General features: G+C 42.1%; 2 protein-coding genes across 7 annotated transcripts in view; one reads left to right on the top strand and one right to left on the bottom strand.

Annotated features, from left to right (window-relative positions):
- BIRC2 (baculoviral IAP repeat containing 2) overlaps nt 1-9,257 on the top strand; it is a 15,849-nt gene extending 6,592 nt beyond the window's left edge. For all 5 annotated transcript variants that reach the window (XM_065421737.1, XM_065421704.1, XM_065421712.1 and 2 more), the window contains exons 5-10: nt 111-189; nt 1,427-1,475; nt 2,814-3,056; nt 6,126-6,380; nt 6,932-6,973; nt 8,436-9,257. In XM_065421737.1, coding sequence (XP_065277809.1) covers nt 111-189; nt 1,427-1,475; nt 2,814-3,056; nt 6,126-6,380; nt 6,932-6,973; nt 8,436-8,629 — 862 coding nt within the window. In that variant the 3' untranslated portion in view covers nt 8,630-9,257. The remainder of the gene's footprint in view (nt 1-110; nt 190-1,426; nt 1,476-2,813; nt 3,057-6,125; nt 6,381-6,931; nt 6,974-8,435) is intronic.
- Nucleotides 9,258-23,350: 14,093 nt separating this feature from the next.
- On the bottom strand, nt 23,351-54,073 carry TMEM123 (transmembrane protein 123). Of its 2 annotated transcripts, XM_065410333.1 has the most exons (6): nt 53,820-54,073; nt 43,239-43,301; nt 38,676-38,705; nt 32,013-32,171; nt 29,248-29,401; nt 23,351-24,957 (listed from the first exon to the last, which is right to left on the bottom strand). In XM_065410333.1, exons 1-6 carry the CDS (start codon nt 53,899-53,901, stop codon nt 24,933-24,935), a joined length of 513 nt encoding a protein of 170 aa, XP_065266405.1. In that variant the 5' UTR covers nt 53,902-54,073; the 3' UTR covers nt 23,351-24,932. The 2 variants fall into 2 exon arrangements, with proteins under 2 accessions (XP_065266405.1, XP_065266412.1); XM_065410340.1 differs by lacking the exon at nt 29,248-29,401.
- Nucleotides 54,074-72,089: the final 18,016 nt, after the last annotated feature.

The following is a 72,089-nucleotide window of genomic DNA, read 5'->3' as shown; positions in this document are numbered from 1 at the left end:
CCTAACTGAGCACAGTATTGTAGGCTTCTTATTCTGTATGGCTCTTAACTAGTATATATGAGAAATAAATATTGTAACTTGACAAACATTTATATTCTGTTAATGTTTAGATGTGAGTATCTACTGCGAATAAAAGGGCGAGAGTTTGTCAATCAAATTCAGGCAAGATTCCCACATCTCCTTGAACAGGTAAACTAGAATTTTTATGTAACTTTCTGGTTGCTAATATCAGCATTAGATGGTGGTACATAACTTTTTTTTCCCCCTACCCACTTTCCAGATATTGCACTAAGGCTAGGTCCACACTACCCGCCTGATTCAGCAGGTAGAGATAGATCTTCTGGGATCGATTTATCGCGTCTCATCTGGATGCAATAAATCGATCCCAGAAGCGCTCCCCCGTCGACTGTGGAACTCCTGCTCGCTGAGAGGAGGAAGCGCTGTCAGCGGGGGAGCTTGCCTGCGCTGCGTGGACCCGCAGTAAGTAAACTTAATTCGATCTAGGAAATGTCGACTTCAGCTACGCTATTCTCGTAGCTGAAGTTGGGTTTCCTAGATCGATCCCCCGCCCCAGTGTGGACCAAGCCTAAGTAGTTTGGCAGGTATGAGTTTTAAGTTTGATTGATAGTTCATGAATGAACAGCTTTACATGAAAATGAGATGAACCAATTCTAATTGATGGTCTTCAAAACTGACTCTCTGCACATCTTCCATGAGCAGTTTTTGTATTTTTGAGAATTGATATTGAAAATAGATCTGGTAGCATTGGGACTTGAGTCATTTGAAGAGCATCACAGCCATTTACAGTCAAACCTTGGGACACTTGGTGTGAGGCAATGAGAGCTCTAGACTGAGTATAAAGAAGTGAAGTTCTGATTACACAAGGCTTAGTGACTAATTCAGATTAGTACCTGCTAGTACAGAAACTGGTTCTGGGTGCCTCTCTTGTGGGACTTTTTTTTTAAACTAAGCTGTTTGTAACAAGTTACTTTTGCATAAACAAAAGGCATAGTGAGTAACTTCATTTAGAAGAGAAAAGCTTGTGTTGGTATAAACTGCCTGGTTTTACCCCAATGCACATTCGCAGTACAAATTGTTGTAAGACTTGTATAATCCTATCTACAAATACTTCACTTAGGCTTTTTGAGTTAAAATTCTTAATTGCAAATCTTTGGGTGAGGTGTGGCTGGACAGTGACGAGCACAACGGGGTCCTGGCCCCTGATTAGGGGCTCTTAAATGCTACAGTAACTTCACTATTTGTACCAAGTTCTTCCTTTTGTAAATCACTTAATTTTTGTGGAAAAGCATGTACTGGAATTACCAGCGTTGTATGCAAAGAGAGAAGGATGCTGACTGTGGGGTGTGTGTGGTGTTTTTTTTTGTTTGTTTTTGTTTTTTAAATGCTGTTCTTTTACATTCCATAGCTCTTGTCAACTTCAGATACCCCTGTGGACGAAAGTGCCAATCCACCAAGTATGTACATTTTAGTTAATGTCTTTCAAGCTACATAGTGATAAGACTTTGAGCACGCTTACAAACTTAATATGCATCCGAAGAAGTGGGCTGTAGCCCACGAAAGCTTATGCTCTAATAAATTTGTTAGTCTCTAAGGTGCCACAAGTACTCCTGTTCTTTTTGCGGATACAGACTAACACGGCTGCTACTCTGAAACCTACAAACTTAATGTAAATATAAATAGAACTTTTGTATGAATGCTTTCCAAAATTAGCTTGCTAAGCAATTCATAGCATTTTAGAAAGTAGCAGCATTGGAATGCTTCCCAGCAAGTCAAAGCTTTTTTTTCTTTTTCTTTTTTTCTTTGACAGTTGTAAAGTGTACTTAAAATGTCAGTGAGGTGTGTTTGAAATTTTATACTACAATATTCAAGTTTGTTGCAAGAGAAATTTCCCATCCATTCATAATTTCCACAATACTAGGGATTTGTATACATACTGTATAGTTTCTGAAGAGTTTGCCTCTGTTTGCATGTTTTCTAACTGGATTTAATGGACTCATTGTTGGTTACACCAGCTTCTGCTAGAGTAACCCAGGGTATAGACTATCCTGGTATCACAGCTCCTTAGAGGCTGATGTGATTACACAAGATACCTACAACCCTACCCTGCTGGGGGCCTGCAGCTATGTCAGCGACTTCAAAAGTGGGCAGCAGTAGCCAGGAAGAGGGAATGGCCAAGCCAGCTTGGGGACATACTGAAGAAGTGCAGCCTTCCAGACAGCTTCCTCTGGGGCTGTAAAGCTGCTTTTCTTCAGTGGAATACCCAAGTATGACACCACTGCTGTCTGACTTCTCTGGGGGTGAATTCCCCATACTGGCAGTGGCCCCTGCTGAGGCAGTGAGATGAGTCAGATTTCCAACTATTACGCTTAGATAGCTACGTGCCAGGAAAAGGATGACCAATAGTAGAACTGTAACCATTCTATTAATGCAGATGCGACTCAAGAACTTGGTATACCATATGAAAGGGAGGTATTTCCATAACTAACTTTTTACCATTTTTTTTTTTTTTTTTTTTTAGTTCTAATCTAATGATGCTATTCAACAATGGCGTGACCTCTGGGTTTTCCCTGCTTTTGCTGCTTTAAATTGGATCTTTGTTATTGTAACAAAGCTTTTTTGTTTAAGTTCAGTCTAATAAAATTCTAAACAGGAGTTCTAAGTAAAAATACCTTGATTTTAAAAAGTTAGGCCCATGTCATTAAATGATTGTTTTACGCTAAATCTATCTAAAGTTTTCAAATCATCTAACATATCTTTTCTTTTCTTTTTCCCCCCCTCCCCTTCATTAATAGCTATTCATTCTGAATCTGGAGAAAGCCATTCAGAAGATGCAATCATGATGAACACCCCAGTGGTTAAAGCAGCCTTGGAGATGGGATTTAGTAGAAGACTAATAAAGCAGACAGTTCAGAGTAAAATCTTAGCGACTGAAGAAAATTACAAGACCGTTAATGATCTTGTGTCCGATCTGCTTACTGCACAAGATGAAAAAAGGGAAGAGGAGAAGGAGAGACAATCTGAAGAAGTGGCATCGGGTATGCATAGGGCAGTAGTAATACACTTGTCTTCTTTGTTCCATTGTAATCTGTTTGCTTTTTGGTCTAATTCTGGGGACACTTGTATTCATGAGCTTTGGTAATGTTTTTTGTTGTTTTTTTTAAAGGTAAATATAAAGGATTAACACTGTATCATCTGGATATCAGTGTGGAATTTAGGCCTCAATCCTGGAATTATCCTTACAGTGATGCACCCTATATTTCATTGGGGCTCGATATGGTCCATGAGTCCACCTGCACAATACTCTGCAGGATCAAGACCATATTTTTGTCCATATGCCTATATGTGGTGTTAGGTCCATCATATAAACCAAAACTGTGACTCCTCTATATAGTAAAACTTCCACCACATAGAAACAATTATAAATATAATTTCGGTCTCCTGACGTTACTACTGGTCTACTCTGTGACTTCTCAGCAATAATAAAAACATGGAGATTAATGTACAAGACCATATATATATATATATATATATATATATATATATATATATATATATATATATATATATATTTAATTGATATTCTTTGAAGTTAGATGTAGTTAAGTCAGCAGGGTCTGACAAAATTCACCCTAAGGTGCTTCAGCTAATTCCTTATGCAATCTTAGAACTATTAGTTATCTTCAAGAGCTCATGGTGGACAGGTGAGGTCCCAGAGGAGCAAAGAAGAAAGCTACTATGTTTGCCCACCTTTAGAAAGGCCCACTGGTCTCTAATTCCCCAGGTCCTCAATGTTTTCCTAACTTCAATACCTGGAAAGATACTGGAACAAATTAAACAATCATTTTGTAACCTCCTAGAGGATAGTAGGGTAATAAGTAATAGTCAACATGGTTTTGCCAAGAACAAATCTTGCCAAACCAACCTAATTTCCTTCTTTGGTAGGGTTACTAGCCCAGTGACTTGGGGATGGGAGGAATAGATATGGTGGTAGATGTTGGTTGGTTTTTGGTTTTTCAAGTAAGGCTTATGACACAATGCCATATGACAGTCTCATCAGTAAACTAGGGAGATGTGGTCTAGGTTAGTGGCTTTCAACCTTTTTTCATTTGGGGCCCTTAAACTTCAAATGGAGATGCAGACCCCTTTGGAAATCCTAGGTGTAGTCTGTGGATACCCAGGGGCCTGCAGACCACAGATTGAAAACCACTGGTCTAGGTGAAATGACTATAAGGCAGGTGGACTGACTGAAAGACCATACTCAGAGTAGTTATCAGTGATTTGCTATCAAACTGAGAGGATGTATCTAGTGGAGTCCCACAGGGGTCAGTCCTGGGTCCAGTGCTAGTCAGTATTTTCATCAATGACTTGGATAATGGAGTGGAGAGTATACTTATCGAATTTGCAGGTGACACCAAGCTGGGAAGGATTGCAAACACTTGGAGGATATTGGAATTCAAAATGACCTTAACAGACTAGAGAACAGATCTAAAATCTACAAAATGAAATATAATAAAGACCAGTGCACTTGGGAAGAAAAAAGTGAAATGCACAATTTATGAAATGAGAAATAAGTAGCTAAGTGGAAAAACTGCAGAAAAGGATCTGGGGGTTAGAGGGTCACAGGTTGAATGAGTCAACCATGTGATGCACTTGTGAAAAAGACTAATAGAATGTTAGGGGTGTGTTGTGGGTTTTTTTTAAACTTGGTTAATGAGGACAGTTTGTGGGATTTTTTTTTTGTTTTAAACCATAACCTGGTCATGTTTAGCCTTGAGAAAAGAAGACTATGGAAGGGGGAGAGAGGAAATGGGTACAGATAAAATAGCGTATACACATCTACCTCGATATAACACTGTCCTCGGGAGCCAAAAATTCTTACCGCGCTATAGGTGAAACTGCGTTATATCGAACTTGCTTTGATCCACCGGAGTGCGCAGCCCCCCCCCGAGCACCGCTTTACCGCGTTGTATCTGAATTCGTGTTAGATCAGGTCGCGTTATACTATATTTCAAGTCTGTTTTATAAAGGGGCAGAGACCAGTTGTTCTCCATGTCCACTGAAGGTAGGGAACTAATGGGCTTAATCTGCGGTAAGGGAGATCTAGGTTAGATGTTAGGAAAAACTTTCTAACAATAAGATTAGTTAAGTAGTGGAACATCTTACCAAAGGAGACTGGAATCCCTATCCCTGGAGTCTTTTAAAGAACAGGTTGGACAAACACCTGTCAGGGATGGTCTAGGTATATTTGGTCTTGCCTCAGTGCAGGGGGATGGACTAGATGACCTCTCAAGACCCCTTCCAGCCCTATACTTCTGATTCTTTAATATTTGCTTTTCTGTTTCAAAACCTCACAAGCATGCAGTCTGGCTTTGAAACTCTTGAAAAACAGTAGAAGCCATGACTTAATGAACATAATTTCTGTAGCACAGCATATTAAAGTGCTGTGTATGTCCTCCTGGCTCACTATATGCCAACAGCTGAGATGTCACAACTTGGTGCATTTTTAGTCATTAAACCACAGTAGAAATTGGACAGCCACAATCTGGAGACTATAAAACACAATTGTACAATAAGGTCTGGTGTGGTGTGTGGGTGTTTTTTGTTTTTGTTTTTGTTTTTTGCGCTGAGTGTTCTGTACTGTTTAGGTCTTCCCCATGCATAACTCTGTCCCTATGTTTTTTTTTTTCAAAAAAATATTTAGTCCACACAGATTTAACAGTATTTTTGACTGGCGGTGATTTTTGACTTTTGTTCTTGATAAGCCAGTGGTGGTGACACACGTAGGCCTTTGGGTCTGTGCATTCCACTTGTGCAATGAATATACCTTTCACTGTTGAGTTGGGAAATAATGTATATGGTGGCCTTGCTACTTTGGAGGAAAAGGGGGACTTTGTAAAACTTCACAATACTCAAACTACTTGTCTGCCTCTCATGTGATATGTGAAGTCTGTAGTAATTATTTAATAGTGTGTATTACTGATATGGAGTGGGAAGTGGAATGAAAAGAATCAAGGTATCTCTTATAATTTATAGCACACATCAGTTAATAGTAACAATGCAACTTCAAATCTTGTAACTTACTGAATTTTCCCCTTGAATTTAAGATGACCTGTCCTTAATCCGGAAGAATCGAATGGCTTTGTTTCAGCATTTGACATGTGTGCTTCCTATCCTGGAGAGTTTACTATCGGCCAAAGTGATAACTGAACTTGAACGTGATGTTATTAAACAAAAAACCCAAACGCCATTGCAAGCAAGGGAACTGATTGATACAATTTTAGTGAAAGGAAATGCAGCAGCCCACATATTCCGAAACTGCCTGCGAGAGTGTGATCCTATGTTGTACAAAGATTTATTTGGTGAGTTTGACTGACAGATGTACTCTTTTTCTTTTCCCCCAGAAGATTGATGAACTGATTTCCTAAGTCTAACCATCTTTATTTTCTTAGTAATACATAGAGCCCTGCGCGGATACAAAATTTATATCTGCAGATGGATATAAAGCGGATATCTGCAGAGCTGCAGGGCTCTACCAGGAACCACAACGGTGAAAGCTGCAGTACGCGGGCTGCTGCTCGCAGGAGCCAGCCCCCAGCCTTACCAACTGGGGTGGGCACCAGGCTCACCAGCAGCTGTCCCTGGTTGTGCAAGTGGCTCTCACGCTCCTGGACAAGAATCCCTTTCATGCAGCGATCTGCCTCTCCTGGGTCCTGCAAGCAATGGCCTGACATGCTGCTGCTTTCGTCGCTATGGTTCCTAGGAGAGCCCTGCAGCTCTGTGGATATAAATTTTGTATCCATGCAGGGCTCTAGTAATACAGTCTGAGGTATAGTAGTAAAGCAGTAATTAAAACTTCTACTGGAATGTAGATCATTCCAATGACTAAAATGTTCCTTTTTTGTCATTTTAGTGGAAAAAAACATGAAGTATGTCCCCACAGAAGACACTTCAGGTAAATCTTCAGTTTTATTCATTTGAGTGGTTTGGGCAATAACTCAGGTTCTCAAAACAAATTTTTCTCTTTGACACTGTCACATTCTGGGGTGTAATCCAGACTAGTCAGGGGTTGTCACCACCTGCCCTGTGACCTTGAGTGCCTCATAATGCTTTGCTGTTGTAGCTCCCAACTTGTGCTGCTCACAAACAGCCTACGAGCATGCAAGTTACTGAGTGTCTGTGTATAGCTACAGTCCTGGTTTGGTGGCTCTGATTCCAGCAGCCTGTTAGCAACACTCCTGTCACACTTTGGCTTCCACCAGCCTTGGTTACTACTTGCAGAGTGACCTCAACACAATCCCAGTCCCACATTTCCCCAAAACTGTGTTCTGCACTATGCAGCCCTTCCCTGGGCAGTTCGGATATTAAAGGTCCGTTGCCCCTGCAAAGGGTCAATATTCAACAGTTTGCTACTTTAACTAGTTACCAAATGCACTGGACCCTCACTAGAATGCGGGATTTGGGATCCATGCATGGTACCACGTTAACACGGGGATTGCGTTAAAATGAATTGTAATTAAAGTAATTAAATTTGGGATCCATGGCTGCTACCGCGTTATATGTGAATTTGCGCTATGTAGGCGCACGTTTTAGCGAGGGTCCGTTGTAGTTCATTTTAAACAATACTGTTTTATTCTTTAATTCAAACTAAACCAAGCTTATTTAAGTAAAGAGATCTTAAGTGAGTACAACTATAAGGCATTAAAGTCAGAAATAGTTACAAGAGAAATAAAAATATTCACTTTCTAGTAGCTAAAACTTAACAAGCTAGACTGGGTTCAAAGTAAAATCCTTACCACATGATCCCAGCAACATGGCTGACCAAATTCTCAGGTCAGGGTCTCCCCCACTAAAGTAGAGGGGCTTGTTCCTTTGTCTTAGGGGAGAGAGAGTGAGCTTGGGGTGTTTTTGCCCCTCACTTTTATAGTCCAATCACCCTTTGAAATGCATTTTCCTGCCCCTAGATAAAGTTCATTCCAGCTCTGAGAATGGAGACCTGAAGTCTCATGGTGAAAGAGGTTCTATGTTGTTCCTTGCTGAAATGCAGATCAATTTGTTTCTGCATCCCTTCATTGTCAAGTGGCTATTCTTTGGCAGGTGATTGCCAGTCAACTTTGACCTCTGGCACAAGGCATCAGCTTGTCCTTTGTCTATCAGAAACTGGTTCACCCCCCTCCCCAGACTTGTGTGGTAAACACATTTTAGTCATAATTTCTATAACTCTTAAGATGCACTTCTGGCATACATTACACAAGAATATCCATGATCAGTGTGGTGGTCATTTTTAAATGATACCTCACAAGGCATATTTTGTACTGGGTGGCAGTCATACTGAATTTTATTGCTTTCCCATCTCTAATCAGTTCTGCCATTTGAAGATTTCTTTGTGGTGTTAAGTTTGTTTGTTCTCTTCTCAGGGTTACCCATGGAAGAACAACTGAGAAGATTACAGGAGGAAAGAACCTGTAAAGTTTGCATGGACAAAGAAGTTTCTATTGTATTTATTCCATGTGGTCACTTAGTGGTGTGCAAAGAGTGTGCACCTTCCCTAAGAAAATGCCCTATTTGCAGGGGGACAATAAAGGGTACCGTTCGCACATTTCTTTCATGAGGAGAGGAAACCTGCAAACTCCTGTTCCTGTGCATCTTAGCAATGCTCAAGACTAACCCAGTGATGTGTTAAGAATGGAAAACTATAGTAAAGAAGATGGATAAATTACTTGCCTAATGTGGCTTATGGGGTAATAGTGGACTGTTGTGTGAGCATGCTAGGCCTTATGCTGCCAAAGATCTTTTTTGAAACCTGTGTAAGTAACTATTAAAAAATGATGGGAAAAATAGGTTTTTTTTTTGTTTTGTTTTGTTTTGTTTTTTGCTGCTGAAATAACTTTTTTCAGAAAGTCTTAGCTTTAAAATTAAATGTATTAGAACACAATGCTTCACTAGTAAAGGATTTTTTCAAATTAGGATAAAGACATGTTTATGAGATCTCTTCCTTATTTACTGAGTCTTAAATAACTGAAGCATTTTCATGAGACTTGCTTAGAATTGACACTTGATTGATACTTGTAAAACTACAGGATCTTCTACTTCAGCTGTTCTGGTTGTATCAAGACTTAAAAAAAAAAAAAAAAACTACGAAAAGACCTTATAAGAAGTCTTATGTCTTATTGTTAATGTGTGTGTATAATTGATATTTAATTGTATGAAAACAGCATTAAAATGTTTTCAATAAACTATTTTAGAAGTGAAAACTTTTATTTAATACAAAATGTTCCCAAAGTTAGCTTAAATTTTTGTATAGGTTGCAGTGACAATGGAAAAGTTTTTGTTAGCTGTATTGGTCTGTACCATGAAGAAGAAAATCCTAATAGCAGAGGAGCAGCCCCTAGTACTCGCTGCTGTGTTGTCCTTGGGGAGGAATCCAAGTCCTGGTGTAGGACTTGCACTCATGACCTTAGAAACCAGGTAGCTGGACAGTAGTGGTGGTAACCTTTTTAAGATGACCAGATCAGTTACAGGTAAGTAAAGGTTCTTCAAGATGTGTGGTCCTTATCTGTATTCCACGGAGGATTATATGCATGTGCCATGCACCGGGTGCCAGAGCTTTTGAAAGTAGTACTGTTCAGTAGTCTGTGCATCTGGCCTTGTGGTCTTGCCCCAGGTGATATAGGGCACATCGGGCTGCCAGCGTTTCCAGTTCCTTCTCTATCACAGAGCTGTTGACTCTGCAGCAGAGGGGAAGGAGGGTGAGTTTGGAATAGATAGGGACAACACATATTGAAGAACCTTCAGTTATAGTAAGCAACCTCGTTTTCTTCTTTGAGTGATGGTCCCTATTGTATTCCAGGGAGGGTGATTAATATGCAGTACCTATGTGGGAGGATGGTGCAAGGAGACTGGAATGGAGGTCTGCTGCTCCAAACAAAGCATCTGTCATGGAATTGTGCACTAGAGCATAGTGCATGGAAAAGGTGTGTACCAAACTCCACATGGCTGCCTTGCATGTGTCTGCGAGAGGCACGTGGTGGAGTGTGGCTGTAGTTGATTGTGCTCTTGTGGAATGGGCCCAAATCCCTTCAGGCAGGGATCATTCCGATAATTGATTACGTGCTCTTATGTACTGAGATCCACTTGAAGATTCTCTGGGTGGAAATGGTTTGTTCTTTCTCTCTGCTATGGCAACAAACCCTGGGAGATTTCCGAAAGGGCTTTGTTCGGTCAAGATAGAAAGCCAATGCCCTTCAAACATCTGAGTGAAGCCTTCTTCCTCATTTCAGGTGTGAGGTTTGGGGAAGAAGGTAGGTAAATATTTGGGTTGATTTGAGGTGGAATTGGAAAACCACCTTGGAGAGGAACTTGGGGTGGAATTGTTAAGGGACCTTTTCTCTATGGAAAGGTGGGAGGGGGAGCTAGCCATCATGGCTCCTATTTTGCCAACCCTCCTAACCAATGTAATAGCGACAAGGAAGGCAACTTTGATGGAAAGGAGAGAGAGTGATCATGAGACCATAGGTCCTCAGCAAGGTGAAGACTAAGTTAAGGTCCCATGGTAGGAGGGGGGGGGTCAATCAGTTGAATAGGAGGTTTATTTTTGCAGGAGGCAAAACTGCAGAGTTAACAGGTGGATAAAGATTGAATGACTATCCACCGATGGGTGAAAGGTGCTAATGGCAGCTGTATGCACCTCAATGGAACTGAGGGTCAGTCCTAAGTCCTTCCGATTAAAGGAAACATTCAAGGAGTACCAGGATGTGCATAGCTTCAAGGACAAGGCCCTGGCTGGTAGCCCAGGAAGTGAAATGTTTCCACTTGGCTTGATATGAGCATCTCCTGAACTCCTTCCTGCTGCTTGAGGCCATCTCCTACTGCCAGAGAGCATTCTTGCGCTAGTGTAGGTGTCCATCCAACAACCAAACTGTCAGGTGAAGAGTGTGGGGTTGGGATATCTGAGTCTGCCATTGTGTTGGGCCAGTACCTCTGGGAATGTTTGAAGCGTGATTGGGGGCGGTGGAGGGTACTTCCACATGCAGAGGAGGCCAGAATGTGGCTATGAGGATGGTTGTTGCCTTCTGTCTGATCGTGTGGATCACTTGTGGTAAGTGCGGGATGGTGAAGGCATAATTTGTCTAGTCTGACCAATTGAGGATTAGGGCATCCCCCTATGATTGAGTTCCAACTCATCCCCTCAAACAATATTAGGGTACATTTGGTATTGGTGTGGGATGCAAAAAGCTCCCTCACTGAGGGTACCCATTGGCCAAAGATGTCTGCAATTAGTCATGCAACTCCCATTCAGGGTCAGTTGCAAAGTTTCTACTGCGGGCATAGGCAATCATGTTCTGGGTGTCTGGTAAGTAGGCTGCTGCCAAAAGAATATGGTATATGATGTACCATTCCCAAAGATATTCAGCTTCCACATACTGGGCTTGGGATTTTTGTTTTGTTTGTCTGACATGACAAACATGTTGCTTTTGGATGGTTGGCAGGAAGGCCTGACAAGTGTTTTGTACTGCCTGGACTTCTCTTGCTGTCTTAATTGAAGAAGAAATAAATGGGCTGCACAAGTGTTAGAGCTTATTCGTTCACTCTCCCACTTCCCTAGTCCTTCTCGCATGAACAGAGAGCAAACAATTCAATGTTTATTGGGGTGAACTTCCAGCAAGCTTAAATCCAAGTTCCTTTTTCCTTATTTTCAAATCCCAATTTACTTCTTGTTTTCCCCTAATTTATATATTAATATTCTTAGCTATACCTTAACCAATCGTAACATGATTAGCTAACCAATTATATCCCACCACCTTAATTAGTTTACACCCAGCAAAATTAATTATACAGCAGACCGAAACAATCACAGAACCAGACAGAGACCATGCAAATAAACTTAGCAAAGTGGGAACTATAATGACAAAACAATACAGAAGTGAGGATTTCACAACTACATCTATACAGACAAGGGTTTCCCAGCTGTTGTCTATTGATAAGTGAGTTCTTACTAGACAGAAAACTATCAAACTAAATTTCCTTTTACATTTTCTAGGCTCTTCCCTTTCTCGGGGGGTGATAGATTGGATCACCTTCCGAACAGCCCCCGATTGCCTTATTTCAATAGGGCTAGTTTGTAATGTGAGGATGTGACTGCAGGCTTCCCAGCTTATGTCTGCCTCTTAGCCAAAGGCATTGGCCTAAGCACACGGTTTCAGACTGCCACAGGGAGAGAAGGCCCTTACACAGATTCTTTCTTTTATACCTCTATAAGTAGCTAAATGAAAACATATACCTATGTTCTTAAAGTATAGGCCTTTACCCACAGGCTTGAATATCTATATCCTAACAGATATAACCCCTTTCAGATATGGGGTTGTTCAGGGGCCAGCTCATAGGCTGGGCAAGTTGACTAGGATGGCTTAACATAATATAGATTTATAAACCCAAAGCAGGGCCCATATTTTATACAGCATCACACATACATTCCTTAACAAACCAGTTCTATGCACATAGCCAACATCAGTACATTGTAGGCATCTAAAATGCCAGTTGACCGTACATCCTATGTAGATGGGACCTTGAAGTGAGTTGTGGAATCAACTGCACTGGTATAGATTAGATTAAACCATGGAGTCTCAAAGTCCCAACCCGCAGGCCACCTGCAGCCCGAGAACCTCCCCAGTGCGGCCCGTGGAGGAGAGATACGTGCAGCCACACTGCCGGCTCTGTCTGCTGCAGGCCCGGACTCCTGCAGCTCCCATTGGCTGGGGGAGAGGGAAAGAGATAACATCACTAGTCACCAGGCAGAGTCAGCTATGGAGGCAGCGTCCCTTTTTTTCACAATGAATATAAACAAGTCAAAATACCAAACACAACTCTCTGATGCACACCTTGCTGCAAACTTGAAGGTTTCAACTGCTCAGTCACTGAGGCCAAACTGACAGAACTGAAGCATTGCCAGGTGTCTGGTAAACACTAAAAACTCTCTGGCAGGCAAAGAATTGTATAAAGTTGTATGACAGTTTTATTATTTCTAAGACATTTGAAATAAAAAATACAATAGAAATGTTTTCTTTTCTGAACACCATCTTCAGTGACATTATTGGCTCGCTGGGAGGATTTGAGGACTGGCACTGGCCGTAAAGTAAATTGAGCTTGAGACCACTTGATTAAACTCAGCCGTGGCTAAACCAAGTTATAGTATTGTTCGGTTGCCTAATACAGAAACACCACTTTAACTGAAGCTGTTTACCTGGCCTAAAAGGAGATTTATAACCTGACTTTAGCCTTCTCATCCAGGAGTGGCACCAGGGTTTTTGCCGCCCTAGGCGGCAGCTCCTCCTCTGAAGCTGCGTTCTCGGCGGCGGGGGTCCTTCCGCTCCGGGTCTTTAGGGCACTTCGGCGGCGGGTCCCGGAGTGAGTGAAGGACCCGCTGCCGAATTTCCGCCGAAGACCCAGAGCGGAAGAAACCCCTCTGGGCGGTCCTGGTTCTCGGCGGCATTTCTGCGGCCGCTTTTCTTCCCGCCCAGAGGAATCGCCGCCGAAATTCCGCTGAGGGCGGCGAAATGCCGACCCCCACATCCTGCCGCCCTAAGCGAGCGCCTAGGGTCGCCTAGTGGAAGCGCCGGCCCTGTTCTTATCCCTAGTTAATTAGATGTATAAACCAATTTGGCTACAACCGAGATTAAGCCATGGATAAATACGTGGTTGCCTAACCAGGTTCAAAGCTGGATGGGAGGGACAAAAAGTACAAATGCATCCTGGCTATCATCTCTATTTCTTTGTCCTACCTTACCAAATACTTTCCTCCTTGGATAGAATGCCAGGCCATCTAATTTCCTAAAATCCATTTGGCAACTGTAGGAGGGAAGAAACTTTAGCACGCTGGAGATACTGACTTAGAAATTACTGCTAGCTTGACTAAAATGCCACCTCAGAGTTCTTTGTTTTCATTTGAACGAATACAATATTGTAAGAAAAACTCTGTTCCTGCATCAATTGTTCCACAGGCCCACTAGCTGTTGCTGGTAAAAAATTGAATGTAGTTAGAAAGACACTATGCTGCCACCTAGTGTAAAGCTGTTTTAATTTTCCATTAATGTGGTTTTTTTATTATGGAGCAGAGATAGCTCATCTATAGTTAAGGCTGATACGTTTATTTCTATTTATATAAACCAGACTTTTTGTTCTTCTGTCTCTTCAACCCCTTTCCCCCACATTTGCAATACAATTTTTTGCTTCAAATCTGGCACATAGGGTTATTTGGGTAAACCTCTTTAAAGTAATCAGATGTAGAAAAATAAAATCAGTTTGGAAATTCTTGTCATGCCCTTTTGCCCTCTTTGAGAGACTTCAGACAGTTTGTGAAAGAACTTTGCTGGTAGTAGTGCACAGGATTATATATGAGGCCTTTAAAGTCTATTAAGTTACTTAATGCCCAATTAGCAAATTAGAATCGAGGATTCTTTCATGGATCAGTGGGACCTCTACTGACCATTTAGAGAGAGTTTGCAGGAGTGCTGATAAGTTCAGCTGCCTTACCTATAGTATTCCAAATTGCTCACCAATACTGATTTTTATACAGGGCAAGCGGGTGTCTTGTCTGGGGATTAGAGAAATTCGGTGGTAGTTATTCATGTGCCTTTGGTCTCATAGTTTCAACATCTTGCAGACATTAAAATCTCTACAGCTGGAAGCAGAAGCAGGATATATGCAGAATTTAGAAACTGTACAAAAATGCAAAATTTTCTAAGGGGTTGGGAGCATAAGTGTGGGTGGCAGATATCATAGGCCAGAGAAGACTAAGCCTACCCTAACCTAGGCAGTGGCCCTGGCCATGGCCTGAGGTCCTGCCCTGGCTCCCCCTCTCCCCTGAAGCCAGTGGGAGCTCAGCTTGGGCAGGTGGCCTGGAGCTGGGGCAGTTTGGCTGGGGCTCATCTGGCTGTGAGGGGGCTCACAGTGCTGGTGGGCAAGGCCTCCAGCAGAAGGGCCATGGCTGGGGGGTCTAGCCTTCCCAAAGGGGGTGTTTACGTGCCGGCCATGAGCATAAGAGTTACCATATGTCCAGTTTTCCCAGACATTTCCTTTTGTTTGATCCTCCACGCTCTGGGTTGATTTTTCAAAAAAAAGAGGAACGTCTGGGATTTTTACGGAGCAGATGTTGTATTTCAGAAAGAGCTGGCTCAGAGTCCTGATCAGTCCCTTCCCTGCAGCCCCAGGGCTCAGATCCCGCCTGTGTGATGCAGGTGGTGAGTCTAGTTGATCATAATGGTCCCTTCTGGTCTTTAAGTCTATGAATCAGTGCAGTGCAGCTTGACATTGTGGTCAAGGGCTTGTCTAGACCAGTGGACTCCAAAGTGGGGTGCGCAAGAGGATCCTTGGGCGCGGCAGGAGGAGCGCTTTTTTTTTTTTTTTTTTTTGCTTTGGCAAAAATGGTAGAGCCGGCGCGGCAGGGGGTGCGTGCTCAAAATTTTTTTACTGATAGGGGTGCGCGATCAAAAAAGTTTCGAGGCCACTGGTCTAGACAATAGTTTGTGGCAAGCGGGGGTGTCACGCTACCCTGTAGTAACCCGCTGTGTACTAAGTGTGCGTGTGGACCTTGCTGCAGCACACTAAATGTTCCCCAGTGTGCTTGGATCTACTCCCATTTCAATGCAGCATAGCTCAAAGCGCACTGGGGAACTTTTAGTGCATGCCCACAGGTTCCACCCAGACTCTTAATGTGCGGTATATTTGGGCAGGGTAGATTTACACCCCAGCTTGCTGTGAACTAAAGGTTGGTGTAGATGACTGTGTGCCAGTTCCAGGTCCTACTGCTGTGAAAAGCAGTCAGACAGCACTTAGGCAGATATGCTCCTCATGGTGACACTGTTGGCAAGCAAAGTGGTGTAAAATGAAACCAAAAGTGGGGTGGTTGAGGTCCAGTGCACATAGAGCCCTAAGAGACTTTTAGTGTGAAGGCAGAGGGAGTGAGGCTTAATGACATTAATCTCTATATAGTGGAAAGTATTGTTCGGCGGACCCAGTGGTTTCTGTTCTTTTTATAAACCAATTAACTATTGTTCTTATTTCATGCCATACCCAACGCCTTGTTTGAAAGTTACCAGAGTCAGCTTTGAAAATGTTTTTGAGCGCTGTCTCTTGGCAGAGCTTCAGTTGCTGATACAATAATAGAAAAGAACAGTTTCTTCTCAGCATTGAACTTTCTTCAACCCGTTGTGCAAGAGTTTTGCAGCGGACAGCAGTAAACAAAAATGGGACTATAAACACTGACTTCCTATGTAACGCTGCTGCCCAAGAGACTCAAGGCGGTTGTAAAATGTCAGCATTCCAAACCCAATGCCCTTCTTGTACTGGCAGGAGATATGTTCGGGCTTTTGGGAAATTTTAAAATGATGTTAAACAGCAGCCGTTGAACCTGATGATCTGATTTGTCATCAGCTGAAGTCAGAGGGCAAGATTCTGAACTGCTATAAATCAGCACAGTTTAATTGACTTCAACGGAGCGCTGCCACTTTGTCAGCTGAGGATCTAGCCCAGACAGTCACCAAACCACCAGGTTTTTCTGCTACTGTTTTGGGATGTTACGATCAGGAAGTTGCGCCACAAGTGTTTTGTGCGTTCCTGTAGTTGTATTTAGGGTGACCAGATGTCCCAATTTTATAGGGACAGTCCCGATATTTGGGGCTGTGTCTTATATAGGCGCCTATTGCCCCCCACCCCCTGTCCCGATTTTTCACACTTCCTGTCTGGTCACCCTAGTTGTATTGAACGTGTTCTCTCTCCTCTTCCTCATTTCACCTGTGAATGCTGAACAAACAAGCCGTTGGCTCAGAATGTTCCATGCTGCTGTCCATGTGGCACGGGTGTCCCTGTACTCAGTAGGCCTGAGACCAGGAACAGTGAGTAAGGTACTCCTCTGACCAGCAGAATCCGAGAGCCATGTGTGGAAACTGCTCACACAGACTGAGCATACTCAGTAACACAGCTGAAACCGACTGCTCTCACTCTACCCCTTCTCACCCCCCCACTATCCGCAGGCGCAGGTCGTCTCTGTAAGTACAACCCTGGAATCATTGTATGATTTGATTGATTTAGAGCAAGTCTATGAAATATGACCCCCTGAGCTTAATATGTGGCTAGTGGATCGAGCACCTAAGAATCCATGTAGTGCTGGCTGACTGGCACATCAGTTTGTGGACAGTAGGTCCAGCTATGAAGAGACCACCAAGGGGACTGGCCTAAGCCTGGGTCCTGAGAAAGGGAACCAGTGGAGGCACTCCAGGTATGGGATTCTGATAAACCCACAGGGGTGTGTGTGTGTGTGTTTGTGGGGGGAAACAGCTGACCCCAGTAGCCGCTCCCCCCTCCCCCCCGAGGGAGCTCAAGGACCTGCGGTGTAATATCTGTAGCTGAACAAGGACAGAGCAGCCACGAGGCTGCACCTGGTAACAGAGCCACCTGGTCCGAGGGGGCTGCCAATGGGGGGGAGGACCCTGCATCCCTGCTGCTCCAGACCTTGGGACACCAGCGATATGGCTAGGTTAACAACTTTGCAAGGGGACAAACCTACACCAATGCCCCCCAAATGCTCAAAGGGGCACTTCTAGGGTGACCACCCATCCCTAATTGGGTGGGACAATCCTGAAAGGTACATTTGTCCCAGATGCCCTGCAGCACTGCCCTGAGCCTGCACAAGGCTCAGGGTGGTGTCAGCCTCTTCCCAGTGTGTATATGTGGGGAGCTGAGGTAGGGCTTACCCCACCCCCTTGCCACGAGGCCCTACTCCTCCGCTCCCTGCCCCCAAGCCCCGCCCCTGGCTAAGCCAGAGCTAGGCAGTAGTAAGAGCTGCCCAGGGAGCCTGGACCATTGTGGGGAGCCCTGGAGTCCTGGATCCATCCCCTGCCCTAGGCCACAGGCCGGTGGCTGCTCTTGAATCGGTTTTACCATTGTCTGACTCCAGGTTTTGGCCAGGGGGCGTGGCCTCAGGAGGCCGAGGAGCAGGGGTCAGGGCCGTGGAGGGGGCAGGGCTCCTGCACGTGTCCCGTTTTTTTGCATTTTGAAAAGGTGGTCACCCTAGTCACTTCCTACCCCAGCCTAGGGTAAGGACACCCCAGGCTGCAGCCAAGATGGCTGACACACGACAGAATGTGGGTTCACTGGTCTCCTTGCTCCCTGGCAGATGAGTGGGAAAAGGTAATGCCACAATCCCATACCAGTTTCAAACCCCAAATTTTGGGGTAACAAAAGGGCTCAGGAGACTGCATGAAAACTCCCCATGTGCATCCTGTTAGTGTCAGCATCCTGTTAGGTCAGACAAGACCTAAGCGAGGATGTGAAACTGCTCTATCTTGTGTTATGAAAACTAAGATTGATTGATTAGAAACTGTGCTGTAAGAATCTTTAAAGTACCTGTTAGGTCAGCTACCAGGGATATGGGAAATATGCTGTGGCATCTATGCAGGGGCATGCAAAGGAATAAATATTTGACCGCTTCTGGAGGGGCATGTTCTGTACCCCTGCCACAGCACTGGGGCCGAAGGAGCTATCAGCTCCCCCTGTGGCTGGAGGAGCTCACTCTCCCCTTACTGCCATGGAGCCAGAGTTCTGTGCCCCCACGCCCCTGCTTGCCCCCCCTTGTCCATACCCCTGCATCTATGGATAACAATTGTGCGTTCAGACTTCCCCAGGACACTGGTTAAAGTGACCCTGCTCAGCTCATGCTTGAGCAGGCAAGACATGACATGGGTATTTTTTGTAATATTGTTATGAATCCTACGCATGCCTCCATTTCTCCCCATACTTAGCATTGTCAACCAATGGGGAGTGGGGGAGGGGAAGATTAAAAGAGTGTGTGGGGGAGTCACTTCCCTGCCTGGGTGGAATGAATAGTGTCATTAAAGAACTGGCTGAAACCTACCCCGCTCAGCAAGGGGTCCAGAGAGACAATGCAAACTCCAATGACTCATGCATCAACTTTCAACAGCGGGAAGCTCTGGCCAGGGAAGTTGTGAGCTCAGCACAGCACTGCCTGGAGAACAAAAGCCTGAGCTGTGGCCAGGAGTAGATATACAGTTGGCTTCTAGAAGAGGCTGGAAGCTCTGGACTAAGGTCTAAGGACAGAGGGCCAGAAATGGAATCCATTATGGCTTGTCTGGCTGATGGCAATGGCTTGGCCTCTTTTTGCTAACCTAAGAACTTTCAGTTTCTATAGTCAGGTGGCCAATAAATTGTTACCTTGATTGAAAAGGCTGCTTGTTGTCTCTGCAAATACAGTACTCACTGAGAGTTTTGTGCCCTAATAGGGTATATGAGCCTTCCACAGGAGTCTGGCGTGGCTGGATTCCCTGCAGGGAGCCATGGAGAGAGACAGGGATTGCTGGTACTGAAGGCCCCATCTCAGAGTCTTGGACGCCACAGGGCTGCCCTGGTGGAACTGTGTGGGCCCTTGGGACCCAGCCCATTAAAGAAGTCACTCCCAAGAGACTGGTGACAGGCTGGGGCATAGACCAGACCCTCTGAATCTGTGACAGTCCCAAGAATTTCTTATTCTCCAGGGGTGTGAATCCACTCAGGTACTATGTTTTCAGAAGGGAAAAGTTATTGACCTGTAATTCTATTTCCTTTGAAACCGTTCTGACAGGCTTCTTGGGCACCTGCCTTCCTCCCCACTAGAGATGAGTAGGTGTGGGTGTGGGTGGGGGGGTTATATTTATAGGAGAAATGCTAGTAGACTTTCATTTTCATTTTTTTTTTTTTTTTTTTTTAAAAGATCTTCAAGCCTTTGTTGCTGGTCTTACTTCCTTTGGGAGTTCTGACCCCTGCACAACAAGGAACCAACTGGAAAGCTCCAAGGTCAGAGGTTAAGCTGAGCAGATGGTGTGCAACTGCTATTTAACTAGGCTCTTGCTCCCCACTCTTACAATGGTTTAGGGGCTCATAATCTTAACAGTTTGGGGATAGGCTTCAGGTTTTGCCCTAGGAACCTAAAACACAGAAGTGAGCATCCTGTTATACTATCTTCAGAGAAGCAAAGTTACAAGTCAGTAATTTTCCATTTCAAGAAGATAAAAATAGAGCAGCAGGGTGAAACAGCTATGCAAGTACATGCCTCAAGATTAAATAGAGGCCTACAAGAACACTTGCAGTCAGAGGGAAAAAATCACAGCAGCTAGCTTCAACTTAAGTTTTAGCCTGATAGATTTCATTATGATAAAGCTGAAGAACAAAAATTGCAAACAGTTTCTAAAAATCACATGATAATTCGAGTTAGAAGGGATAGACTTTTGTTTTGAGGAAAGATGTCCCCTGAAACCTGCATAATGTAATTCAGTTGAGATCCTGTTCTCCTGCTGTGTATATAATGGAGAGCAGAATTTTCAGGCTATGATAAAAGGTAAATTTAGTTTAAGTGAAGCATAAACACTTTACAAAAGAAAAAATAAGGCAAACATGCAGGAGTTAAAAAAAACCCTGGAATAACTCATGAACTCTAGCCCTGCCCATTTTTTGTTGTTGGCTTTGAAAACTCTTAGCATTATTATAACATCCACAGATACCCATAATTCTCAGATTCCTTCTGTGGTCCAATTTTGCACTTTTGGTCTCAGTCCAAATTTTTTATTTTTATTTTTTTATTAAATGGAAGTTTGAGCAAAAACAGATTGTCCTTTTGTAAGTTACCAGTGTGGGAAAAAATCCAAAATGTTGTTTTCCCCCCCCATACAGGTAACTTGAATAATGTCTGAAGGTAGACCATAGGCTCATTTTGTACATCACATTGAGATCAAAAGCTCAAGCCAAGACTGAAGGAAGTCATTTGAATAGCTATGAGAATTTAAAATCTCAAAAATGATGCCTGCACTGTAGTTTTCTTTCTCCCCCCCTTTTTTAAAAACACATTGGATGCTAGGCAGCACTTAAACTTTCAAGGCAACTTATTTTAGGGGGCCATGGTGAGTATTATATAACTGGTTCTGAAAGGCAAGAGTACTTGATGACAAAAGGAAGAACATCTTTCAACCTCTTATTCTCTTTCCAGGGGGAGGGAGGTGCCAAAATAATTGTGCAGCGAGATTGAGCCACTGTTTATTCTAGTTTTCTTAGACACGGATCCAATAATGCATGTAAATATGTGCATAAATCCCACTGATGTTAAGCATGTGCTTAAGTGTTTTGTTGAATTGAGGCTTCAACATCTTGTATTTCATTATAAGGCAACCAGTTTTACAACTCAGAGACTACCTGTATATTCTGTATAACATTTCCAGAATGGATGCATTGTTAGATCTTGGGAACTTTCTATTGTATGCTCTCATAATGCAGCTATAACATTTCCAGAGTAGATAAGTTCAAACAGCTTTACAATAAGACAACACAGCCTAGAGGGCTGAGCACAGGGCTGGGATTTTTGCCACAGATCAGCTGCGTGTCCATAGGATAGGCATAGAGGGTTAGCAATGTTCAGACAATCAAGTTAGTTAAATAGCTGTGAATTTTAAGGCCCTGATTCTTCAAGTTACTACATATGGGTAGACCCCTGCATCTACAAGATGTCCCACTGAATTCAAGTCCAGCTGCACCTGGGTACAAGTGACCACAAACATGGAGCAACTTGCAGGACTGAGGTCTATGTATGTACTTTACACATATTATGGTACAGCAAAGAGTTCTGTCATTATCTGACTAGTATTATTTTAACCGTCAACTGACCATAAGGCTGAAATCCATTTCCCTTTCATTAGAATTTAAATTTTGAACCTTAATGGTGAGTAGGACTCAATTTTCAATTCCTACAGTATACCCCCCCCCCCCAAAAGGAATTTAACTTTCCTTTGCATCATTTACTGCTACATCTTAACTGCAGACATTAATATTGTTTTCCACACACAAACTCCAAACAAAATAAAATGTATTTTAAATTGCAGAAGTTCTGGCAAAAAATTAAACTCTCGTGTTCTACCATCTAAAAAGCGGATCATTTTAAACACCTGTATATTGTAAATTGACATTTTCATCCAACATTTTTTTGGGAATGATTCTTAAGGAATTAAAACACTGTTTAATAAAACCAAAAATATATTGGACCTGACATTCTGGTAATAAAGGCAAACATTTCATTTTATTATTCATCTGCACAACAGAGGTCAGAGGATCTCAGTAACTCTACTGAGTAGCACTTAATACAGTAAAACTCTCGGTAACTACAAAAAAAATTCTGTAGAACAATGATTTGCAAACTGGTAAAGTTTAGCTGTACTCTTTATATATACATATAAAAAGAAAAAGACAAGGTTTTCCCCAAAACAGTGAAATTAACAAACACTTAAAATATTTCAATTTTTTTTTTAAACAAGAGAAAAAAAAAAGTTTTAATGGCGTAGCCCTGCAAACCCTTCCTCCTGGGAGTACTCAAACAAGTAACTCTACTGATTGCAAAGGGATTGCGTGAGTAAGGACTACCCACAGTAGGAAGGGTTTGCAGGACTAGGTCTTATCATATACAGAAAGAATTTTATGTTCAGAACAGATTTTTTTTTTATTTTTTTAAATAAAATCCTATGAAAGTGCAAGACTTAAAAGAGTGAAATATTTCTAAACAAAATAGTAACTGGTATAAGACCTGTTTCCACCAAAGTGCTGCATCACACACTACTGGCCATCTTGCATGCAAAAATGCCCCTGGGCAAACTTTTCAATAGCTGTCTAATACCTATGTGGTTGTGTCTTGGATGGTGAATTATCGTTAGTGGTAATCATCAACGCAGCTCTCCATCAGAGGCACTTTTCCATACAGGGCCAGCTGCAAAGGGAAACTGACTGGGATTGAACATTAGCTCATTGCTGCTGAAATAATCTAAAGGAACTCCTGATTTGTAGTCTTTGAGCCTCACTCGGATCTTCTTATAACAGTGTAAATCAGGACTACATCCACTGAAGTCAATACAATTACACCAGTGTAAACGGGAAGGGAATTAGAAATCAGTCTCAGGCCCCTTGCATATGACTCCCAATGAAATAAAGATCTGATTCAAAGTCCATTGATATCACCCAATGGGAGTCTTTTCATTGACTTCAATGGACTTTTGACTAGATCAGGGGTGGCCAACCTGAGAAGGAATCAGAATTTACCAAAGTACATTGCCAAAGAGCCACAGTAATACATCAGCAGCACCCCATCAGCTCCCACCCTCGCTCCCAGCACCTCCCACCCACCGGCAGCCCTGCCGATCAGCACCTCCCCCTCTCTCCCTGCACCTCCCAATCAGCTGTTTCGTGGCATGCAGGAGGCTGGGGCGGGGGAGAGGAGCGAGGGCACGGCAGGCTGAGGGGAGGGGGTGGGAAGGAGTGGAGTGGGGGCAGGGCCTTTGGCATAGCCAGTGGTTGAGCAGTGAGTACCCCACAGCACATTGGAAAGTTGGCACCTGTAGCTCCAGCCCCGGAGTCGGTGCCTATGCAAGGAGCCGGTGCCTATGCAAGGAGCCACATATTAACTTCTGAAGAGCCTCATGTGGCTCCGGAGCCACAGGTTGGCCACCCCTGGACTAGAACATAATGTGTTAGTACAGCAGCACCAGGTCCTGCAAACAATGCTAAGAATGTAGGGCATAGATATATATTTTAAATGCTATCCTACATACTATATTTTACCACTTGCATTTGGAGAGTTATTCCCAACTCTTCCTAAAATCCTACTAGAAACCCTGTATAAAGCTTCCGAATAAAACAAAGCAGGGATTTTAAATTACATTCAAGCTAGAACAATTTTCAGTGGAAATCTTCATATTCACAGTAAGAGGCAAACCTTTTAAAAACAAAATACAATTTATCTCAATCATACCATTGTGACTTGCTGGATATGAACCACTAATTTAATTCTAAATAAAACCTGTATATTACAATGATTATCTAGCTCATTTCAACTTATAGACCACTTCATAAGAGACAAGTACTCGCATAGACTGTATCTCCTCCCCCTCCCAATTCCCCACAGCTTGATTCTCACTATATTTTATTCTGCAGACCCAGAGGCAATATGGTGGAAGAAGCACATAGGGTCACGTGCCCCCTCAGATTTCTGCCAGGGTTGATATGCCCTGCCCTGAACCTCGCTGCATACCACCAGAACGTTTAAATTGTGTCCCCCCACTATGAACAGTAGTCTCTGGGCAGACCCATCAAGGAATATGCCCCCAGATCACTCACTGATCATCGGTAGACTATATGTTAAGTACGTTTTCTATCATCCTGGTCTGGATAGTTTACAACATTATAAATTGTAATTTGATTAATTGGAACAATCTCACATCCCTTTACTAGCATCAGCACTGAACTGAAATATTTTTGTTAAAAAACAAAGTCTGAGGTTCCCAAATCATTAACAAAAGTTCATCTCAAGTTTCAAGTTACAAATAAATACATTTTAATACAAAATAGTAGCAAAGTCAGTTCCTCTTGTATTTTACCTGCCAAGCCTATTGCATTTTTCCTTAACTGCAACTAGTATTTTTTCAGCCTGTTGTACCCAGCGTAGAACCATCCGCATTTATGGCGTATGTAGGCAATAATCAAATGTATTCACAATTGTAATGTCACGTGGTATATTATGGTAATGATTTGGTATCTCAAAGTTTCTATGCATTTATTTTAAAAAGCATTTCAGTTCATCATTAGGTAACGAACTTTAAGGGATTTTTTTTTTAATTGCATCAACAACAGGGCATGCTTCTCAAAGTACTAACTTCCTCCAGCTCCCATTGAAATAAATGGGAGCTCAGGGTGCTTGGGAAGATCTTGACACTGTGCAGGATCAGATCTATGGATGCATTAGAGACTGGGACTATATGAAAGGAAAAAAACTTTTTCAAACAGATGTTCTAAAAGCAGTGATCGGGTGGAATTTCCCCATTGTCTTCTCTGAAGTATCTTTAAATGATAGCATCATGTTCATCACTGTAACAGAAACACGGTAATTAATCATTTGCAAAAGCATCAATGGTCTACAACACAATATCAAAAGTTTCAGAATGTCATGACCCACTTTATTGCTAGCAAGGTTTATTTGCTACTGGCAAGTGCTGAGCACCCACAATGCCTGTATGGGATTTTCTGTTACTCAGTGCTTCTCGGAACCAGGCCTGATGTTAAAACACTTCTCTTTCACCACATGCCTTAAGCCTTGCTCAACATATAAGACATTGCAGTGTTTTCATATTTCATTCATCTAGCTAAGTAACTACCAAAGTTCACAATGGGTACATTTTATTCTATCTTCCCTTGCCTATATTAGTGATTGAAGCTAGTCACTATTTCTTTCTCTTCTCTTTTACTCTCAAAAATGAAATTATTTAAAAACAAACAAGACAATTTTCTAGTGTTAATCCTACATGAATTTATGTACTGGATTACATTTTTTTTAATGGTTTCTGAAAACCCCAATCCAATGTAGATACCCTTTTTGGGGCAGGTAAACATTTTGAAACAAATGGCTAATAGTGTATTATTTGGACAAACAAAACACTTGGGCTCTGCATGTCTTGTTCACCCAACACTCCTGTGACTTCAATTGCTATTACACATCAAATGTTTTACTTGGTGTTTTATTTACTACCCATAGACATTACCACAGCAGTTACACAAACTAAGAGAAAGAACAAGTATGTCACCAGAACACAAAGAGAACATTTTTTCTTGCTGCACACAGGCCCAATCCTATATTCTTTGGATATCTGATGCTCCCTTTTTGGCTTTAGAAAAAAGAATTGGCTTTAGAAAAAGAATGGCTCCACTGACCCACAGATTGTACACTCTTCAGGGCAGGGATCATCTCTCTGTTACGTTTGTATTGTGCCTAGTACAATTGGGGTGGGATCTATGGGTCTTACTGCAATATAAATAATTATTAATAACAACAGGATTTTAATATAGGGCATTCAGGTAACAAATTTCTTGATGTGTAATGACTGCCTGCGTTAGCTGCTTTGCTAATGATGGAGAACTTGCAATCAAAATAAAATGTCTGATGTATAATAATGGTTGAAGGCAATGAGAGTTTTGGTGGCAGATCATCATCTACCTTACTTCTCTTAAAATTTCAAAATTATTGATTTAATCAGAAAAAACAATTAAGTTTATTTAGCCTGATTTGTCTCTATAAACCTGCATTGCTTCTTGCTTACGGTTGTGTTATCCTTTTCGGCCTTGACTTTTGGAAGTGCTGAGCATCCAAAACTCCAATTGAAGTCCAGGAGGGAGCTGCTAGTGCCCAGTTGCTCTGAAAATAAGACCCCTGATATCTGTTCTTTATATTTTCTCCAATTACTTCTAGATTTTCCTAACATTTGGATTTAAAGATGCCAAATGGTAACTACCAGGACATCACTTCTGAGAAACACTTGTTTTTTTCTCCTAATTGTCTAATGCTTTTCCAGTTATCCATACCCCTTTCAAAATAGATTTTACTCGTTTGATAGGTTCATACACCAGCTCTTAACTTCCAGGGTGCATTTCACTCAGATTCACTAATTGGTATATCATATATTCCAATCGATCAAGTACCTCACTTTACCTGCTTTTTATCAATAGCTATTTTGACAATCTGGTCATTATTTCCTAAGTGTCCATACAGGTCTAACAAGAAAAATAAAGACAAGACAGTTTTTAAAAACAGAGGAGAGTAAAATCAGAGAGGAGTATTCCGTAGAGCGATTCTTGTGAAAGGACAGGGGCAACTAACACTACAGTGCTTTGAAAAGCAGCATTGCCAACTCCCAATTTCATGAAGACTTCCACAAGATATGATGTTATTCTCAAAGCCTGGAGTCATGTGAGTACATGAGGCATCTCAGCTTTCCTTGTAAACAAAGATGTTTCTAGTCCTTATTGTTGTGGAGAAAAAGTTAAAAAGCACTAATCAAAAGACTCAAAAAACAAAAGGCAAATAAAAAGAATGCCCATTTTTTAAAATTATTGATTTTAAGCCAACCTTATGATCTTGGGGGGGAAGGAGGGCTGAAACATGACTTTTGAATGCTTACGGTTGGCAATACTGGGAAAAGAATGGCTGAAAATAAGAGCTAGTTGATGACTCTTGTATGTGCTTCTTTGTTTGGAGGGGGCTGGTGGAGGCTGGATGAACAATGGGGTGTTGGAAGAGTCAGTGTTGATAATGAGGGGGTGGAGCCATGACTCAATGGATCCTGAGACTAGCAAACAGAATTCAAAAGAGGGAGATGTACCAGAATCCCTTGACACTATCAAGTTCTAACAATCACCTCAAGTAAAACAAACACCTTCAACTGACATGGAGAATGGAAACGATAGGGAGTAAGGCACTCCAGTGTAAAGACGTTCCAGCTTCTGTCCCAGAGGGTCTAACACCCCAGGGTGAGATTACAGTTTGGACAGTAGTGCACAATGGAAAAAAGAGAGAAGGCAGCTTAGTAAGAAAAGCAAAAGACATCCTCTGAACCTATACAGTTGAAATATGTCCTGACAAAATAGCTATTGTTCCCCTACAAGAAGGAGTAACGTACCACTAATAAACCAAAAATATGCAGTAGCTTGATCAGTGACTAAGAAACAAGTACTGCATGGGATTAAAAAATAAAGCAGAGACAAGTGATCCTAATTAGTGACTCTACAGCAAGGAACCCAGCCCAAGATGTGACCCATATAAAGAAACAGGCACCAGGATGAAGGATCCTAATACTTAGTCCTGCCAAGAGTGCAGGGGACTGGACTAGATGACCTCGCAAGGTCCCTTCCAAGCCTATGATTCTATGATCTGGTAATGAATGTGATGAGAAACCTAGAAAATGATAGGGGCATTTCCACTAACTCTAACCCATATAGGAACAAGTGAAGGGAGTGTTAGGTAAGAAACAAAAGACCAAGTTATCTGACTTCAGGGATTTGGGAAGAGACCTGAAGGCAGACTCAATACATGTGATCTCTTGCAGAGTCAAGAGTAAGATAGGCGACAAACCAGGGGATGCGCCTGTATTGTAGAGAGGAGGATTTGAGGTTCACTTCAACATTTTCAAACATGAGTGCCCCAGGTTAGGCTTAAGTTTGTAAATGTTGGCTATAGATCATTGGAATGCTTTCTGTGATGAGGGGTGACTGATTTAGACAGTCTCTGCTTAAGCAGATGGGGTAATAAACCCTGGATTCAAAACTGGCTTGTTAGCCAGTCCGTAAATTATGGTAGATTGTAAGGGGGAAAGAGGGATAATTTAATTCCAAGAATCTGGTATGTGAATCCAACACATCCAGGATAACATAGAAAGCGGAATTGCTCTACTACAGAAAATGAAGAATAAGAAAAAATACCATCAAAAGAGTCTATACACAGATGGAAAGGAATGAGAAACTAGGAAGAAGAAATAAAAGTGCCGACAAATGATTATTTATTGATCATACAGCTACTGGAATGTCACCACAGATAGGTACAATAAGTACAGGAGGGATAGAGAGGAAAGTAGAGGAAGAGTAGCTATATGCAGAATACCAAGGAATGATAGGACTGTTGAGTGTGCGGATGTGAAAGAGAGATAAGGGTCTGGGTGAGAGAGAGAATTCTTCAGGCATCAGAGTTCATGGAAGAAATATTCAGCAGTGAAGAATTCTAGTAAATATTAACATGCAAAATTCTGGAAGAGGGCTGGAGGTTCTAAAAGGCAGCACAATTACAGCATAACAGTAATACGCAAAAGAAGAAAGCAGAGAACAAGAGATGATCAATATATCTTTCTGAGGAACTTCTCAAAAGATCTGAGGGTTAACCCCTCCATCCCCCAAAAAACCCAACCCTAACCCTGTAGTGGAAATGGAACAAGATTAGAATCAGTCAGACATAAACAAGGACAACAAAAAAAAGCAGAATGAATGAATTTAGACTAGCCAAAGGGCAGGGGAGTAAGAAAGGATTTTACAGAACAGATTAGAATTATTATTTATTTGTATTATTGCAGTGCCTAGCATAATGGTGCATTGTGCTAGGCACTGTACAAACAAGTAGCTTAAAATCTAAGCAAGAAAATCCCCAGTAAAGATAGGCCCCATGAATAAATAAGGATCAGTTGAGGAGGTGACACTGTTGAAGGCTCTAAGCGGCTGAGATACTGACCTACCTTTTTAAAAAAAAATCTCCATTGAGCAAGAAAGTAGAGCATTTTCTTCTCTTCATTTCCAACAAGAAACCAACAAATTAACAGGGGAACACGCCTCCAAAAAACTTACATGGTTCTGTACTGAACACCTCTTCTTGCGTGATATGTTTTACATCCAACGTAGAGAATGGCTAACATTCCAAGTGTCAGCACAATGCCACCAAAAAAACTGCCCACATCAAATCTGGAAGTTCTGGCTAGCACAGTTGCAGATTTTGGCGTGACTAAGAAGAAAACAAAAAGACAGTTTTTATGACGCTTGTAACTTTTGATGTAATGTACTGAGACTGTAGTTCTATCTGTCTAGGTTCTTATATACTCTCTGCCCAATCATCACATCATCTGAGGACCTCAGATGACAACTTTATACCGTGCTGCTGGTAAAATATCAACCAACTCCACTGGAACCCAGAGCCACATTCCTAAGTGCCAGATTCTGGCCAGCTTCATCATATACAATGAGTGAGGAGGATGGCACTAGGAGCCACTCTCCTCCCTTATACACTTGCACAGGGGTTGGCAAGAGTCCAATTGGCAGGCAACTCCCTCTACCCCCACACCTCTTTCTGCCCCGGTCAGTGGAGCTGGCCAGGCATGGAGTGGAAAGCGCGACAAACTCTCTTCAAGGTTGGTGCTTTCCAGAGATCCACAGGACAGCTGGAATTTTGGAACAGCAAACAAACCGATCAATCATAATTGAATATTCATTTCCATAGATTCCTGCGCTACGATATATTTTTACCACACACTTTTCCTTAGAAATACCAGTCTACCTGAATCAAGACTCATAGCCTTAACTCCTAACTCAGTGGGTTAGGAAAACTGGGTTTCCCACCTGTAGATACAGCTATTCAGCCCAACAGAAACCTGCACAATCACCATCCACCTATGACAGATTCCTGCCCCAGAGATCATGCGCCGGGGTAACCCACCCCACACCTTCGCCCAGGCAGATTCCAATCCCCGAGTGGTTTAACCAATCGAACATCCCAATCAAAAGATGCAATTTGAGCTGATGTGGCCAACTAAATGTGCCATGGCACCTAGTGAGGTTAACAGGCACTTCCCACGTTAAAAGGCTTCACCTAACTTGAAGCACATGATCTGTTTATAAGTGTCAATGATGAAAGTGGTTTGGGTCAGCAGCTGCCTGCTAGGAAACATTGACTGACAGCTTTATATTCATATGAGTAAAGGTTGTCAGATGTGAAGTGTAATTTACTCAGTGTGGCACTCTGTCCCCCTCTACAGGTGCCTGACCACACACAGGGGTTCACGAGTCTGTTACAGTCTTGGCTAACAGATCTTTCAGCTCAGGCAGTAGAGGCTCATGTGTTTAGATCTAGCAGTCCCAAATTCAACCCCTGTCGCCAATGACCGATCCAGGGACATGGTGTTAAATAAGCTCAGGAGGGCCTATACTTCCTAAATGGAATTGTTATGCACAGGAGCTGTATTGGACAAAAAGAGGTTATTTAGATTATTAGTTGAGTTCAACTGGAAATTTAGATTTGGCGCTTATGATGAAATCCTCTCCCAAACTGAATTATTGCCTTCAAAGAAAACAGAACTGAAGGAATGACAGAAACACAGAAAAGGAGTTCTTTAGCCTCCTGCAGAGTTCCTGCTGTCTTCTGTAACAGGCTTTCACCCAACATGGCTCTCATTTAGAAGAGAGAATGGCTTATCTTTTTAGCCAACAAGTAGAGTCTTTCTTGGCTTCACTGCCAGCACACTAACAGATATTAGTTAACTGTATAACTGTTGCAAGATGGTAAGATGGTGTTGTCGTTACAGTTTTTTCCCTGTTATAGGCACAGAGATAACTCTTGGAAATTCTTCTCCAGCATCTGGAGGTTGTAAGTCATCAACTAACTAAACTCAACAAGTGTGACTGGCTTAGCTGGTATCAAAGAATAACAGAAGCTGGAGACTTATTATGTTATCTAATGTGTGTCACCTTTCCAATGCACAGTTGTTACCTATTATGTTTGTACTGATGTATTTGTTGATTTCAATTTCAATTTTCATAGCAGTAGAGAGAGGACATATTTTGGTCATATGAAGGTCTGATGAACAGCTGCTTAAAAAGTACCCTACTGGTAGGTCAGTATAAACGATCTAATCCATCATGAACAATCAAGCCATCATATCAGTTAACTGTTCTTGTAAAACACAAGTGTCTCTGAACTCAAAATACTGAGTCACCACTAACAGTGTATGAGATATAATTCCATCCCCTAATACCTCAACAAAAAACCAAATCAAATCTGACATTAACCTTTGAGTACACTGTCCTTACATTAGCTTGAGGATTGGATTTTCAAAATGTCTTAAAGGAGTAGGATGCCCATTTCAAAGTCCCAGGTAACATTTTCAAAATTGACTTAGAGTCCTACGTTCTTAAGTCATCTTAACAAAACTTCCTTCTTATTTAAGTGTTGACAGGTCAGAATCTGACCTCAATTATACCTGTGTAAATCTTTCTGTGGAGTTACTCAAGATTTACGTCAATAACTCAGTAGATTCTTCTTTCTTTTAAGGAAATTTTGAATGCTACAGTTCGTAATCAATGGAAAAACAGGTCTAAAATGCCCAATCAGATAAAACTACAATTAACTGCAAGTCTGGCATGTTTATTTCCTGAATATGAATTCACAACCATGTTGTGCCATTTAAAAATCTCAAATGCACATTGGGTCAAATGGCCTTTTCCTAATGCTAAAGTAACCAGAGATACTTAGAGCAAGCTTTCAAGATTGTAGAGCAATGCAGATAACAGAAGAATATAAGTTAGCACACTGTGGGAAATAGGCAGCAGTCTATAGTACGTACCTGTTACGGAGCTGGAAGGAGACATAGTCTTGGAAGTGGTCACTGTGACACTGGCTGTTGATTGTATGGGTTTTGAGGTGTTGGTTGATGTAGTTGTCGGGTTGGTGGTTGTCTGGGTGGCGGTGGTGGTTGTCTGGGTGGGGGTTGTTTTGGTAGAACCTATAAACAGTGTACAATAATGATATCACATGGAAAATTATATTTAAAAAGAAGATGCTAATTGTGAATGAAACTGCAGCTTTTGATTAACACTATTTTGAAAGATTCACTATGTCAAAAATAGCTATTTTTGCTCCTTTACAAAACTATCCCTTCAGAAAGGAGGAATCACGTTAATCACTCTGGGTGTTGTTCTGCTCTCACAGGCACCTATGCTCCAGCACATTGTTATCGGGTCTCAGAGGCCACCTACCCACGTGCATTTCCTAAACTGCTAGTCCCCAGTGCTGACCTCCAGAAGTGGGTGACAGGGCCCTCTGCTGTGTAATCTGCTCTGTCCTGTGCCTAGCTAGAGCCCACATTTGGAAGTTCATTATGCATGATGCTTTTTCTTAACTTGAGCTCAGAGCCATAGCAGTGGTTGGGAGGTAGTAGGAAGAGAGGTGGGTTTGACTTCTGCAAATTGTTAGCAACAATTGTTCACTTTCATCTGTGTCCCATTAACATCTGAATTCCAAAGCGCTTGTGAATTCAATTATGCTCATGTCCATTAGGTGAGAATATTGTAAATACAAACATTATGGTTGTAAGCCCCCTCCCCCCCCCAAAAGAGGAAAAATTCTGATCAATTTCACAAGTGTACTTCAGAGACTCTGCTGAATTCAATAGAATTAATTTGGATTTACAATGATCTTATGCGATAGGAATCTGGCCTTGAAAAACAATTTTACTATAAAATACCAGTATATTTACATTGCTCCAATTAAAGTCTATGGCAAAACTCCAACAGGCTTCAGCAATTATTCCTAAATTCATAAGTTCCTCTTGAAGATGATACTCACTCTACTTACATAGCAGGTGTGTCAAACCCTGTTTATATACAGAGATTTCTGTGCCCAACCCTACTCCTAATTATGACCTCAATTTAGGAAAGTAACCCCAATCAGGAAAGCCCTTAAGCACATGCTTTACTGCTGAAGTTACGCAGGTGCTTACGTGCTTTCATGCTTTCATGATTCAGGGCTTTGTGCAAGTGATTGCAGGACTGAGAGCTTTTAGAGTTTTCAACATGACAAATCTTAATTAATCATAGAACCATAGGACTGGAAGGGACCTCGAGAGGTCATCTAGTCCAGTCCCCTGCACTCATGGCAGGACTAAATATTATCTAGAACAGGGGTTGGCAACCTTTCAGAAGTGGTGTGTCGAGTCTTCCTTTATTCACTCTATGTTAAGTTTTTGCGTGCCAGTAATACATTTTAACGTTTTTAGAAGGTCTCTTTCTCTAAGTCTATAATATATAACTAAACTATTGTTGTATGTAAAGTAAATAAGGATTTTACAATGTTTAAGAAGCTTCATTTAAAATTAAATTAAAATGCAGAGCCCCCTGGGACTGGTGGCCAGGACCCGGGCAGTGCGAGTGCCACTGAAAATCAGCTCACGTGCCGCCTTTGGCACACGTGCCAGAGGTTGCCTATCCCTGATCTAGAGCAGTGGTTCTCAACCTATTTACCATTGTGGGCCACATATGCAGCTCTCTGTGTTATGTGGGCCACATCCACACAATATATATACTGCCTGTACAGCTACCCAAAAGGTTTAGCATTTGCTATATGACAGCAATACGATATACATCTTTCATTTCAACGCTGGCAAATGTCTACCCAGAGCATTTTAAATCAGCAAAATGAGTCAAAACATTAACTGTTAAAATTAATTAATTTCCTGTAAGGGTGGCATTGCTTGGTGTATTACCACCCCCACTTCTGTGGGGCTTCTGGCAGAGTGGCTGTGCTGAGCACCCGGAGAGCATGGTTGCAGAGCCTGCTTGCAAAGATGGGGAACCCTGCCTGGTGCAGGGTACCCTACAGCCAGGGACTCTCCTCCATATACCCAACCCCCTCCACCCAGGGGCTGCCCTCAGCCAAGTAATACCACCCCATCACCCAACCCCAGCACCCAGACCCCACCAACACTGGGCTGGCACACATACCTGCCCTGTAGAGCCAGGGTGCCCTGTCCAGGGCAAAATGCCCCCCTTCATAGGGATTGCCCCCTCCAGCATCCCGTCCCCCACCCAGGGACACCCAGCCTCCCCAAGGACTGCCCCTCAGCTCTCAACCCCCTCATCTAGGGACTGTGCCCCAATATCTAGCCCCCCATTCAGGGACTGCTGCCAGCCACCAGTCCTACACCTAGAGACTGTCCCTCATGACCCAGCTGCACCCTCTTCCTGTGATCTTAGCCCCCTGCATCCTCCTCCCAGCTCCACAGCTCCCCGCCCCCTCCTCCCTACACCCCGGCGATCACTGGTCTCCTACCTCGGCAGCAGGTAGCTCAGCCATGCAGCCTGCCCGCTCCTGCTGTCCTAGGGCTGGGGAGCCTACTCCAGCCGATGTCATTGAACCCTCGATTCTGCAGGGTGTGAGAGCACTGAGCATGCTAATGCTGCTGCGCCCAATCCTGCCAGGATGGGGGGCTGACGCCACTGGGCCTGATCCTGCATCTCCCCATTTTTACACCCTCTCCGCCAGCTCTGCACCTGGGGCAGGTGCCCCTCATGCCCCACCCTAGTTTCAGCCCTGATGATGTCACATGAGCTGCAGCTGTGTGCTGATTGGGCTGTAAGTGGGCGATGGGTTGAGAACCACTGATCTAGATCATCCCTGACAGGTGTTTGTCTAACCTACTCTTAAAATCTCCAATGACAGAGATTCCACAACCTCCCTAGGCAATTTATTCCAGTGCTTAACTATCCTGATAGGAAGTTTGTCCTAATGTTCAATCTAAATTGCCCTGGCTGTAATTTAAGTACATTGCTTTTTGTCTTCTCCTCAGCGGTTAAAGAGAACAATTTTTCTCCCTCCTCCTTGCAACAACTTTTTATGTACTTGAAAACTGTTACCATGTTCCGCAATTTTTTCTATCTTCCCTCATACATCATGTTTTCTAGGCCTTTAATCATTTTTGTTGCTCTTCTCCGGACTCTCTCCAATTTGTCTACATCTTTCCCGAAATGTGGCACACAGAACCAGACACAATACTCCAGTCGAGGCCTAATCAGTGCAGAGTAGAGTGGAATAACTACTTGTTGTGTCTTGCTTACAACACTCCTGCTAATACATCCCAGAATGATCTTTGCTTTTTTGCAAAAGTGATACACTGTTGACTCATATTTAGCTTGTGATCCACTATAACCCTCAGATCCCTTTCCACAGTACTCCTTCCTAGGCAGTCATTTCCCATTTTGTATGTTGCAACTGATTGTCCCTTCCTAAGTGGAGCACTTTGCATTTGTCCTTATTGAATTTTATCATATTTACTTCAGACCATTTCTCCAGTTTGTCCAGATCATTTTGAATGTTAATCCTCTCCTCCAAAGCACTTGCAACCCCTCCCAGCTTGGTATCGTCTAGAAACTTTTTAAGCGTACTCTCTATGCCATTATCTAAAACATTCATGAAGATATTGAACCAAACCAAACCCAGAACTGATCCCTGCGGGACTCCATTTGATATGCCCTTCCAGCTTGACTGTGAACCACTGATAACTACTCTGTGGGAATGGTTTTCCAACCAATTATGCACCCACCTTATAGTAGCTCCATCTAGGTTGCATCTCCCTAGTTTGTTTATGAGGTCATGCGAGACAGTATCAAAAGCCTTATCAAAGTCAAGAGATACCATATCTGCCACTTCCCCTTATCCACAAGGCTTGTTTTTTGTATCACTTCTGAAACCACAGCACAAAAGAATACCTATCGGATATATATTAGACCCAGGATTCCACTCCTTGTTCAGCACCATATAACCTCTTACAGAATGTCATTCTTACAGAGAAGTTTTATTTAAAACTTGAGAAGACACATTTTGATTTTAGGAATGAGGTTGTCCCAAAGATTGAGTAGCACTGCTTCAAATGCAGCTGAGAACAAGAAAAAGAATTGAGAGGCTGCAGTACAGATCTACCAGACTGTGAAATAAACTTTAAAGGGGAAGTGGTAGAAACCTTACTCCTTGAGAAATTTAAAACTGGACTCATCAAAATGTTAGAAAATATACGGTAGAGAACACTACACCATCCCCATAATAAATAAGATGTATCACTCTCCTTTGATACTATGAGATGGCACATCATATCCCTCATATGCAGTTCAAAGGCAACATTCATTCAGATTAAATATCTGGCGCTGTTCCATTCATGTGCTTACCTTGTAGCAATTAGGAAATTCAGCTCCTCTCTGAAGCATGTGTAAAACACATTAAGTAAAATACAGAACACATTTTAAAAATGACATGCAAACCCTCCAAATGGCACAATCATCTGTAAATATCAGAACAGCCCTTACCATAGGTAGTATTTAAGATTTCACTTAGGGCTTGAACCTGCAGGGGAGGGGACAAGAGTTGACAAAAAGTAGTGCTGAGCTACCAGAAGGGTTGCTGAGCTTTGTTCCTTATAATCCAGTACAGTGGAGTAAACTGGGATGAGGCTCATACTGCTGGTAGGTGGACTGGCAAGGACCACTGTTGCCAGTGTACGCTATGAGATAGATATCTTTGGGACCCTCAGACTTTTTGGTCACCAGCTGGCTCTGGTCTTTGGTCACCGGCTGGCTCTGCTGGCATTGTCTTTGAAGAGAAGGTCTTAAACACACTTAACAGAGCCACAACTACTGGGTGGTAGCATGATTAAAACAACACACACTTGCATTCACTGGATTGTCACCTATGCCCTTTCTCCTCGCCACATTACACCCTGGGCTCTGACAGTTGAGCTCAGTTCTTACCCAGCTCTTATATAGCACTTTTCATCATCAAATCCCAAAGCACTTTAAAAAAGGAGGCAGTATCACTATCCCCATTTTTCAGATGGGGAAACTGAGGCACAGGGCAGGGAAGTGATTTGCTCAAGGTCACCCAGCAGGCCAGTGGCAGAGCCAGGAACAGATCCCAGGTCTCCAGAATCCTAGTCCAGTGCTCTCTCCACTACATGACACTGCCTCCAGGTACTTACATGGCCTCCATTGCCATAGTATCTGGATGATACTGTGAATTTATCCTCATGACACATCTGTATGGTACAGAAGTTGCACTGTCCAAATTTTACAGATGTGAAACCAAGGCACTGGTTGGAAATTGACTTGCCGGTGGCTACACAGGCAATCTGTCACAGAGCCAGAATTTAATGTAGATCTTGAGTCAAAATCCAGAGTCAAACAAAAGCCCATCATTACCAGTAATAGATGGTCTGCAGAGCAAATTGTCCCCTGATGACAACTACACCTGCCTTCATATCATCAGTCTAAAGAGTGCATGGATGCCACTGAAGCTGGAGGCTATAGGCATGAGTCTATAGTGCTTACACACAATAGCCAGCAACAAATTCAGTCTGGCTATAAGCAAGGTAACTCTTCCCTCTGAATCAGTATGGACCCAATGCCCTAACCCAGTGATGGGGACACTGTGCTTCTGAAGGTCCTGCCTTGTAGATGAGATGTGTCCAACTGTGGTCACTGAGGAGTGATATGGGGCAATAGTCTTCAATGTGGCTACCTAAATTCCCCCTGAAGGTATAACTGGCTACAATATTCTTCGGCTCATGACCTGGTGTTCCTATGCAACAATAAATAACGGTGATGTCTCACCCCATAGTTGTCTGAATTTCTGTGGTGGGTGAAGTGATTCTTGTGTTTCAAAAGTGTGATGAAGTCATTTGGAATAAAAAATAAAACAATATAAAGGATGGATTTCTTATACTAATGCATGTCAGTTAACGATATTCACTGTACTTTTCACCACAGAGGAAACAGAAATGGAACATATTACTGATGGCAGTTATTCAGTCATGAAAAAGACAAAATTAACATATATTCCAAATTTTAAAATTATTCAACCATTTTCTTGAAACTTGGCTTATTCCTTGGATTTCAGTGAGATCCAAAGATACAAAAGAGAGCAACTCTGAACTTTGTAGCTCCAGTCATTTGAGTAGTCACTGTACAAAATGTTTAATCAGAACATATAGAGGGAAGCATGTAAGATTTTTCCCCCCGATTAAAAACTCAAAAATAACTCAGCTGTTTCTATTCAGTGTTCCCCCACCCACACACAAGAAATTTGTTTGAGAAAATCATGAGCAACTGAAGGAGGCATGTATAGAAGCTAGAGACCAATCTAGACTATAGCGTGCTCAACTTGCGGCCATTCTAGCAATACCATATGCTCTTTCACCTCCAAGATAATGAATCCGGTCATGAAATCACAGATTAATCCAAATCAGTAGGTGGTTAAACCAATCAAATATTATATAAACAAAAATAGAAAATCATAGCACTGTTTATATTAATTTAAAGGGCACAATATATGAACACTAACCAGATCAACTGTAGGATTTTTTTACAACAGCTAACTTAGTAATGATTAAGAACTTGACTGCACCGTTAAAAAGCTTAAAGTGTAATTAAAAAGGGTTATCACACAATTTAAAAGTTTAACTCACCCAATGTAGTCGTGTGAGTGACATTTTTATCTAAAAGGAAGAAAAAAATAAATAAATCCAAGAATGCTTAGACATAAAAATCAAGGGTTTTTTGGTATTAAAATGCATTACAAAACCGCAGCTACCTATTGCTTACATCTTGTTTTGACTTGCAGATGGCAGAGTGCCTGGCTGCAGCTCCTTCTGCCACATAATTAATCCATGGTGAAACACTGGTTTATAATCTACACTTGATGTCTTTGTGCAAGTCCCATTAACAGAAATTGGAGCTCTGGGTGTGTCCTAATGTCCTGATCCAACGCTCACTGAATGAATAGAAGGACTCCCACGGACTCCAATGGGCTTTGGATCAGGTGCTAAGGGAAGAAAATACCCCCCAGATGCTGATTTTAATTCAATACCCACAAATAAACCTCTCCCCAACACGTGCTGCCACCTCAACTACTCCACTCTGGCTATGTCTCCTATACGATGTGCAGGCTGCACTCTTGAACCCCAACTCTGGGGAGAGCAAAGACGATGCTGGCTGGCAATGCAGACTGTCCTTCTTTGAAAGAGCCATGTAGCTCCTTTTCAAATGAATGACATCTTTACTGAATTCTGGGGTTGAACTGGAGCAGTGTCTCCTAACTGGCTCCTTGTTACATGAAGGTTTCAGACATCCACCTAGAAAGATCTTCCGACATGGAGTGTTGTATCAAACATCAATGCTAACTGCTCTCCTACTCCAAAAGATAAAACCTGAACAAAACAGGAGTCTATTAAAAAAAAAAGGAAAAATCCCAGTGAAAGGGTTTCAAGTCTTAGGTTTTTATTTTTAAAATGTCCATCACTTCCAAACAGACTGTGTAGTAATATATATATATATATGTGGTTCTGTGGGTCTGCTCATGGCCCAGGAACTCTATCTATCTATCTGTGTAATCCTATAGATATATACACACCTCTACCTTGATATAACGCTGTCCTCGGAAGCCAAAAAAATCTTAACGCATTATAGGTGAAACCGCGTTATATTGAACTTGCTTTGATCCACCGGAGTGCGCAGCTCCGCCTCCCCGGAGCACTGCTTTACCACGTTATATCCAAATTCGTGTTATATCGGGTCACGTTATATCGAGGTAGAGGTGTACATGATTACACATGTGGTTCCTAGGCAATGAGCAGACACACTGAACCACGATATACAAACCTTGAGTCACCCCCAAAAACGTCTTTGCTCTTATTCAAAGGGATTTTGATAAAGTTCCTCAGCATGTTTGCACTCGCAGTCCCATTCTGAACTATCTTTTTTTTCTTATTGTACCAAGACTATAGTGCTCAGTGACACAGTAAGCCTTTTCTTTGCAGAAAAGAGGTATATTTTCTATACACCGGCCTCTTGCAGTTTATTTAGTTTCAATAATTTCCAACATGAAGGGTGAGCTTTTCACAGGCACAAAAAGGAATTAGTGAAAGCCAGTGTGAGATGGGCACCCAACTCTTCTTTTGTGTCTTTGAAGAAAAAAAAAAAAAAAAAAAAAAATCTTACCCATCATATTTTACCAGCCAATCCAAGATGAAAGAACATCAGATAGCAACAGAAGAAAAACATCTGTCCTTTTATCTTTCTACTTCGCCTATTAATTTTCCCCTACAAGACCAGCTGTACTCTGATATGCATAATGCTAAACATACCTAGATTGCATTATTTCATATTTATTACTTAAAAAGGGAAAACAACTAATAATGCAATTAAATGTCATATGTTTTTGTTTTATTTTTAAAAGATCAATCACAATTCTTATGCTGGTATGAGCATGATAAATTACCTGCGTTTAAAGATACACTGGACACTTTCAGTCAAATATTTAGGGTGCATAAAGAAGGCATCAGTTCCGAATACTAATTTTTAGTGCATATTCCAACTCACCACAAGTGTAAAAAGATCTAGTGTCACATCCAAATGCATCCATAATTTTACACACCATAGTATGGCATGTTTAATAATTATCACTGTGATTGCCTCTTAAAATAAAACAAATCCTATTTTCTCTAGAGGAAATGGGATTCTTCTACTTACTGCTAGCAAATAGAGAAATTTTTCACCAACACTGTAAAAAACTTTTTCTAGCGAAAAACTAAACGACAAGATTTGGAGTTGAATCACCAATTAATTCAGGCAAGTTCTATGGCCTATGTTATGCAGGAGGTCAGACTAGAGGTCCCTTCTGTCCTTAAAATTGACGAATCTGTTTCAAATGGGTGTGTGTGTTAGGGCAGGTCTACACTATGGGGCTCAGTTGACTTAAGTTATGCAACTCCAGGTATGTGAATACTGTAGCTGGTGTCGACGTAGCTTAGGTCGACCTTTTGCAGTGTCTACACCGTGCTGGGTCAATGGGAAAAACTCTCCCATCAACTTACCTTATGCTTCTCGTTCCGGTGGAGTACCAGAGTTGACGAGAGAGCGATCGGCAGTCGATTTAGCGGGTCTTCACTAGACCCGCTAAATCGACCCCCGGTGGATTGATTGTCGTGCATCGATCCCCCGGTAAGTGGAGACATGCCCTTAAAGTTTACTTATATTGTAAGCTGTTTGAGCAGAAACAGTCTTTTTGTTAGGTTTGTACAGTGCCTAGCACAATGGGACTTCGGTCTTTATTTGCTACCACAATACAAATAACAATAAAGCTAGTACCTCTACAGGAAACCTGGATTTAAGAACCATCTTGAGTGTGAACACAATCCACATTTGACAATGGTTTCAAATGTGACGTCAAATTCTGTTGCGGACAGGGTAACTATAAAAGGCGAAAGAGTAGGGACTCTGCAAACAGTTAAATTAAGATGTGCACCATTTCCACCGCTACCCAAGACTACCAGGCTTTGGTAAGATTACGTTCTGTTCTCCTTTTTTTTTTTTGTACCCACTATTGAATCCTTAAGTCAAAATGCTAACGGCTATGGAGAGTGCAGATGGAGTTTCATCTGTATGAATCACCACATTCTTCAGCGCAATATTCAAGACCCAACAGGAATTTCTAGGAATGAGCCAAGTGAGAATGTTCACAGCCCACTGCTCACCTCCCTGATTGCTGCAGGTCTCCGCTACTTGGTAATCACCAAGACCCACAGAAATAGGAGTACTGGGAACTTATTAACTGATGTAGAAGTAGCTCTTACCAAAGATATAGCAACCACTTGATTTACACAGAACTCTCTGAGGCAGAGACTGTTTTTTTGTTCCATGTTTGTACAGCACCTCACTCGTGAAGGGGTCCTGGTCCATGACTGGGCCCCTACATTCTACTGCAATCCAAATAATAAACAAGTAGTATTCTACTTGTGATATTAAAGCAAATAATACGTGACAAAATAGACACAAGGGGAAGAACCTAGATTTCCTTCTCTTCCCTCTTTCAAGTGGGAAATTTCAGAGGGCCATGACAACAGATTATTTTCTAATGCTTGTTCAACACATACTGGAAAGTGGTATGACGTGCTAGCTCTCAACCAACCTTTTACTGACATGGTGAAACATGTCTGTGCCAAGCTCCCACAAGAAACGACTTTTGAGTTTCTCAGTTCTCTTGCCATGATTTGTTCTCTTTTAATAATGTCACGTTGCAACAACCCGAGGCTAGAATGTTGCAAATCAAATGAGATGGATAATTTGTTTTAGTAGCAGATTAAAAATTGCATAGAAAATTCATATCTTCAGCCCTGCTAAGGATGGAGCAGGGGTCTAGGGTAGGGGAGCATAGTTTTACAGGGTTCTACGTCTACAGCTCCCACACATTAATTATACACATTGACTTCTTTTACCATAATACACCTGGCAATATGAACCCTCTTGCTCCTTCTAATGGTAGAGCATTAAAGTCTGAATAACTTGTATTATAAATAAGGATTTGGGGGCTTCCAAGTATTAAGGCTCTTTCCCCAAGGAATGGGGGACGGAAACTGGTGGCATATCTTTAATAGAGTGACTCGCTCTTACTGCCAATATCTTGTTTGAACTGCAGTGTTTTGTGACATAAGCTCCAAGGAGACAGAGCACGTTTCCATGGCGCAGCTACCCTGGAGCCTCATCCAAACAGAAATTTTTCTCTCTTTCCCTGCCCCATGACACGTGGATTCCCACCTGTTGGTTACATTCACAGGATACTACAGAGTAGGAAAATTCAAACAAATATCCACTCCTTGCTTGGCAGCCTATTCACTGTTCTACTGCACTAAAATGGAGTGGGTTTGCTAAAGTTCAGAACGACCAAGAAGAAAATTAATCAAGGAGCTTTAGGTTTTGCTTTCTTGACTCTTCTCTTCCTATGGTATTGGGAAGCTCATGGCTTGTGGCCAGCAAGTTACCTGGAATGGTGTCACCTTTCATTTTACCAATAAAATAAAAATCTATCTTGGGAGGTCTCTTAGTGGTGCCATCCCATTGCAGAAAATGTTAATACCTCCATAAAATGCACTGTTTCAATCGCGGTCTATGGAGTGTTGTCTAATTTTTCTGTTTGGGTATTTTTGGTGCTTGCCTATATAGTACCAGCAGGAAAAGGGTTATCAGACACTTACCACTTGCTGAAGTATTTGAAGTGGATTGTGTGATTGTGGTTGGAATGGATGTATTTGTAGACCCTTCAAAGAAAAAAGAAAATAGTGAAAGAATGAACTCATCTAGCATTAAAAACAAGCCACTTTTGCACAACCATAATGTATTGCAATTGAATGAACAAGTCCCAAGGGCATGCACATCTTTTCTTCATGACATCCAACTGCAGGCCACAACTAGGGTCAGGGCAGAAAGCACAGTCACACAAAGGGTGGGTCTTGTCCTATTGCAGTCAATGACAATTTTGCCATTGATTTCCCTTTCAGCAGGATCAGGGCCACATTCCTTAAGTCCAGTGATCCCTGTCCTTCCTGGGTTGGAGCCCTGCTCACCTGCCTTTTTACTAATTGCCTCCCCTTTCTCCCTTCACTTCATGGTCTGTCACAGCTGCTGCATGTGGCCACGTTCTGACTGCCCGGGTCTGGATTTTTGCATTTTGTATTTTTCCCTGTTTCCCCTCCCCCCAGTTTTGCTTCTGAGTATTTTGGTTTTGTTTTCTCTCATGGCCCCCCATCACATTCTCTCCTCTCCTGCTTCTGCATTTGATTTAGGCCACGTCTACAGTAAAAATAGTAATGTCAATTAGGGGTGTGATTTTTAATGACATTTCTATACTAGCAAAAGCCCTAGTGTAAACAGTTATATTGGCATAAAAGAGTTTGTGCAAGTACCATAGAGTTTATTTTGCTCAGGGAACTGGTATAGTTTATCACTTTTTGGCCATCAGAAGCTGAGTCTACATAGGAAAAGTTTGCTGCGATAGCAGTGCAAACCTTTTCTGATGCAGATAAGGTCTTATGTCTCCATTTTCTCCTTACCTTCCTAGTCCCATTTTTAAAATTGATTTATTGTTTGTATTACTGTAGCATCTAGGAGCCCTAGTAATGGATCAGGACCCCACTGTGCTAGGCGCTATACAAACACCGAACAATAAGACAGTCCTATTCTTTCAGTTTTTCTCTTCCTCTCTCCCAACTTTCTCTGCTAACCCCTTCTCTTCAGTTCTCGCGCTCTCTACGTGCTCTTTCCCATGGTCCCTCCAATCCCCACTGTGGTGTGTCCCCTCTCCAGTCCTTATATCTTAATGGGGTTGTTACTCCCCACCTATGTTTGGGGCTGTTCCTTCCCTACCTTTCCCGCCACCAGTTTTGGGCTGTCCCCCTCTCCTCATTTAAGGATCTCTGAAGTTGTGGCTACCACATGTTCTTTCTCTCTTCTCCCATGTTGCTGGTGTTACCCAACCACTGCCCTCCACCTCCTTCCATAATGATTGTAGTGAGAGAGCATATTGTAAAGAGCTGCCTAGGGGGGAGGGAGGGCTAGAGGTGGCAGGAGAAGGACAGAGAAACAAACATGTCCCCCTTAAAAGGTCCTGATGTTCCTAAGGTTTGGAATCTCTGCTCTAAATCTCTCCCTTCCAAGTGATTCTGTAACAGCTGCACACAGGCAATTAGCATGTTAAGGTTTAAAAACAGATTAAGTAAATTACACACAAGCAAGCATGTGAACATGCACACACAGTTTGCTGTGTAATCTTCATAAGACTGACTTCCAGGCATCCTGTTTGGCACATACAGAGCAATAAACAATGCTACAGAAATGCTACACGGGTATCTAATACTCAGAAAAATGATATTAGTTACTTGTCTAGTCTATGGCATTTGAGAAATAGTGTGTGATCATTAATAATTAAACATACAGGGCCTGATTAGTCTTTTGGCTACAATGATTTTACACTTGTGTAATTTCACTAACATTAGTGAAGCCACCCCTCACTATCACAAGCCCTGTACTGGGGGGGCCGAGGAATGGGTGAGCGTGCATGCTCACTTGTGGAATTTCTTGACTTCTGAGTGCTTAACCTGTGCCACCTCGGTGCAATGTTTTGACATGGGTTACATGCCCATGCATGGGAGTGAGAATCACTGACACCACCCTACATGGCCTGCTTGGAACGTGGACCTGGGAGAGCCACTGTAACTAGAGTAGGTGGGTAGGGAGTGGTTGGGAAGAGCAAGGAAAAGGGCAGAGCCTTGGCTACACCGCCCTCCTTGTTGGCCAGCAACAAATTACAGCAGCAAGGAAACAGGGGAGGAACTGATTTTAGGGTGTGCCTCTGAGTCAAAATGCTGCGTGGGGTGGTGCAGCACATACACCACCCATTAGGGTGGATAAAAGTCAATGCTCTTAAAAAAAAAAACAAAAAAAACCCCAAGTAAGCCAGGAATTTTATTTAATTTGGATTTTTTAAATTTAAATTAAATACAGGTTTATTTAAAAACAATTTATTTAACATTATCTTCAAGTTAACAACTTATGTTAAGGGTTACATTTATTATAATCTATTCACATTATTTAATTAAATAAAAAAGAAAATTAAGCAGTACACTACACTCCTGTTTATCCAGAACCCTATTATCCAAACCTCTGCATTATCTGAACCCCTTCCTGGTCCCCCAACATGAGACACATGCTATCGAGAGCATGCATCTCATGCTGGGGGACCAGCAAGGGATAGAGATAACATGGATGTTCGGATAATAGAGCAGAGATCCCTGTCCAGGATTGCAAGGAGGAGCAGGACAATGAGTCCCTGGCCACAGCATGGCTCCTGCCCTCTCAATTATCTAAACTCCCAATTAGTCAAATGAAATCTGTGTTCCCCATGCTACTCGGATAATTGGCAATATACTGTACACGCTTGCTGCCAAGTTTTACAGGAAGTCAGACCACTGAATTGGTGGAAGTCACTGGCTAAGCACCTGGAACCAGGATCTGTTGATGTGCTAAAACCAGCTTTTGACTGCAGTAGCCTCGTCTACAAGTGCGGAGAGAATATTTTCTTCATTTCAGTTTATTTAACCAGTTCTGTTCAATGACTAGTCCAGTCAAAGTTAAGAAACCAAGTACTCAGGAAAGTTAAGACAAATCAACTAGCGCTGTGAAGTTAATGAGCATAAATTAAATCCTAAAGAGGATTAAGCTTCAACGAACTAAAACCAGTTCTGAATCAGAGCACCCACACAAGAGTTTAATTCACTTTAACTTCACAGCTTTCATTGATCCGTTTTAACTTTTCTGAGCCTCTTCTCTGCAGCAGGGTCAGCCTAGTGCTAGTACATGGGCTACATGCAACTGTTAAGAGAAAAGAGGTAAGAAAAAACAGACATGCACGCAATAGAAACTGCTAAATTTGCACAAGTGACTAGGAGACTTGTGGTGGTTACTGATTTTTATGACTTAGCAAGAAAACAAGCACAATAGAAGAGATCAGTGATTCTGCATGGGAAAACATACTGTTTATTACTCTGACAAGGATAGTTTAGTTCTGATTATATATATAAAACAATATACCATAAAATATAAGTCAATGTCCTGTAATCTACTTCAGAAATACAATACAGCCTTAGTAATAATGAAACCTCCATTCTTACTTCCCAGTAAAGATCTCAGAATGATCAGGCTTGCAAATCAGTGAGGTGAACTAGTTCCCACTGTATTTTAAACCTAAGGTGCCCCTACAGAGTGCAGTGTAGCAAGACACTTTGATATTATGATGGGACTGATGTAATGGGTAGAATACTTGTTTACAATAACAGCGAAATTTCCCAGACTGGTAACGTTAACAGCAGCATGGGAGCAGAGTTAAAAAATTTTCCCCTAGAAAGGACCCAATCCTGCAGTTCTTACTCAGCGTATAAGGGGGTGGGGAGTTTGCCTGAGTGAGGCCAGAAGGATCAAGCTTCTCTTTCCCTGGCAGTCCAAAGAATGGATTTTAATTCTGTTAAAAGTTAATTTATTGCAATAGTTTGTGTCTCAGATAATGTAATAACCACAATTTATAAGTTCTAGTGATGACATTTTATATGCGAGTTCAATCATGTGTTTTTTGAATGACCTACTTTTAATTCTGTTAAAAGTGTATGCATTATCTGATCGACCAGCTGTTTTATCAGTCACTCTGCTGTTTCCCTTTGCTAGTGTCATCTGTAGATACATCTTGAAACATGACTGTTTGTGGTCTGCTCTGCTGAAGTGGATCAGCTGCATCAAGCTGGCTTAGCCTGAATGAAAACACGTTTCCTGTGGGGATCTAAGATGGTGTCTGTCATGATGATTTATTCCCGTCTCCTGAAAACACTTGTGGTCTATACCACATGCAGTGTCAAATGTCTGATACAAGCTAACTTGGATAGACCAGAAACAAAAACTTTCATACACAGAGAATCAGTCAGTTGCTCCAGTTTTATGTGGAAAGGGTCTCCGAGTCATTTCCAACGGCTATTTCTATGAGTATATTGATGAAATTGAGTGTGATAGCGTATATATAGACAGTGGAAACCTTCATGTGTGTTAAACCTATGCATAACTAGAGGGTTGTGCACTTTGTTGCTTCTGTAGGCTAAGTTCACAGCACACGCCTGGCTCCTTGCATTCTTCCATCCCCGCCACAACCTCCCTGTGTGTCAACTTGCCATCCCCCTCTATTTCAGGGACTACTTGTAACCCCATCACCCCTCCCTTATACAGTAGAATTTTAGAGTTACAAACAACAGAGTTTCAAAATGACCAAGCAATCAACCATCCACCTCATTTGGAACCGGAAGTACGCAACAGCAGAGAGACACGCAGCAAATACAGTATAGTACTTTGTTAAACATAAACTACTAAAAAATAAAGGGAAAGTTTTAAAAAAGATTTGATAGGTAAGTAACAGTTTCTGTGCTTGTTTCATTTAAATTAACACAGTTAAAAGCAGCATTTTTCTTCTGCACAGTAAAGTTTCAAAGCTGCATTAAGTCAATGTTCAACTGTAAACTTTTGAAAGAACAACCATAACATTTTGTTCAGAATTACAAACATTTCAGAGTTATGAACAACCTCCACTCCCGAGGTTTTTGTAACTCTGAGGTTCTACTATACTGCAGGCTCTGGTAGACAGACAGACAAAATGCAACGGAATTGCTTTGCTGGGCCAAAAAGGTCTGAGATACACAGTTCTGTCACTTGCATAAAACGAAGAGGAGCAAAATTTACAATGTATTTTATTCTGCATATTAAAAAAGGCCCTGATCCTAAACTGTGACAGCCGCTATCTTGGCTGACACATGGGGATTGAACCTAGGACTTTCAGAGTTACAAGCATGAGCTGCTCAAACTAAGGCCTGGTCTACACTGGGGGTGGGAGATCTAAGTTACGCAACTTCAGCTACGTGAATAACCCAGCTGAAGTTGACGTACTTAAATCGACTTACCACTGTGAGTCGACTGCTGCTGCTCCCCCGTCGACTCTGCCTGCGCCTCTCTCGGCGCTGGAGTACAGGAGTTGACGGGAGAGCGCTCGGGGTCGATTTATCGTGTCTAGACTAGACACAATAAATCGACCCCTGCTGGATCGATCGCTGCCTGCTGATCCGGCAGGTAGTGTAGACATACCTTAAGAATGAGCTAAAGCTATGCAGTTGGGGCTATAATAGACTCCTTTCCACTGCAGATCACTCACCAGCACTTTGTGATTGAAGTTATGATTGAAATGATGACTGAAGGACTACTCCTGCGCTTAAAGTTAAGCATATATGGAAGTGTTTGCAGGATCAGGGCGAGAGTCTGTAGGAGTAATCCAAGTGTTGTATAGAGCTGGTGCTATATGTAATCTCACATTATGGGTAGTGAGGATGAAGTTAGCTTTCATCAGAATCCCAGTCTAACTTTACCAAAACTAAAGCAATTGGTAGGAGAGACAATGGACAAGGTAGGCTAGGTTCAGCCCTGAGTCACTCAACTTCTACCAACATAACTCAGAATGCAAGGACCCTGGTGCTCCAAAGTCTAACCAGAACAACTTCTGATACTGTGACACCATGTAACAACAGAAAAAAAGATATATTAGAATTGGAAAAGGTACAGAGAAGGACAACAAAAATGATTAGGGGTATGGAACAGCTTCTGTATGAAAAGAGATTTAAAAGACTGGGACTTTTCAGCTTGGAAAAAAAGACGACTAAGAGGCGATATGATAGAAGTCAATAAAATCTTTACTGGTGTGGAGAAAGTGAGTAATGAAGTGCTATTCACTCCTTCCCCTAACACAAGAACCAGAGGACACCCAATGAAATTAATAGGCAACAGGTTTAAAACAAACTAAAGAAAGTACTTCACACAACACACAGTCAACCTGTGGAACTTGTTGCCAGGGAATGATGTGAAGGCTAAAACTATAACAAGGTTAAAAAAGAAATAGATAAGTTCATGGAGGACAGGTCCATCAATGGCTATTAGTCAAGAAGGGCAGGGATGCAACCCCATGTGCTGGGTGTCCCTAGCCTCTGTTTGCCAGAAGCTGGGAGTGGATAACAGGGGATGGATCACTAGGTAATCGCCCTGTTGTGTTCATTCCCTCTGACGCACCTGGCACTAGCCACTGTCAGAAGACAAGATACTGGGATAGCTGGACCACTGGTCTGACTCAGTATGGCCGCTCTTATGTATAAAAACATTGGGGGGAGGGGGGACACCTCTTTCTCACTCCCATGTAGAGATAAAGCAAGGAAAGGTGGTAGTGACCACTCTGGGGCCCTGAGCTCCCAAGTTGAGAATCCACGATCACAGGAGTGATCACAGGGCTTGGTACCAGCAACTCACGAGCAAAGTGCACATGTCCATATGTCAAGCACATCATTATACAGTAGGGGTATGTGGCTGGTATTGCCAATATTGAACATTTATAATGTATCAATGTCCAGTTATCTATCTTTGGATGTACGGTGGATGAGGACACAAACACAGAGTAGAGTTTTGTCTGATATAACTTAACTCTGCATTTCCACTTTTTTGTTTTTAAATGTAACCATACCTCTGAATCTCTGGGATTTCACACATTCATGAATTGATTTTTTTAATTTTTAAACCATAATTTTCTAATAAAGTTTTTCCCTTAAATATTTGATGCATATTCATAACTTAGTAGCAAATTAAAAAAACAACAACCCACTATCAACTTGAAATTACAATTCTGTCTGAAAATTTTGTACCCACTATAGTTACACCTATTTCTCTCTATTTTCTCCTAGCTCATTTACTTTGTGTATTTGACAACATTTTGAGTACAGTCAGTTTCACACTTTCCAGTGTATTGTCAATTAGTGAATCATTTTCATCCTTGCTGAAATAGACAAACATCAACAAGGGAGCAGAAAAACCCTCAATTTAGTTTTTTAAAAAGTCAGAACATAATATTTAAGGGGCACTCTATTAGCAACTGGCCATGTTTTAAAATTACTTAATATAAAAATACCCCTTTAAATTGAGAGTGTCCCTTTAACGAAGTTGTCTTCGAACAGAACTTGTAATTTCATCACTATATCATATTAACGTCTTTAGATCAGCTCTAACAGCTTATTTTTCTACAGTCAGTTAAGCACAGCTCATAAATATCACATTTCTCAAAAAAGAAAATGCTACTTTACAGTGCCTGGAAAATACAGATAATAAAAACAGAATTATCTTCTTACAACATTTAACCAATATTTGCCAGTCAGCTTGCTTACCAGGGTCTTGTATTGGTTTACAAAGACAAATCATGCTGTTCCTTACACAAAACAGAACCTCCTGCAGTGTTTCATTGTATGACAGGGTCATAATGCATTAAACAAGACAATAGACAGGATACAGCATATGTTCCATCAAAAGAGCATTTTTTTATCCAAGGGAGAGTGGTTTTCTACTGAAACTGAGACTTTAAAGCTTGTCACGTTCCTCCACCTGCTTTTTAAATTCTATTTTTCACTGCAGTTTCACCAAAGTAAACTCAGTGTAAAAACTTTTACTAACTGTGTATCTGTAACATGAGAAACAACTCAGGATTGCTAGACCAAGTGATATTTTACTTTAGTTTCTGATGTCAGGTTGCTTTTTTGCAGATTATTTTGGTTACTTATTTAAACAAAACTGTTGTGTTTGTGTGGGACTCCTTGAAAGTAATTTTTCTGGCATTCTGTCTAGCTTTTTACAGCCATCCTTGCGGTTTGAGTGTTTTCAGAGGTCATCAGTGTGGACTGAATCTGGTACCTTCACCGCTTGAGTTAAAGATGTGAGAAAGCAGCAATCTGTATTCTTGACAGATCAGCCACTAAAAGGAAACATTATCATAAGCACCAGATCAGTGCATGACAAAAAGGGGCCCTTCTTTGCATTAAAGAGTAATCCCACAACTGCAGAAAGAGCAGCAGATACCAGTCTTGCCATAAATGTAGCACTGCCTTAAGGCATTTGCTGACCTTCAGCTGGGATCAGGAAAACTATTTCCCCCCTCTCCCAATTTATGACACTATACTACACAACTGGCCAGGAGTATTATGGCTGCCTCCTCTCCTTTCTCTGACATCTAGGAGAGGCCCCTAGGACAGTTCACCAGAAGGACCTTGATCTATGCGCCTCATTCCATTGTTCCTGTTGGTTTCGTCAGCTATGGTTTTGGTTGTACTGATCCCATATATAAGTATCATCTCTCCCTATTTTGTATCCAGATATATTAGTATTTTTCTTTGTTGAAGGGAAGAGGGGATAGTGGAATTCAAAGTTGAACAAGAAAAAATAAATCTAGGGGACTTGTTTCCTTTTCTGCTTTCTTGCAATGTACAAGAAGGTTTATGGGGATGAGAAGGGGGGGAGGGTTCTACTTGTTTTTTCACTTTAGAAGTATCAAGAATGTCAAGTCTTGTCTTCCCTAGTTTGTTGGAGGTCTCCTTTAGAGGAATCAGAGTTATGGATTGGGAGCTTTCAGCTATAAATTGAAGGGGTTAAGAGTTGATTCTTTAACAAGCGATTGGAAGAGAAAGGTCTTTTGTTAGACATTTGAATCAAATGCATCTTAACAGAAACCAAAAAGAAAGTTTTAAACACTGTAATTAAGAGGGGAAGTGATTTTTATTCGGTCATGTTTCACTTCCTTGGTATCTGTGAAATCAAAGCCTACTAGTCATCCATAGGATCCTCCAAGAAAAACTGGGAAGATCTGACCTGAATTTCCATTGTAAAGAAAGCAGCAGACTTTCTTTAAAAAAAACAAAAAAACCCAAACAAAAACAAAAAACACACACTTTGGGCCTTTTTATACATCAAAACCAATTTTCTTTTCCTTTGCAAGCCACCCTTAAAACAGATAGATGCCTATTCTCTCCAATATAATCATTTTTTGGTCTGGTTTTCTGGGATTTTGCTTCTTCACTAACCCAATGACTAATAAAATTTTATTTTGATTTCAATTCCTACCCTAGATAAACATGTTAAATTATGAGATTATTTCTGCAATCTCAGTGCCATGGTCCAGATTTTATTAGGAAAAAAGTTTACAATGTAACCAAACAGTAAACATGATAAACCAAATGTAAACTGTGTGTTTGAAATGAGGGTCATTTTGGAAGTGTGCACACAGATTCTCAGACTCTGTACTTGGCAAACCTGGTCCACTCCCTACATCCCTCCCTAAGGGAGTAAAACATATTGGGACATAGCTTGGCATGTCATCACTTACAGGGTGGATAAGATGTACACAACTGAGCCAATAAATATGATCCCATCGCTCAGTAATTGCAGATCACAAACCTTTCTGCACACTGTAAAACTGTAATCCTGATTGCAAAGTGTGATTCTGACATAAAGTAGCCATCTACGGATTAGATTAGATTCAGGGGGTCTCAAACTTTTTTTTACTGATGACCCCTTTCACATCGCAAGCCTCTGAGTGCGATCCCCATAATAAATTAAACACCCTTTTAAATATATGTAACACCATTATAAATGCTGGAGGCAAGCGGGGTTTGGGGTGGAAGTTGATAGCTCACGACCTCCTGAGGGGTCCTGAACCCCCACTTTGAGAACCCCTGGATTAGATCATCCTAGAAGGGTGAAAAGCATCTTTCGCAAGTGTCTTTGAAAGGCACAACACATTTCTGCTAGACCTGTATTTGATCCCTTATCTTAAAAAGCCCTAGTGCAAAACAAACTAAGATGATGACTGCTCTACTTAGAGACTTACACCCCGATTAGTATCCCTGAGGTACGGAAACATGCTTTTATAAGCCTGCATGACCAGCAGCTCCCAGGACTCTCATGAAAGCGGGATTTACATCTCACCAAGCTATGGAATTAAAAGACAGTTCTTAACTGGGACCTCAGTACAGTGATACCTGAACAGCAGCGTGGCAATTGTGCCAGGGCAATACACTAGATTTCTTAGCAACCGGCCCCTGGCATCTCTGACAGTTTAGGAAGGCAGCAAGCCGGTCCCTGGTATAAAAAAGGTTGAGAAACACTGAGCTAGGTGACCTAAGGCCACTTCCAATGTCCGGGCAGCCCCGACAAGGAGCACTCGCCAGCCCGCTAGGTCTCCCCTGTGATTTGCTCTGCCAGGGGCCCTTCACCCATGTGGGAGGGGAGCGCCGGCCAGAGGCCAGGGGCCGGATCGGGTCCCCACTTGGGGCAAGGCGCAGGCACACAGGGCAAAGCCTTTTCTGGGCGCACCATTACCCACGGCTCTGACTTACCGGACGCGGAGAGACAGACGGCGGCGAGCAGCAGCAGCGCCGCAGCGTGCACAGGGCTGGCAGCCCCCGCGGAGAGTCTCATGGTCCCGGGAGGAAGGGGGAGGACTTGCCCCGTATCTAGCCCGAGACACCCCCAGGGCAGGAGGCGAGGGCCGAGCGCTGCTGCTACCTAGACACTGACCGGCTGCGCCCTCCCCAGCTCCGCGCCTCTCTGGAGCGGCCAGGCGGAGAGCAGGGCCCGGGGGCAGGGAGCTCACGTGGAGGGGCGCAGCCCGGCTGGGCGGAGCAGGCTGTAGCGGCGGCTTCCTTTGCGGCAGGGGGAGGAGGAAGCTGCTCCGCCCTAGCGATTCCCTCCCGGCAGGGCCGTCCTTACCCACGGGCAGCTGCGTGGGGCACCAAATTTCCTAGTGTCCCGCGCAGCTCCCGCTCTTCCCCAGGGCCCCCAGCCCCGCCCCCGCTCCCCTGAAGATTGCAACCAGGCCCGACCCTGCACTCACCGCAGGGTAAGTGGAGCGACCCGGCCCCAGCCTGCTCTGCTCCCCTGGCTCGGGGGGAGGGGGGACCATCCCCCTGCACTCGCCGGTGGCGCGGCTGGGAGCCAGGGGAGCGGAGCAGGCTGGGGCTGGGTCACTCCACTGCCCGCAGGAAGTGGCCAGTCGTCGTCGTCCCGCTTCCGTGGAGGCCTGGGTGGGACCCCACACAGCCCCCCTGGAGGCCTGGGGCCACCCGCCTAGGCCTGGGGCCAGCGCTCCCCCAACTCTCCCCCGTGGAAGGGCTGCGTAGGGCACCAAAAATAGCTAGGGCCAGCCCTGCCTATCATATGTAGAAAGCTTAAGTCTCACAACGGCCTTGTGTTGTAGACAAGGGGTCACTTGCCTAGTTCTGGGATGGGAGGCAGCAACTGTTTTATAGCACAACAGTTTAGGGTAGGAAGTGATGAAGAATACATTATCTAATTGCAACTGCAGGAACACTTAGATTAAAATGTAATTAGCTGATTTGGAGCCTGGCTAGATCACTGGAGTTAAAAAATGCCTACTTTTACAAAATTCACCATGGGACCCTTACTGATCACACAGGTGTCAGTTTTACCTCCCATTTGAAAGATGACACATTTAGCAGCACACTGCCCCGACAGACACATTGTTGGACACCAGTTCCATATTGACCCAGACGGGTGAAATTCTTCATACCAATGCTATTTTCTACAGTGCTTGGAGATGTCCTGTCTAAGTATTGACTGAACCAGCAATAGCTTCTGAGATCTGACAGGTTCACAATACAGTGCAGGATGCTACTATCTTTTCATTATCTGTTGTTTTACAAGAGGTCATTAAAACTGAGACTAATGTGGTGATCCTTCTTGGGAAATACCGGTATATAGACAGTGTAAAGAGATCTGATAGCAATGGAACTGTTAAAAACTATTTAACTACTCATTTTGAACTGTCAATAAAGTAAAATAACAAATCAAAAGTCAAAACAGCCCATTTATTACTGTAATCGTCTGAAATAAGCATGGGAATAGTTTTTTCAAGATGGAAATGCATATTTTCAGGTACTAACTCAATTAATATTGCACTTCAAACAGTTAACTCTTCTTCAAAGACACTTCACCAGTACATTGGAAGCCGGATACAATTTAGATTCCTCACTGCACAGGATGTCCAGCACAGCATGCTCTAAACATCAGAAACCAGAAGTGTTTTGGTTATGAAATCTTCTGTTAGTCAAATCAGAAAAAATGAATTACTTTCAGTTTGCAGAAATAAATACACTTAGAAATGCAAACAACCTTCTTCCTTCTTTTTGTTTTTGTTTCTTAATAGAGACTTCTGCAAATTGAATGGCTATAGTTATTCCAAAAATGAGTTTGCAATAAGGATAGGTTTTTTTTTTAAATGGATACCTATTGTTTAATATGGATTTAGGAGCCTAATTTTAGCTACCAGTTGTTGAAAATCTTGGACTGGGAGTTCACAAGGCCTGCTTTTCAAAGATGGCTGAGCACCTGCAGCTCCCATTGACTTTAGGTTTGAGAACTTGGCATATCTGAAAATGAGACTCTTAATCAGCAAATTGAAAAACAATGCAGTGCTATAGTTATCCTTTTTCTTTGAAAGTAAAAATATTTTGTATATCGGTCCTTGGAAGAAGTCAACAGAAAAGAGAATTACACATTTTGTTGCACTAATTTTTAAATTACACCATTATTTTGGACAAAAATGTTGTGGAATAAGATAGTTTAGATTAGAACACCGAATGTAAACTTCAGATAATGTGTTCTATATTATCAGTAATATTGGTCAAATTTTGCTCTAAGCTGGTGTGAATCAGGTTTGGCAGAAGTGTGTGTGTGGTGGCCACCCGTCCCTGAACCGTGGCCCCGCACTCTCACCTCCCCTTCCCTCAAGGCCCCACCCCCCGCTCCCTCTTCTTCGCCCCTCCACCCCTTGCTTACCCTTACGGCTGGTAAAATAGTGCCCCCCTGCACCCCGTTCCGGTGCCCCGGTGCAAATCCAGAATTATTCTGTTGTTACTGGTATGACTGAAAGCAGAATTTGGCTAGGTGTTTCCACTTTGGTCTGCTGGCTTCACTTGATACTACCCTCCCAAGCCCTCTTTTATCCCCCCAAAAAATCTTAGCTGTTTTCACAGTCTAATTCCCTAGCACATACATCATTTGAGTTGAAATGCACTTTCAGTCAGCTTTGCCAGTTCCCCCACAGGATTTAGTGTTATGCAATATTTGGCCAGAGATTAATGCATTCAAACAGTTTTCCTTCTAATTCTAGTATTTTGAATCCTATGCTAGAAATGACTACCTTTGTGTCGCACAACATCAAGGACTCTGCCTTTAGAATGTACAGCCATATATATAGGGTGTCGAGGGGTACCGCACCAGAACTAGTCCTCAATGAGTCCTGAGTGAGGTAAGCATATGCTTAAGTTGACCCTGATTCAGCTATACCATCTAAGCACATGCTTAGAGAGACAAAATGGGTAAGGTAATATCTTTTATTGGAGCAACTTCTGAGGGTGAGAGTGACAAGTAAGAAGTTGGTCCAGTAAAAGATATTACTTCACCCACCTTGTCTCTCTAATATCCTGGGGCTGACACAGCTACAACTACATTGCATAATCACATGTTTAACTTTCAGCATGTGCTTACATCCCATTGACTTTAATGGGATTCAAGCAAAAGCTTGTTAAGCATATGCTTTGCTGAATAGGGGTGGCTTGCTGCATCAGGGCCTCTAGTGGTGGAACACATACGGGCTCTGGCTGGGAGTTCAGATATGGCTCCTGCATTTCCTTTTTAGAGGTATAGGGCTGGCTATGCTGGCTACACCCACCAGCCTGTGCAGAAAGGCATGAGGCCTAATTCTGGCCCCTCTGGATTTTCTATTGCCACTGGTGGTGCTAGCACACCTTCAGCCCTTGCGTTTGAGGACTACGTTCTTGGCTGTTTCAGCTGTGCTGGTAGATACACGAGAGGGACTTTTTGTATCCTCTGTTTCCATTGCACACCCACACAGCCAGTCATGGGGCCTGATTTTCCCACCCTTCTGTAACCCAGCGGTGAGTGTGTGTTACAGGTCCTACTCTACCGAGCCACAGAACATATGAGCTGTGACAGGCCCCAGCTACAGAGCCTTGTTTTTTTAGCTTAAGCTCTAGCATCTTGTGCTCTGAACTCTGCAAGATGGTGGCCATCACACTTACATGGAATTATCTTACTACATGAGCACTACTCATGAAATAAAGTACTAACTAATGTAAATGACCGTGGCAGAATCAGGCCTCTAATTATTAACAGCTTCGGGATTAAAATAATTTAAGTATTGTCAAATTTCCATTCTGATCACTCTGTTCAGGAAGAATCTGCCAGCCTCTGTTAGGTAGGGCTCACTTTCCTACTACAGGAATCCATATTGTTTTCAAAATGGAGTTTTGCACCATAGGTCCATTTTCCTGCTCTTTTAGTTCTCCTGGAAGTTGTAAACAAGTTCCAGTCAGAACCAGTTTTCCTAAGGGGTTTCCCTGGAGGGGCTTCCCGCCTTTTCTAAGGGGTTTCCCAGAAGGGCTTCCCGCCTTTTCTAAGGGGTTTCCTGGGCAAGCGTATAAAAGGCTGCCCTGGACACAACCTTGGGGCTGTCCATCTGAGTGGCAGCCAGGGATGGTCACGGGTCACAGGTCTTACTTGCAGCCTCATCTGTAAAGAGAAGAGAGAGAAGGAGAAGAAACAACACTTACCTTTGTCATCATACATCATGGTTCCCCTGAGCATACTATCTGCTCTGCTTTCCTGTCCCTCACAAATCCTGCTCTCTTCTGAAATCTTTCAAGTGTAGTCAGAGAGACAGATGTTTATCTTCAACTTATCGCCTCGAACCACTGGTTTAGGCAAGGGTGGGGAATAACTATTTAATGGAACATACAATTGCTTTGGAAGATATCCATGTAGCAATAGCTTTACTGATACCTGCAAATATGCTCTATTTGACTTGTTGAATCCAAATCTGTTGGAAATTAAGTGCTATAGAAACAGCCTCCTCATCACTTTAATACCATTTGATTTTCTTTCTACTAAATTCCTGGAGCTGCCCCTTCTGAATGCCCCTTAGGTTTTTTGGCTATAAACATTACTTGTTGGGCTGGTTAGAAAATGGGGGGGGGGAAATTCACAAAGTGTTTAATTTTCATGAACATTTTCCAACCAAAAATGATTATCTCAATTCTCTGGGCTTGTGATAGATCTGTTACAACAATTATCAAAAAGTGTAATGTTTTCTCTAGTGACTTGCTAACATATTTGGCCACCAGGATAAATATGGAATAATTCTAATGAATTACCACAGATTTACTTTGGTGTAACTGAAATTATGCATTCAATATCCTGTTTCAGGTTAGTAAAAATAAAATAATGTTGTAGGTTTTGTGAGAGTGTACAAGATACAGATTTATAAAAACAACATGAAAACAGGTAGTCATGCTGGGGAAAGGGGAAGCCTTATTGAAGCTGGTGGGCATACTAGTTGTCCTTATTCAGGATAAATGTAAAAACAATCAAGCTCTTTTGTGGAATAGATGGCTGACATAATAGAAGCCACCATCAAGTAAAGCTGGAATAGGAGTTAAGCCATACAGTCGAAGGGGCTTTCACTGGGGTCTGAATGCAAATGCAGGGGGATGGGGTTGGGGGAGAGGGAGTGTGACACCACAGAAGCACAAAGGAGCCCCAGAGAAGTATTTGTAATGTGATCTCAGAAAAAGCTGAGAGAGAGAGAGAGAGAGCTTTTGGGTAGACTGCTGGATAGAAAGAGGCTTGGAATTGTGAGCCAAGAAACTATTCCTGCTGTCGTTAGGGAAATAGAACTTTGTGTACATTCTTTGTAAATAAAAAGGATTGCATAAAAAAAAATACCTGACTCCATCATCCATTTCTCCCCCTAGTGGAAACAACTCACAAGACCCAAAATATTCACTAATTGCTCAGGTCAAAAGGGATAACAATATTATGAATTCTTTTGTTTTGATGTTCTTAGATAAAGAATAGACCTGCTTCAGTAAAGAACCATAAACGCTGAAAATACTGTTTTGTTGGCTCAGAGCTAGCTATCAGTAGATCTAGAAAATAAGAGTGTTTGTTGTTACACAATACTTAGGATTCAATTATTTGCACAAATCATTTTAATTTTTCTCTGATTAGGATTTAAAAATAAGCAATTAGATATTCTGTAAAGTGCTTAGGAAATTTGTATGATTAAGATCAGCATGTACTCTGTATACATGGCTTTACCATATATGCAACCTCACGTCTACACTTGTAAGAGGACCACATTTTCTGAAGCAGTTTCAAACCACTTCAAGCTAGGAAAGTTTTAAGCTACTTTATGTTTCAAATGTGAATGGTGTCCAGCTGTGTCGATTTTTTTTAAATTATGACCATGATCTAAGATCCAAATGTTAAGAACTTGCTTACATCATTCATGTGCTATGATGAATAGGGCTGCTTTCCTGAATTGTGGTCCATATTTGGAACTGTCTTTATAGTTTAGACCCAACCACCCTTCTTAAACAGTTTTAACATATCTGTGCTTCCAAGTATGTTAACTTGAACCAGTTAATCTTTGTTAAACACATTTAAAATTGAAATGATTTGACATCAGATTTAAAACCATTTGAGGAAACATGATTCCCTATAAATATAGAAGGGGATTAATTAGTATGAAACTGCAAAGATCAGATTCTCAGGTGGGGTAAATTGGCAAAGTTTCCTTGATTATTACTGTAAGTATTACTTACATTAGCTGAGGGTTTGGCCCTGATAACAAATATAAAATTATCATAGAGCAAGCCAAAGTCAAGGAAATGTAATACAGCTACAGCATGAACAATACTATTGACTTGTACCACCATCTGCTGGAAGACACAGAAAATAAAAACAGTTGGAAGTTGTTTTATACTCCCTCGGGACCAGATTTACTCTTCTTTACACAGATTTGGGCCCTGGTCAGGGGGCGACATACTCATGTAACTGAGGAGCAGAATTTGGCCCTAATATGGGTTCAGTCTCTCAGTTAGGCCTGTCTTTTTATCTTATCTATTGATATGGCATCCATCCCTATAGTAGAAGAGCAGCTGTCCCGTTTCATACAAGATACATCAATATCTATATTGTTTATTCACAATGTTTTTATCTTTGTTGTACTGTTCCTTTTGAGAAATAAAAAAATAGAGTAAAAGTAAAATGTACTTTTTATCCCAAATCTATGTGCCATTCGTGATCTTGATCCAGAGCGTCTTTCCTCTGGATTAAGAATCCAGCTGAGACAGCTACCCCAGTCCCACACATTCTACAAGGGAATCCAAAGTCAGAGCAATGGCGTTCAGTGAAGTATAGCTGCTCTCTTTGAACATCCTGATAGATGAAATAAAGGACTGGGGGGGGGGGTCATCATTAAAAGTACCTTAAATGGGAGCTCAATCCCCAGAGCTATGATTGCTGAATCAGGAAAAAACAAGAAAGTATGTCCTCTCAGGGACTGGCATATTCAAGTTTACAAGAGAGATGATAAAGACTGGCCATAACGTAGAAAAATCAAAATTCAAGTTTGCCAGTAAGAAAAGAGCCTCAGTAATAGTCAACTAAAGAATGGAAGGGAACAGTTTACCTAGGAAGTTACAAGAGTCTTTATTAAAATGGAGAGCTACTTTTGTCCTTCTGTCTGCTTGCTTCTGGCAAAGGTTGACTCAGGAATAGAGGGGGAATCTCTTGGGGTCCAGCAACTCTGCTGGCTTGGGAAAGTGTGCACTGTGAGACAATCTCTGTTCCTCTGTTTCGACAATTTAAAACCCTTAAAAATATCTTTCTTTACAGCTCAATATAGAAATTGCCAGAACCTAGTCCTGTACTTTTTATTTAAAAATAAACAAACAATGAAATGGGGATGTTTGCACTAAAATGATATGAATCAATGTCTGTATTTTTATATATTTATACGCCAAACAAATATATAAAATCTGCATTAAAATAACGATTAGTAAGTTTGAAAAATTGAGCAATGGAAAGTTAGGAAATGCCAGGATTCAGGTAGTCTGAGTACTGTGTACGTGCATTTTGACACACTCTTTAATTACACAATTGTACTATTCTTTTCCACAGGCCCCCTCATTCAGTGGTAATTGAAGTTTTGTTTGTTTGCCTTCAGACACTGTGCACCTGTGTACATACTTCTGCAACATGAACATATCAAGTCAGGTTCCAGGTCTCAGTCCTTCTCTTCAAGGTGCTCAATGGCCAGGGCCCAGTATATCTAAAATATCAGGTAAATCCCTGGGATTAGGACTGTGGCTGACAGGTCCTATTTCTCAGGCACCATGAAGTTTTCTACTATAAGGGTGAGGTTTGTCTGTGCAGGAGATAGAGCTTTCTCAAGGGACAGTCTGTGACAGTGGAACAAACTCCCAAAGGAACTAAGGACCATCACAAACCTCCCCACCTTTTCCAGTGCAAGGTGCATTTCTTCCACCTGGCTTCTCTAATATAAATACAGAGCAATGTGTACACATAACCTCACCCCCAAACAAACCAAAAATCAAAGCCCTACCAAAACAAAACTGCACACACAATTCTCCCCATGAGAAGAGGATGAGAGAGAATGAACTGGACATGACAAATGTTACTTGCAACCGTGTTGTAGCCATGTCATTCCCAGGATATTAGAGAGACAAGGTGGGTGAGGTATAGGGTGACCAGATAGTAAGTATGAAAAATCGTGATGGGGGTGGGGTTGGGTTGGAAGGCACCTAAACCCCGAATATCTGGACTGTCCCTATAAAATTAGGACATCTGGTCACCTAGCCGAGGTAATATCTTCTGTTGGTGAAATAAACAATCTTTCAAGGACCTGAAGAAGAACTCTGTGCAGTTCTATCACCAACAGAAGTTAGTCCAATAAAAGACATTACTATGACAGAGGTTAGTCATATTATTAATGTACTAGGGGAAGCTGCTCAGATACTGCACTGATGATAACAGTATAAAAACCTATATAGAATAAAGTGAAGGAGAAAGAGAGAGCCTCTCTCTGAGATTATCCATTTCCTTCTCCCTAATGATCCTATTTGCTAACAAATATATACATTCTTAGTGCTTTTGTGGCTTTGTGCAGAAGTGTGAATTGTCTCAGTAGATTCTGATGTATTTTATCCTTTAGGCAAAGATATCTAAAAAAGGGAATATAAATAACACATGGTATGCAAACCTGCACCACTAGGTGGAAGCAGATATTTTGAGTTGTCATTTATTGAGAAACTATTTCAAAGAGCGAAGTAATGTTCTTGGAATTCTGCTTTAAGCCATAAGGCACACAGCTAAGAGTCATCTCTAGAGTGCTGGATCTTTTACTTTTTTTTCCATACAAGAACCTGCTTAAAATCCCTTTAATAAATTGTGTCATCTTCACTCTCCTATTTGTCTGTGCTGTGATAGAAAAATATAATTGTCTGTTAATAATGGCTTTTATTTGAAGCAGAGAGTTAGAAAACATGTTTGTAAAATGCTTTGAAGAAGAAAATCTCTCTAGAAATGCAAATTATTATTATTGTTGTTATCGGGTCAAATTCTACAGTCCTTGCTCAGATCCTAAGAGGTATTTAGGCTCCTAGCTCCCATTGATCCCTTTGAGGATCTGGGCCTCATACCCTACTCAGACAAAACTTTCACTGACTTTAATAATTCAACCTAGCACTGAGTTGGGTTAAGCCCAATATCTTACTGTACATTGTACAGAAGCTTCTTGCTAGCAGGAGTCAATCTGCTAGCTATTTTTGCAGTAATGCATTTTCTGTATTTACCACATTTGTTTTCTTGCATCCTCAGACATTTTGGGCCTTGTACATAAAGTGTATAAATGGAATATTTATCATCCTCTCTGACTGTAATGTGTTTTAAGTGATGGGGTATTGTCAAGCTGCATTCAGTATGGGTTGATCTGTTGATCCTCATTAGTGAGAGAAGTGTATGAATTACAAGCCCAAGACCTGCTACGGGCAGGATCCCACAGCTCATTGCTGCAGCTCAACTTGGACTGCTGCAGAACACTATTTATGTGCGTGCACAAGGCTTGTGTTGTGAAAACCTTGCCCCCTGTAAATACACTCAAAGTCAACCGATGATCCAGCTCTTGTAAAATGCAGCCAATTAACACCACAGTGACCATGGGTGTAAAGCTGTGTGGCCTCCTTTTGAGGGTCTACTATTGCCCAAGATCTAAGTCGAGCTGAGGAAGTATTTGGGTGATGATGTGCTAATTTATGAGCTCCTTGCTGTCTGCACAGTGTTTGTCATGGCTTTGCCACACATAATGTTGTTCTGTTATTGATCTTAATTTGTTCTGTGACGTTACATAGTTCATGGTGTTACTTGTCACATGCATGAACACTCTTCCTATCAGTGGTCCATCCGTAGTGGACTTATATGTGGATGCCTTGCTCTGATGTTAATAGCTGCAATGAACAAGGATTATTACAATTACCTGTGCTCCTACATGATGCGGCATTTTTGAAAGGCCCGACTTCGTGGAGCCAGGTGTAGACAATGAGGGGTGCATAACACCAGCACAGAGACAGGCAAACTTTCTCTGTGCTGACCATGCCCTTAGCTTCTTGCAGAGTGGCCTCCTGTTTATGTACTAAAAATGGAGTAGGCTTCAACTGTGTGCCACTGTATACTTTCCATCTTGTGCAATTGTACAAGTCCCCAGTTTACACAATGGTATGGAACAGGGGCTTAGTCACATCAGACCCTGAATCAGGGAGAAAGTTCCCTAAATATGTAGCATTATATTAGTTATATGCTGGTACTGTTACCCGGGGTTCTTTCAACCCAAAGCTCTTGATAACTTACTCTGTGCAAGGTTGTGTTAGGAAATAAATCAGGGGAGACACGGCTGTCCGACCGATAGATGGCTGTCACAAACAGGACAACACAAGAGTGCTTTCCCTTAAAGCTAAACTTTACTTAGTCTCACGCACTTACACACATCCGCAACAAGTTAGTAAAACACCCTCAACCCTTGATAATTACCAAAGCTGAGTGTGGCTCTCGAGTGACACAGCGGCAGGCTTCCGGTGGCCAAATCTTCACCAGTGGTGACCGCAAGATGTATCCAGAGGGAGAGTCCAAAAAGAGTCCAACTCCCTCAAACTTTCCCCCCTTATTTATACATTAGTAATAGAATGACATGTCCCTTAAAGAAAACTCGTTAAGTACGCAGTTTCAATGGTCAAGCAAGAGGTTCCTTCTGATTATTGATTAACCAGGTGTGGGTTTTTCCAGAGTTTGCAGCCTTGAGACCCCAATAGACATTCCTGGGGCACATCCTGCTTTTTTAAAATGCCTGTATCAGCAACTTCAACACAATTCTTATCAGGAAGGACGCGGGCTCAAGCTGCCCCTTCCGTGGCACCCAAAACTCCCTTCCCTCCTGCCTGGGTCAAGCTGCATGGCGACTTTACAGCCTGCTGACTAGGTTGCTTTTAGCAATAAGCCATAGTGGTTTCAGGCACTTTACTGGTTTGCCAAAATCTCTCCGTACAGTACCTGGTCAAAAGTGGTTTTTTTTTGCTTGCTTTATTATCCTCTTGTCTGTTTGTTGTGCTGTTAATATGTGTTAATTAATGACAGTTAAGGACATCTTGTTCTATGTTTGTACAGGTCCTAGCACAATGGGATCCTGGTCTGTGACTGGGACTATGAGGCAGTAGCGCAATACAAATAGTTACATGCTGATCTACAGAAATACTTTTGTACCGTGGCCATCCCCACTGGCTTAAGAGATTAGTCACTGAAAATGGAAGTATGTGAACTTAACATCTGCAGTTTAACTCAGTCCCCTTGTCTCCTGCACTGAGTGTTCTTTCTGTTCAATACACACTCAATGGTAGGCAAGTCCACATAATAGGGTTATGAAGATGGGTCTCTGGGAGGGTTTGACTTCCTCTACCATGGGATGCTATTGCAGGAAGGAGGTTTGCTGGGAAGAGATGGGGTCTGTCTGACCAAGAAGAAGAAGAACATCTTCATGCACTGACTCACCAACCTTATGAGAAGAGCTTAAAATTAAGTTCAGAGGGGGCAGGTGAAAAAAGCCACCAGGTAAAAAAAGGTGACCTTAATAGAGGACTAGATGTTTGGAGAGAAGTAGATGTGGAAAATTGCAGTAGAATTATAGGAGAAACGAGGGAAATCCATGGGGGCATCTGCTTGGGGGCATCTTAGATGTCTATACACAAATGCAAGGAGTAATAATAATGGGGAATAAACATTAAGAACTGGGAGTTTTAGTATATAAGTCATAACTGAACTTAACTGGCATCACAGATACTTGATGGGATAAATTTCATGACTGGAATATTGGTATAGAGGGCTATAGCTTGTTCAGGAAGGACAGGCAGGAAAAAAAGAGAGGAAGTATTGCATTGTACACTTGTTCTGAAGTCCAGAAGGAGGTGAGAAGCAGACCAGTTGAAAGTCTTTGAGTAAAGATAAAAGAGGGAAAAAACAGGGGTGATGTCCTTGTAGGGGTCTATTACAGACCACCAAATCAGGAAGAGGAGGGAGATGAGGCATTTCTAGAACAAATAACAGAAATATCCAAAACACAAATCCTGATAATAATGGGGGACTTTACCTACCCAGACATCTGTTGAAAAAGGAATATGGCAAAACACAAAATTATCCAATAAGTTCCTGGAATGTACTGGGGACAGTGCTTTGTTTCAGAAAATGGAGGAAGTAACCAGGGGACAGCCATTTTAGATTTGATTCTGACCAAGAGGGAGGAGGAGCTGGTTGTGAATGTGAAGGTGGAAGGTGATTTGGGTGAAAGTGATCATGAATGATGGATTTCATGATTCTAAGGAAAGGAAGGAGTGAGAATGATAGAAGAACTACAAAAAGCAGACTTTAACATACTCAGAGAATTGGTAGGTAGCGTCCCATGAGGAAAAAAATTTAAGGCATAAAGGAGTTCAGGGAAGCTGGCAGTTTCTCAAGGAGACAATATTAAAGGCACAACTGCCAATACAAAGGAAAGATAGGAAGAATAGTAAGAGGCCAATATGGCTCCATCAGAAGTTTTTTAATGAACTGAAAATCAAAAAGAAATCCTAGTAAATGTGGAAACATGGACGAATTACTAAGGAGGAATAAAAAAGAATAGCATATACATGTAAGGACAAAATCAGAAAGGGTAAGGCACAAAATAAGATACATAGCAAGGGACAAATGTAATTAGATTTCTTTTTCCATGTGGTTTACTGCAAAGAGTGTCATCACTCTGAATGCTTTAAAGGCAACATAACTTCCAAAATCAAGTGTTGGCTTTACATATGTCCATACATATGACACCACACTGTATTAAACACAAATAAAAATTAATTTAGTTGATTTGTTTGGCAGGACATGGAAATGAAGTATAAATTTCAATTCATTGTAAAACAATATAAAAATCAATATTTGTAATACAGTCCAATAAGATTTAATCAAGCTTTTTGATCAACCGAATTAAAAAGCAAAGGAAACCAACCAACCACTCTCAAGTGTCCGGCTGGAGATTCTTGCCTGTATGCTCGGGGTTCTACTGATCGCCATATTTGGGGTCGGGAAGGAATTTTCCTCCAGGGTAGATTGGCAGAGGCCCTGGAGGTTTTTCACCTTCCTCCGCAGCATAGGGCAGGGGTCGCAAGCTGGAGGATTCTCTGCGACTTGAAGTCTTTAAATCACGATCTGGAGACTTCAACAGCTGAGTTAAGGGAAAGTGGGTGGGTAAGCTTTTGAGGCCTGCATCATGTGGGAGGTCAGACTAGATGACCACAATGGTCCCTTCTGACCTTAAAATCTATGAGTCTATGGTCTAAGTGTCATTGTGCATTCTCCAAGGCAGTTTCTTCTCTTTCTTTGTTTGGTGCTTTTATTTATAAATTCAACCAGGAGCAGATTTTCAGATAAAACCAATATTGGAAAGTATGGCAAACTGAGAGAGGGACTGAACCAAAATTCAAAATGATTTAGAGAGAATGAGAAATTCTACACTGGAGCAAATTTAGCCACCTATTGGACTGCTTACATGTATGGGCCCAGATATTGAAATGTATTTAGGTTCCTAACATCTATTGATTTCAGTGCAAGTTAGGAGCCTAAATACCTTTGAGGATCTTGACCATAGTCCTTTCCAGCAAAGTGAGAGAGTTCATGTAATTACAGCACTTACCTGGTCAGCAGCAGCTTATGTGGTATGCCACAGTCACATGGATGTCATAATAGTGCTTGCATAATCTTAACTGGCTATCCTGGACATGACAGATTGGGAGGCCAGCTGCCTACCAGTACTGGATCTCTTTGGAGAAAGGACTGGAGGAAGTGTTGAGGAAAGATTAAAACATAAATAAATTTGTGAGTGAGCAGGAGGTAACCGACAGAGGTAAGGGTCACCATTGTATTCTCTATATCCATTCTATAGTCACACACACATTCAGAAAGCATAGGCATACAGATAGATTAGCTGTAATGTTCTCCATTTATATGACCAGAACCTCAGCTGCTGTGAACCAGTGTCGCTCTGTTGACTTCCTTGTAGCTGTGTTGATTTACACTAGTTGAGGAGTTGGCCTACAGCCTCTGGACCTGGAAACTTTCCTGAGAATCTGAGTTTCTATTGAATGTTATGGGAAAGATCTTCTTTCTTTTCTCCCAGTTGTTTTATGTTTATTATGGGTCCTCATTTTGTGTCTTCTGCATCCATGGAGCCAACATCTAGCTGTGTAATCCATCAGAGATGGGGGAAATTAGAACAAAAAATGCAGAAGGACTTCTCCTCTAGCTGTCTAAATGAAGCTCTGTTAATATCTTAAATGCAGGATAACAAAGCATGGGGTCACATTTCTTAGCAACACTAGTGCTCCTAATCCCACACTATCACTACTGCAGCTGGATGGGCAATGTAGGTTACAGTTATGATTCAGTTTGCATCTGGGTGTTAGAACTGAAGGATGCAATTTGCATAAAGGATGGGCAATCACCTAACCCCAAGCAGTCTGATTAGTTCCTCCTTCATGCTTTGGAATGCTGTTACAATGGAGACAGATAAATAGGGCATTTCAGATTTCTTGTTAAATATTAAGTCTCCTGGAGAATTTCTGCCCACAGCTAAGAGATACATGGGAGATAAAATCCAGATTTTTTAAATACATCAGCTATTTCATAGTTTCATAGAGTTTAAGGCCAGAAGGGACCATTAGATTCATAGATTCTAGGACTGGAAGGGAACTCGAGAGGTCATCGAGTCCCGTCCCCTGCCCTCATGGCAGGACCAAATACTGTCTAGACCATCCCTGACAGACATTTATCTAACCTACTCTTAAATATCTCCAGAGATGGAGATTCCACAACCTCCCTAGGCAATTTATTCCAGTGTTTAACCACCCTGACAGTTAGGAACTTTTTCCTAATGTCCAACCTAAACCTCCCTTGCTGTAGTTTAAGCCCATTGCTTCTTGTTCTATCCTTAGAGGCTAAGGTGAACAAGTTCTCTCCCTCCTCCTTATGACACCCTTTTAGATACCTGAAAACTGCTATCATGTCCCCTCTCAGTCTTCTCTTTTCCAAACTAAACAAACCCAATTCTTTCAGCCTTCCTTCATAGGTCATGTTCTCAAGACCTTTAATCATTCTTGTTGCTCTTCTCTGGACCCTCTCCAGTTTCTCCACATCTTTCTTGAAATGCGGTGCCCAGAACTGGACACAATACTCCAGTTGAGGCCTAACCAGCGCAGAGTAGAGCGGAAGAATGACTTCTCGTGTCTTGCTCACAACACACCTGTTAATGCATCCCAGAATCATGTTTGCTTTTTTTGCAACAGCATCACACTGTTGACTCATATTTAGCTTGTGGTCCACTATAACCTCTAGATCCCTTTCTGCCGTACTCCTTCTTAGACAGTCTCTTCCCCAGTCTCTGTATGTGTGAAACTGATTGTTCCTTCCTAAGTGGAGCACTTTGCATTTGTCTTTGTTAAACTTCATCCTGTTTAACTCAGACCATTTCTCCAATTTGTCCAGATCATTTTGAATTATGACCCTGTCTTCCAAAGCAGTTGCAATCCCTCCCAGTTTGGTATCATCTGCAAACTTAATAAGCGTACTTTCTATGCCAATATCTAAGTCGTTGATGAAGATATTGAACAGAGCCGGTCCGAAAACAGACCCCTGCGGAACCCCACTCGTTATACCTTTCCAGCAGGATTGGGAACCATTAACAACAACTCTCTGAGTACGGTGATCCAGCCAGTTATGCACCCACCTTATAGTAGCCCCATCTAAATTGTATTTGCCTAGTTTATCGATAAGAATATCATGCGAGACCGTATCAAATGCCTTACTAAAGTCTAGGTATACCACATCCACCGCTTCTCCCTTATCCACAAGACTCGTTATCCTATCAAAGAAAGCTATCAGATTGGTTTGACACGATTTGTTCTTTACAAATCCATGCTGGCTATTCCCTATCACCTTACCACCTTCCAAGTGTTTGCAGATGATTTCCTTAATTACTTGCTCCATTATCTTCCCTGGCACAGAAGTTAAACTAACTGGTCTATAGTTTCCTGGGTTGTTTTTATTTCCCTTTTTATAGATGGGCACTATATTTGCCCTTTTCCAGTCTTCTGGAATCTCTCCCGTCTCCCATGATTTTCCAAAGATAATAGCTAGAGGTTCAGATACCTCCTCTATTAGCTACTTGAGTATTCTAGGATGCATTTCATCAGGCCCTGGTGACTTGCAGGCATCTAACATTTCTAAGTGATTTTTAACTTGTTCTTTTTTTATTTTATCTTCTAAACCTACCCCCTTCCCATTAGCATTCACTATGTTAGACATTCCTTCAGACTTCTCGGTGAAGACCGAAACAAAGAAGTCATTAAGCATCTCTGCCATTTCCAAGTTTCCTGTTATTGTTTCTCCCTCCTCACTGAGCAGTGGGCCTACCCTGTCCTTGGTCTTCCTCTTGCTTCTAATGTATTGACAAAAAGTCTTCTTGTTTCCCTTTATTCCTGTAGCAAGTTTGAGCTCATTTTGTGCCTTTGCCTTTCTAATCTTGCTCCTGCATTCCTGTGTTGTTTGCCTATATTCATCCGTTGTAATCTGTCCTAGTTTCCATTTTTTATATGACTCCTTTTTATTTTTTAGATCATGCAAGATCTCGTGGTTAAGCCAAGGTGGTCTTTTGCCACATTTTCTATCTTTCCTACCCAGCGGAATAGCTTGCTTTTGGGCCCTTAATGGTGTCCCTTTGAAAAACTGCCAACTCTCCTCAGTTGTTTCCCCCCTCAGTCTTGATTCCCATGGGACCTTACCTATCAGCTCTCTGAGCTTACCAAAATCCGCCTCCCTGAAATCCATTGTCTCTGTTTTGCTGTACTCCCTTCTACCTTTCCTTAGAATTGCAAACTCTATGATTTCATGATCACTTTCACCCAAGCTGCCTTCTACTTTCAAATTCTCAACGAGTTCCTCCCTATTTGTTAAAATCAAGTCTAGAACAGCTTCCCCCCAGTAGCTTTTTCAACCTTCTGAAATAAAAAGTTGTCTGCAATGCAGTCCAAGAACTTATTGGATAGTCTGTGCCCCACTGTGTTATTTTCCCAACATATATCTGGATAGTTGAAGTCCCCCATCACCACCAAATACTGGTTTGATCTTGCCTCCCAGTTTTGCCCTGACCCTCCTTTTTCTCTGCCATTATAGCCCACGCTCCCTCTTGTTTCCGAATCATCTCCCAGGTCTCCATGTTCCCCACTTACCTGTGGGCTTTGCTCACCTGTCCCCATCGAACCTAGTTTAAAGCCCTCCTCAATAGGTTAGCCAGTCTGTGTCCAAATAGGGTCTTTCCCCTCCTCAAAAGGTGAACACCATCTCTGCATAGCAGTCCTTCCTTGAATAGTATCCTGTGGTCGAGGAAGCCAAAGCCCTCCTGGCGACACCATCTTCGCAGCCAGGCATTCACCTCCATGATGCATCTGTCTCTGCCCGGGCCCCTACCTTGGACAGGAAGAATCGAAGAGAATACCACCTGCGCTCCAAACTCCTTCACCCGTATTCCCAGAACCCTGTAGTCACTCTTGATCCGCTCAGTGTCACACCTCGCAGTATCATTTGTGCCCACATGGATGAGTAGCATGGGGTAGTAGTCAGAGGGCTGGATAATCCTCGACAATGCCACGGTAACATTTCGGATACGGGCCCCCGGCAGGCAGCATACCTCCCGAGATGAAATGTCAGTGTGATAGATGGGCGCCTCCGTCCCCCTCAGCAGAGAGTCTCCGACCACCACTACCCTACGTTTCCTATTCGCAGTGGTGGCAGCAGACCTCCCAGCCTTAGTGGTACGAGGCTTCTCCTCCTTTACTGTAGGGGGGTGATTCCTTCTCTCCTGTATCAAGAAGAGCATAACGGTTACCTATTACCATGGCGGGAGGGTTCGGAGCAGGGGTGGAGCACTGCCTGCTGCCAGAAGTAACCAGCTGCCAGTGTCCACCCTGAGCCATCTCCTCCTCCACGAGTGGTGTGTCAGCAGTCCTGTGTACTGGGACAGCTACCTCAGCTGTCTCCACATGGACACTGTCCAGGAATTGCTCGTGGATTCGGATGCTCCTCAATCTAGTCTGACTTCCTGTATTTCACAGGCCATTAAGTTTCACCTA

The sequence above is a fragment of the Emys orbicularis genome, chromosome 1 (genome assembly GCF_028017835.1).
Source record: "Emys orbicularis isolate rEmyOrb1 chromosome 1, rEmyOrb1.hap1, whole genome shotgun sequence".
Lineage (NCBI taxonomy): Eukaryota > Metazoa > Chordata > Testudines > Emydidae > Emys > Emys orbicularis.
The sequence above is the reverse complement of the archived record's forward strand: the minus strand, read 5'-3'. Positions and strand labels throughout refer to the sequence as shown.

What these genes read in the sequence shown, in the direction of transcription:
- TMEM123 (XM_065410333.1), bottom strand. Translation starts at nt 53,901, where the DNA reads ATGAGACTCTCCGCGGGGGCTGCCAGCCCTGTGCACGCTGCGGCGCTG. An exon ending in CGTCTGTCTCTCCGCGTCCG is followed by an intron (nt 43,302 to 53,819) that starts GTAAGTCAGAGC and finishes TTTTCTTTGAAG; the next exon opens with GGTCTACAAATACATCCATT. An exon ending in TCCTTCCAGCTCCGTAACAG is followed by an intron (nt 29,402 to 32,012) that starts GTACGTACTATA and finishes TTTTCTTCTTAG; the next exon opens with TCACGCCAAAATCTGCAACT.